Raw genomic sequence first — 72,089 nt, forward strand, 5'->3', positions numbered from 1 at the left:
CCATACAAATAATGTCTCCAAATCTTAAGCGCAAAAACAACGGCCCCCAACTCTAAATCATGAGTTGTATAATTCTGTTCGTGAATCTTCAACTGACGTGACGCGTACGCAATAACTTTCTTTCGTTGCATCAAAACACAACCAAAGCCTTGACGCGAAGCATCACAATAAACAACAAAATCATCATTACCCTCAGGCAGTGACAATATCGGAGCGGTAGTCAACTTCTTCTTTAAAATCTGAAAAGCAGTCTCTTGTTCATCCTTCCACTCATATTTCTTCCCTTTATGCGTTAAAGCAGTCAGAGGTTTTGCAATACGAGATAAATCTTGAATGAACCTTCTATGGTAACCTGCTAATCCTAGGAACTGACGAATCTGGGTAGGAGTTTTCGGAGTTTCCCATCTTTCAAACTCCTCAATCTTAGCAGGATCAACTTGAATTCCCTGGTTACTAACAATGTGTCCAAGGAATTGAACTTCTCGTAACCAGAATGCACACTTAGAGAACTTAGCGTACAACTCTTCTTTTCTCAACAGATCAAGCACTAACCTCAAATGTTCTTCGTGCTCTTCATCACTCTTGGAATAAATAAGAATATCATCGATAAAAACGTTACCGAATTTATCCAGATATGGGCTACACACACGGTTCATGAGGTCCATGAACACAGCAGGTGCGTTAGCCACTCCGGACGTCATAACAAAAAAAAATTGGCAGTGACCATAACGGGTACAAAAAGCAGTTTTCGGAATATCAGTTTCTTTAACACGCAATTGGTGATAACCAGAACGAAGATCAATCTTAGAATAAATGGACGAACCTTGAAGCTAATCGAACAGATCATAAATTCTCGGAAGAGGGTAACGATTTTTAACTGTAAGCTTGTTTAACTCGCGATAATCAATACACAATCGGAACGAACCATCTTTCTTCTTAACAAACAAAACAGGAGCTCCCCAAGGGGACGAACTGGGACGAATGAAATATAGTTGCAACAATGAAGGAAGAAATATATGGAGTAGTCACATCGGTGGCATAGATTTTTAAGGCAATTCTCTCAAAGGAGATAACGAGGATCATGGACTTCAAAGTAAATTTTCATTACATTTTCGAAAGGAAGACGTACGAAAAGTGTGATATTTCAACAAGAGTGAACTTCCTTGTACCATGAGCGAGGCAATCTAGGATTCATCCTTATTCTTCAATTTACGTGCGGATGAAAAGAAACACGAATCATGGGTTATAAAGAATGGTCGACTCCAGGTGTGCTGAATTTCCAAAAATGATTTCGTGCACCTCAAAGTATTGAATCACAGGATTGATGTTTACGAGGGTAATGCGGTTAGCAGTGAATATTAAGAGTAGAAACTCCTCAAACGGTTTAGTGCAATATATATCCATGATACCCACTATAACAACAGTTGGGGTAGAAACCCACCTAGCGCCTTTTCTACAATAGGGTGAACACCGAATGTACCCCCAAAAAAATGATTTATCGGTCCGTGTTTCAGCCATGTCCAACCACAGGGGGAAAATTTTATGAGCGCAAAGACTCTCCAACAAATTTTATAAAACCGGCAATCAAAGTGGTGTAAGAGTTTCTATCAATGAACTTAATGGTAAGTTTCATCCTTAAACCGAGGATGAGAAGAACTGTGATCCAGACACTCTGTAGGGTAATGCGAAAAGTTGATAAAATTAATCAAAGGAGTTTTGAAAAAGCTTTAAACGTTTGATGTGACAACATAAACGGAACAAAGTTCTTAGTAATTTAGAAGTATGTACAATGTGTACCATTTTATATAAAATAATTTGACTTAATTAAACAACTCAATAAATGTGTGGTTTTAAAATAATTTTGAAGGTATAATTTAGTATGTACTAATCAAAATAGGTTAAGGTAAACTTATTCATTTGAATCTATACGTACATATACGATTTTATAAATTGTATACATGACAAAATATTTCATTACTTCTATTCGCCCATAAATCCGTGAGAACCACCCAATTAAACAAATGTGTAAAACTCCCGATGATAAACATAGTATATGTATTTCAGAGGTTACAAGTTGAAGTAAGATTGTGAAAGATCAAGTAAATGACCTGAATCGTCGTGCTACATTTGACCAACAAATGTTACGAGGTCATGAAAACCAATGAGTTAAATATTGTTTTGACTATTATCAGGACATAAGTCCTTGGGCCAAAACTGTTCCCGAGCGAAGCTGTTGCTAACAAGCGAGTTATGAAAGGATAGAGCATGAGATAGATAATCTGGTTAAAACGAGCTTCTCGCATATCAACAAATAAGATAATGAATATTTTCCCTACCCATGTAATACATCGGAACTTCTAAATGAGTAGTGTAAAAATTTTCTTTGACTCGCTTTCTATTCCTCATGTCATAATATTGGGACTTCTTTATGAATTAACGTAATATAATCACGTTGGCCTGACGCCATTATATTTCACTAATTCATAGTTCCATTCCAATAGCACTACATGAGGTCAGGACACGCGATCAACCTCGAATTTCCACACAATTTCTCTAAAACAATTTCTTAAACAATGTGCTAAGGATAGCACAAGAGACAAAACATCATAAGTAACGAATAGGAGTAACGATGACATAGAAATGTCTTCGAAGTACCAAAAATCTCTGAAAGTCAAGAATGACGTTTTCTGGTTAAAAACCAAAGCACACAGGCACAACGGCACAAAGGCACGTAATATAACAAGAATGTTATATACCTAAACATAATAGCTGACATTGAAATGCCGAGCATTTAGAAGTCAAGAATGACATCTCACGTAATATAACTCAAACGTTATATACATAACCATAATAGATGACATAGAAATGTTTAGAATTTCAGAAGTCAAGAATGACATCCCTCGATTTCACTTTCCGAGGTGTTCTTATAATGATAAACTCGCGTGAGTCGGAGAATACGTTTAAATCAGAATGGGAGTTCCTCCCGGATTCAGAACATAACCAGATGTATGTATGATAACAATATACATACTAATACGATACAAATAATCATATATAATAATACATTATAGGCCGGGCTGTAGACTAGACTCACTAATGCACCCTATTGACTCGGGTAACGACATCAATGCAGCCTAATTCCCTACAACCTGGCTCTGATACCAACTTTAACAACCCGTCAAAGTACACTTGACGACCATCGTTATCTTGGTCCCACAGCTTGATCATAACTCTATATGAATTTAATAAATAACCTTGCATTCTTTATTTAAAAATGATTTTCTATAAAAAAAACCTATCAAAATATGTAAGTTTAGAAAAACCATACATTATTACTTAACCAAAAGTTGACCAAAACAAAGTCAACAGTATCCAATATTAAATGTATCAAAATAGAATGCAAGTTATTGTTTAACAAAAGCTGCCATCATAAATATGCAGACTCTCTAAGCACAACGGAAGCATTCAATCATGAACCTGAGAATAAAACAAGCGAGTAACTGTCAACAAAAATGTTGAGTGAATTATAGGTTTAATATTGCAAACAATATTTAATTTAAACCGTAAAAATTTATGTTTGAAAACATAAAAACTCCTTTTTGGACCACAAAATTATATGCTAGAAAACATATAAAAACATTATTCCATTTACCGTGAGCCACCTGGTAACCACTTAACCATTTATTTACCCTTGCCAAACACAATAAATAATATACACCGAACAAGTGTATCTACAACAAATTACGAAGTACTAAACATTTCGATTATAAATTGCTAGCGCGACTAGCTCGAAATGGGGTTGTCAAACCCGATAGATCTATCCGTAGGATTCGCGTTCACCACTAGAAACCAGTGATTACAATTACCAGACTAGGGAATATTTTTGTTCAACTCACAATGAATAATTTAAACCAACTTCCACTTGTGTCCAAAATATAAAATAACTTGCATGTATTCTCATCCCAAAAGATTTAAAGTAGAAAATGGGACTATAACTCACCTTAATAGCAAACGAAGTAACCACACAAATATGCGAACAGCAAATGAAGTAAAGTGATCAGAAATGATCACAACGCCGACCTATAGATAAAGCAGGTCGATATAAATAACTAACTTAGGTCAAGTCTTAGTATGATAGTTATTGTACATGTTGCAAGTAGTCATAGAACAATACTCAATATACATCGGTTTGATCGGAACAGCTTACGGACACACACTTTCTATTTTTAGAAAGTTTCTATTTTTAGCAGGTTTCCATTTTTGAAAAGTTTCTATTTTTGGAAAGTTTCTATTTTTTGGAAAGTTTCTATTTTTGAAAAGTTTCCAAATTTAGAAAGTTGCTATTTTAGGAAAGTTTATAAGTTAGGAAAGTTTCCTTAATCAGAAAGTCAACAAAAGTCAACTGAAAGTCAAAGTCAACCGAAAGTCAACTCAAAAGTCAACCTTGGTCAAACATGGTCAACGTAAATTTTGAAAGTGTAAGTTATAATAATAATGTAAGTTATAACGTTTATTAAAGTTAAATATGTCCAATTATGTCATAACATAAGTTTAATTAAATTAAAATGAATTATTAAAGTTAATATAAGTTTAAATGATATAATTAATATAACATAAGTATTTAATTAATTAAATATTAGTCATAATATAAGTATTATTAATTAATAATAAATTTTAAATCATATCATAAGTATTATTAATTAATAATGAATTATTAATCATATCATAAGTTTCTAATTATAATTATTAAATCATAAGTATTTAATAATTAAATTATAATTAAATAATAGCTAAGCCTTATAATAATTAAATAATTAATTAATTCTTATTATAAGTCTTATTATAATAATCTCATAATATAAGTTTAATTCTTATCATAAGTATTTTCCATTAATAATAAAAGTATTATTAATCATAAGTTTAATTAAAATGTTAATTAAATCATAAATATTAATTAAATGATATAATAAATATATATATCATAAGTCTTAAATAATAATAATTACTTTTTTTATCATAAGTAATTAAATGATAATGAAATCCATTAATTATATCATAAGTTTAATAATTAATCATAAGTTTTAAATCAAAAGTTCATCGGGTCGTATCCTGAGCCCCGGGTGACGGTTTTCGGCGAGCCTTACATATATCTCCGCCTAATCAAACCACCCAACACTTTGGTATACTCAAGAACACACCATGAACAACCCACAAGTCGTGATATACAGCCAATACACTACTTGGAACTTAAATTCAATCAAAAACGTGTTTTAGACGTAACGGGTGATTCGTGGCTCGGATTGAGATGACCCGAACATGAAAGTTCGCCCCACCATCAGTCCTAACACACTAACACACCCTAAAGTCACCAAATATGATCACAAAGTCGGACCAAATCTGGTTCATACCAAAATCACATTTCAATCTTAACAAAATACCACTTTGATCATATCTAGGGCTCCGGGAATCGAAACGACATGAATCCGGAGTCTAAAATTAATGTCTTGATGAGAGGAACTCATCTAGATACTTTATTTTAACTTTTATAACAGTCACAAGAGCGGAGAAAGTAGGGTCGTGACAGATGTAGACAATCCTTCCTCTATCCTAGAATAAAGAGAAATCATTTCTCCACCCCGAGTTAAACACTCACAAGAGCGGAGAAAGTCCTCCCTCTCTCTATTCGACGGGTAAAGAGATTGCTTTCAAGGGGACCTCCGGCCATAAAGAATGAGAAAAAACAAAAAGAAATAAATTAAGTAACTTAAAAAAAAATGAAATAAATAGATAAATATATAAAAAAATAGTAATAATAAATAAGAAAATAAAAAATAAAATAAACAGAGACGCCATGAAAATGGTAGAATCAAATTTTCATAGGTTTTACATCGTGCCTGGAGTTCAATTTAGGCTCTAAGCGGCAGTCAAGTCGCCAATAAATCGGCGCTTGCTAAGCCTCGCTTAACAGAGCAGTGTATGAAAAAAAAAACTAATAGTGAGAGTATATATATATATATATATATATATATATATATATATATATATATATATATATATATATATATATATATATATATATAGGGAAAAAGAAGGCGTACCTTAGACAGTAGGGCGGAGCTCAGGACAAAACGAGAGATGCTACAGCTAAAAAAAAAAAAAAAAACATAGATGCTCGCAAACAAGCAACCCTAAACACAACAAAACAAACAAACCTAGAAACCCAGACCAACAAACATACGTACGTACGTACGTACATACGTACATACATACGTACGTACATGCATACAAGAAACCGTACGTAACCAAACAAATAACATGAAAACTTGAAACTTACCCACGAGCATACATACAAACATACATAATAGCCGACCCACAAACGCATACAAACATACATACAGCAACATACATAAAGCAAACAAATAGACATACAAACAAACATACCCGCAACCACAACCTAAACCCTAAACATGAATATAAACAAACACAAACAAGCACACACAAACATAACCAGTAAAAAGAAGGGGGCCCGGTAATAGACAAAGCGCAGAAAAACACGCTATATGACGAAACAAACAAACAAAAACACAAAAACTCGTGAATTCACGGGGTCGTTTAAATAAACTATATAAAATATTTGAAATTGTGATGTGGTCCAGCGGTTGGTGGTCTGCCTCCTTTAGGGGAGGTCGGGAGTTCGACCCCTGTTGGCTACATGTTAAAAAACACAATTTCATCTCTACCATGAAGTATCCACCAATGACACCTTTCCCATATCGTTTGGGAGGGGTAAAGGGGAGGGGGTTTTACTTGGCCGTGCCCTTGGATCGGTTTCAAGGTTTTCTCCCGGCCAGCGATGGGGCGGGGTTATTATCGTTGCATCGGCATAGTCGAAACGGGAGATGATCGCAACTGGTGGTTTAGTCCCCCTCAGGTGATTCCAGTCGCTGTTAAAAAAAACTATATAAAATATTTAAAAGAATTGACATTAGTACATTCAATTTATGAAATAACATATATGTGGATGTGGATCGAGGTTATAAAAAAACAAATTGATATTAAGTAGTTATTTCAAGGTAAATTAAATTCTGACTGTAGGCCATATACCTTCTTGATACATAATTAGAAATTTCTTTAGTAACATCACCATTAATGTGTATATTGAGTTATCTTGTTCAATCACAATAAGTAAGTTCGTTTTGGCAAGTAACATGATTATATGTTAATAATATATTCAACTATTTGCCGCATGATATCTTGCAATGTCACGTGTTTGTGTATCATAAGAGCTTCACCCCAAACTATTAAAGACGGTAACCTCAACAAATCTGCAAAGTCAGCTTGATATTTGATACAATTTGTCACCCTCATCACTGTGAACACAAGAAAAGCTGCAAGTTTATTGAATAATTTACACTACCTTGCCCATTTCGACGCCTTTAGTATTTTCTAAAAATAAAAGAATAATCTTTTCATAATCTCGAGTGCTTAACAACGGTAACTTGATCATATTCAAGATAAAGAATATGATAAGCAAATCTGCATTAACATAGCAAAATGCACTGATGACGTGCGTAGCCCGTCAGAATCATTATTGGGCTTGCACTTGGACTTGACTCCTAAAAAGCCCATGAGTAACCTAAAACCCTAGTTGGTCCCTATAAATAGAGGAGTCACCCTCCTCATTTTCCATCAACTCACTCTCATCTCCACTCTCTCTCTCTCTCTCTCTCTCTCTCTCTCTCTCTCTCTCTCTCTCTCTCTCTCTCTCTCTCTCTCTCACTAACACCTCTTGGGTTTTTGCCTTCATAGGCTTTTTTCCTCATGGTCGGTTAACCCGATCTAACCGGACAACCTACCCGACCCAACCGGACGGCCCTCAACCATCGACCACCCTCTCGAGATCATCATCTCGATTCGGGTTATCACGATATTTGGACCGGAGTGTTGATGTCGTTGACCCATAAAACTCCTCTTTCTTCGATCTAGCTTATTTCTGCCATAGCCACGGTTTTTATGCTTGATCATCCACATCCATGGCATATTATTATTAGTTATATTACCTCAAAAGAGTGTCTTGCATAAACTTTTTACCCAAACTAACACGACCAACTAACTCATTAAATAGTTATCAAACAAGAAGCTTGATTCAAATGACTCTTCTAATAAGAATTTGGTAAAACATCAATTGGGGCATGAACCATTCCTACAATTACAAACCCATCCAAACTCAATAAATTTCAATTCCGTATACATTTAAAACCTAATACACAGTTACAAAAACATCAAATCATAATATTCAGACCTTCACACAATTAAAAGGAAAAACACAACTAAAGAAGCAAAGTCATAATGATCTAATAAACACCACTTGTTAAAGAATCGAGCTGAATGTTATAAACAAATTAGTTATTTATGTAAATCCCAAACATCAAGTTGGGGCTACAGCTTCAAAGATGCTGGAAAACCAAATGTGTATACATACGCATGAATTATAACCAATGATTCTTCAAACATAGACCACATATATAAGTAGAAAATTGAGTAAGAAGAACCTATTTCCTTCCATATATGTACTCCACTTATATACACACAACTCCCATGAATGCAAATAAGTATCAACATGACCGGAAGGTAAACGTGCAGCATGACCAGAAGGCAAATTTGTATCAACCTAGATTTAGACCATAAGTAGATAGAGCACAATAGAGATTTTGACATTGCTTCATACTTTTTTGCACCAGCTTTCTAGAAACCATCACAACTTTTGCACAAATTTCATACTTGAGGTGTCTTTCTAAGATCGAGATCGGCAAGGATTTCGATATGGAGATGCCAAAATTGCAAAGAAGGTGAGATCACGAATAACAAAAAAACTAACATATTAGTTATTACTCCATAGATAATTGGATTAACTATTATCTCTATAGTATGAATAGTTATGCCAAGAATCATATGAGATTGCAAAATCAACAAATAAAATACATGTCAACTTTTTAATAATAAAAACATCGACCTAACTTAGAATAACTTTAAGTAACACCTTACTCGTTGGTTATCGATAAATGTGATGAGAATACAGTACACCCTATTGGTAGGAATTATGTGATGAGAGATGCACATAAAAGAGCATGCACATAAGAAGAAACGACTGGTATATCTACTAATAATGTTGGCGTGAATTGCTCCCGATTAAACCACTTTCAAAATTGCAATCATCTTATTGATCCGTAATAATAATAATACAAAGTAACAAAGGGGGTGGAATTAACATTTTTAAAGTTTTGTTTTCAGTAATAACTCTAACGGATAAACCCTTAACATAAAGGATTTTAAGGTTTTCACCTTCTTTTTCATTTAAGCATTTCATCAAACACATGGTGATCACAATACACTATACAATTAAAAGTATTAGACTCACTACAACATAAGTAATCACGTTAATCCCATAATTGTAACAAGATAAGTAAAGAACCATAAATGAAGAGAACTTGCAATGACATTACACACTATCTTCTTCCATTTAAAGCATTTTTATCTGGTAAAATCTAAAACAAAATTATAATCGAAGTTAAATATAATCAATGTTAAATGTTATATATCATCTTAGAGGATTTTGTACAAACATCCCCCGACACACAACATAAACGGAACTTGAAGATGCAAAACTGATATTATTAATTTCAGACCTTAATTTGTACAAAGGAAGCAATTATAATAACATTAACCACTTTATGTGTATACAGGAAATTAAAGTACAACATATAATTACCTAATGTATCGAATCAACAAAGAAAGTAAAATAGACAAATATTGCTAATAAATCATAAGCTTAACAAAATCATTCACCGAAAAAACTTGTGAAGAAACTTAGAGAGTTAGAGAGAATGAAAAGATTTTGAGAAATAGAGATGATGATGAAAATGATATTGAGAAATAAATTTGAATTCATAATACCACAAATATTAATTGGGAAAAGCAAACGTGCAAGCTAATTTTAAGAGGAGTTGTTCAATTCAATTTTCAAATTATATACAGAATACCAATACCATTAAGAAGGTAGAAGCTTGCTATCCACTTTTTAAAGAAATACGGGAGATTACCAATAATAAATACAATAAATTTAAATTAGATGAATAAAAATTAACATAAAATTAATTTAATATCAGATGTAACTTTTGATTTTTGAAAGCTATATTTAATTATAAGAAAATTTTGACATCATCATAAAGCTTTATATGTAGACACTTGTCAAGACTTTACATGAAAAAATGACAAGCAAGCTAAAATGACACAAGCTTTTTACAAATTTATAAGATACTACGTAGTATAGAAGAATCCAATATTAAAAAACATATAATTGTTAAATTTTAATTATTTTTTTGTTGTTTAATACAAGAGATAATTAATTTTGAACAAACATAAATATTAAAGTTGACAGTCGTTTTGAACAAATATTTTTTATTTTTTTTTGCTAAAGTAATATTGCTTTAACATTATAAAACCTTTACAAATATGCACAAAGAATTTTATGATTGTGACATGGTTACTCACATCTTGTAATACGGTGAGCCCGTTAAAAACTTAAAAGTTCCTACATAAGTAAGACACGTGTATTTATGACCACCTTTTCATTTGCAATTTATGCCCCCATGATCCTTGAATTTTCTACAACTTTGTAATACGATTCCCAACAGCTCCGTGTTCAAGCTCCCTCAAACCAAAAATCCGACGGTGTCGTTGTCATTCATTTTGTCCTGGGCCGCTCTCCGTAGCTTTTAACCATTCGCCCTGCCCTCTTACTTCACATAGCATAATTGAGTACGAGAGATTTGGTCAAAAAACAATAAATTCCAACGTCATCATAGCCGTTTGCTTGCAAACAGTAACTTTTGTCTTTATTTTTATTCAACCCACTTTAACACTATATTGAAACAAATACAAATCTAACATAAATCAAAACACTTCCAAAACTCCAACATTCTCAACACTCTTAACACTCATCTCATTTTCAAAATGCCTAAAAAATCATCCTCAAAGAAAAATCAAAACAAATCAACGGATCAACTCAATACACAACGGAGCAATGATTTTTTTTAATCACTACTTGAAACGCAAATGTACAACTAACCTTTCGGGTCATTTCCTATCCCGAGTCAATCCATGAGGTTTGCCTCATACACATCACAATCCTCCGGTTTTACTCCTCCCACCACTACCACCACCATCTCTCTTCGGCCTATATAGCATATAGCCTACTCATGTTATTCCAAAACAGATTTTTACTTGAAACTTTTTATACCCGTTGTTGGCGATTGGGTTGACCCGAACCCCCGTCTAGCTTTTTATACCTATTTAAAAACAATAATAACGTAATACACACTAAAGCTACATAGTTTTATTTATTGTAATTATTTATTATTTATCGTACTCCGCATCATTTTAACAAAATAATCTTCTGTCTTTTCTAAAAAAAAAAAAAAAAATATTATCTACTCCAAACACACTAATTATACGTGATGGTCCATTACTCCTATATTAAGAAATCATATTTCATTACTAAACGGCTTTTCGTCAAGCAGTATCGAGACACATAAAGGGTTGTAAGCTACAAAAGAATTTCGCTAGAATACATCATGCGGTGTTTCCCCGGATGCACCTTCGAAATTACAGTTTGTAATGTGAGGTTGTGGACGGGATAATGATGGCGGAACTTGAACATTTTGTGTAGAACTTTGAATTCCTGGTTTGTGGTACATAGCATGCGTATATCATTTATTTAAGAATAAGGACCGAGTAATGAATATCGAGGGATTCCAAACTAGTCATACTCAGGTTTGTGAGTTTTTATTATTTATTATTTATTATTATTATTTTTTCAATTAAAAGGATTTATCTGAAAGATGAAAATAGGAACACACAATTCGTTCATGTACAACATTGCAAATAACAAAACTACAATAAATAAGATAGAAGGCGCTACGTATCAAGATCCGTGAATTTTAATTCCAAATGTAAAATTGGTGTCCGTAACATAAGTTAAAAGAAGTAGCCCACATAAACACTCTAATCTTAATTGCTTGATTACTTGAACGAGGTTTGTGAGTTTTGTAATGGAAAACGTGTTTCACAAATGAAGGATTTTTATGCATTATTCATTAAATGAACGGATGGAAAACTGTGTGTACTTTTCAATGAGATTAACGCAGCGGATAGTTAAAATAAACTTATTTTACATTACAAAACATACACACGATTAACGGTTCCATTAGATCCAGTTACACCACTAATAATTGTCAAAATATATAAATTCACAAAGTGAGTAAACGATATACCTTTCCTGAAGAAACAGATTGTAGGAGAGAAACTTACGATCAATAGTATGACCATCTCTTTGGATAGTCCACACTACACTTCAAACGACCGCCAATGGATGCTAGTCCAAACCCCAAGTAACGTATTAATATAATCAAATTATATTAATACAACAAAATTTATTACTCCCGTATACGTATTTCTTTTATGGAAAACAAAAGAAGCAATTGTAGTTTACTTCCTTTGTTTGTAGCTAAAACAAGAGAAACTAAAAGATTGTATGTTGATATAATTTTCTGTGTCGTACTCCTAAAACAAGAACCAGATTCATCATGTATATATATCACATATACATCATAGCCAACCAACTCATCAATAAAATAAGTTGGTGGAACATGAATTATTACTTGTCTTTTACTTTTGCTTTTAAATTGTTAATACAAAAGAATTGCAACTACTTATCAAGTTGATCAACTAAACTTGCACTCTTTCAATTTTTCTCTTTTTAAAATTGCCAACAAGAAAACGACTTGTCTTATTAGTCAATTATAATTAACTAATTACTATTAATTAATTAATTAATTAATTAATTAATTAATTAATTAATTAATTCATAATTAAGTAAATTAAATTTGTTCCGTTACTTGAATAATATATATGCATCATATATATATTTAGGTTGACGTCTAGGTGTATATGTGTGTGACCCCGAAGGCTCAAACGAATTTAGCCATATAGTTATATGTTGTACCTTGCACATTAATCCTACAGACTCCCACTTGTGCATGGTACAACCCCAGATAACTATACAAACAATGGATAGCGTCTAGCAACACGCCATTGTCCCTAAATTCACGTGAGGACAGTTTCTCAGAACTGTTTATAGTAAGTGTTAAATGTCATTCGTCCTTTTATTTCAGATACTTTAGTTAAACTTGAGATATGGATCATCGGTCATTCTCATTTGTTCAACAATTTTATTTATCGATCTTAGAATTGAATTAGATCACCAAATTAATTAAGTATCATCTTAATTACATTTGGGTGCGGCCACACAAATATCTTATTCATTCATCGAGGAGCTCAAAAGTATCTAACTCCAAACATTTTAGAGGAACAAATCCTATATTGCATACACGTGTCTCTCACGAGCTTTACATTATACCCAATAATGGCCTTTATTACAGCCTTATTCAGGACAGCATTTAACCATATCAAAGTACAATGTTCCACACATCGAAACCGGCGTGCATCTCAAGTCTAAGGATATAAAGACATAATCACTAAAAGATTCACTACTGATAACGATCCATGTAGTGATATCTTGGTTGGGTCATTCCAATATCCATCATCAATGAATACATATGAATTTGGTCTCTGCAAGTTAACTATTTATCATCAATAAATATAACCAACATTCATATTAATCTTAATTCATGTTATTCCCATAACATGATCGATTATGGAGATTTTGAATAATCAACAATTACTCATGGATTAAACATGCTAATATAGAACACAGTGATATAAATGAAAATGATCATACCATCAATATATCAATTCATTATTATAAAACTGTTTAATGTTCCAAAAATATCCAAATACTAAATTACAAATTAAAAAGATCAGCAGCATAACGAAGTCCAATACTACTAGCATGATCATCATGCTTGTTGTGTGTCATGGGCTTCGTAAACGGGTCAGCCACATTATCATCTGTATGAACCTTAAGAATAGTAATATCATTCCTCTCAACGACTTCTTGAATGTAGTCGAACTTTCGAAGAATGTGTCTACTACCTTTACGTACACGTGATTCTTTCGCAAGTATAATAGCACTTGAATTATCACAGTACATTTCCATAGGGGATTCAATGCTGGGAACTACTCCGAGTTCAGCAATAAACTTCCTAATCCAGACAGCTTCTTGAGCAGCTTCTGAGGCAGCAATGTATTCTGCTTCCGTTGTAGACTGTGCAACTGTGCTCTGCTTTGAGCTTCTCCAATCAACTGCCCCGCCATTCATGACAAAGACATACCCTGACTGGGATCGAGAATCATCTTGATCAGTTTGGAAACTAGCATCTATATAACATCTAATACTCAACTCTTCTTCCAAACCACCGTAAACCAAGAACATATCTTTAGTTCTCCGCAAATACTTAAGAATGCTCTTAACAGCAATCCAATGTTCTTCACCTGGATTCTGTTGATAACGACTCGTTAAACTCAAGGCTAACGAGACATCAGGTCTAGTACATAACATGGCATACATAATGGATCCTATAGCCGAAGCATACGGAACACATTTCATTCGTCTTATCTCATCAGGTGTGATAGGACTTTGAGACTTGCTCAAGGTTATGCCCTTTTGTATGGGCAATGCTCCACGCTTGGAGTTTTGCATGTTAAATCTTCGTAAGATTTTGTCAATGTATGTACTTTGACTTAAACCAATAAGCCTTTTGGATCTATTTCTATAGATCCTGATTCCTAAAATATACTTAGCTTCTCCAAGATCTTTCATGGCAAAATATTTTCCAAGCCAAGATTTGATATCTTGCAAAGTTGGAATGTCATTTCCAATAAGTAGTATGTCATCAACATACAAAATTAAGAAGACAACTTTGCTCCCACTAGCTCTAATGTAAACACAGGGCTCATCTTGGTTTTGAGAAAAAAACAAACTCTTTAATTTTCTGATCAAACTTAAGATTCCAGCTCCTGGATGCTTGCTTTAATCCATAAATGGATTTTAGAAGCTTGCATACTTTATTAGGATGCTTTGGATTTACAAACCCTTCCGGATGAACCATATATACGTCCTCACTTAGGTCGCCATTTAGAAAAGCGGTTTTCACATCCATTTGCCATATTTCATAATCATGAAAAGCAGCTATGGCAATAAGTATCCTAATTGACTTAATGCTCGCGACTGGTGAATAAGTTTCCTCATAATCAATTCCTTGAGTTTGAGTATAACCTTTTGCCACCAATCGATCCTTAAAAGTGTTTACATTACCATCCATGTCAGCCTTCTTCTTGAAGACCCATTTACACCCAACTGGTTTACAATTGGGTGGAAGATCAATCAAGTCCCATACTTGATTTTCTTTCTTGGACTGCATCTCTGTATTCATAGCATCTCCCCATTTTTCAGATTCTAAACCTGATATGGCCTCACGGTATCTAGAGGGTTCATCATAATCCCCTAGATGAGGTTCATCTGAATTAATCAGAAGATTTAACTTCTCAGGTCGATGAGGAGTTCTACTAGATCTACGAATTATAGGTGCAACACGTTCTGGCTCATCAACAATGTGCTCAGCTTCAACGTGTGGATAACTAGTGCCTTCAGAAGGTATGTTACCTTGTGATTCTTGAATTTCTTTAAGATCTACTTTACTCCCACTAACTTCTTGTAAGAGAAGATCTCTTTCCAAAAATTCAGCAAACCGAGCAATAAACACTTTATTTTCAGCTTGGTAGTAAAAGTAGTAACCCATTGTTTCCTTTGGGTATCCCACAAAGTGACATTTGATACTTCTGGGTTCTAATTTGTTTGAAGTGTTATGTTTCACATACGCTTCACAACCCCAGACTTTCAAATAAGACAACTTGGGAGTCTTCCCATGCCATAGCTCATATGGTGTCTTTTCTACCTTCTTGGTTGGAACCATATTGAGTATGCGTGTAGCAGACTCTAATGCATATCCCCAAAAAGACGATGGTAGAGTAGTCAGACTCATCATAGATCGAACCATATCAAGTAAAGTTCGATTCCTCCGCTCAGACACGCCATTATGTTGTGGTGTGTAGGGTGGAGTGAACTGTGAGACAATCCCACGATTCTTTAGGTGGTCCAAAAACTCTTGACTCATATACTCCCCTCCTCGATCAGAGCAAAGGGCTTTAATGGTCTTTCCAAGTTAATTCTCTACTTCATTTTGAAAGATTTTGAACATTTCAAAAACTTCATGTTTATGTTTCAGCAAATAAACATAACCATATCTACTATAATCATCAGTAAATATAACGAAGTATGATTCACCATTTTTAGATATAGTTCTAAAAGGGCCACATACATCAGTATGTATTAGTCCTAAAAGATCTTTAGCTCTTTCACCTAAACCGGAGAAAGGAGCCTTTGTCATCTTTCCACATAAACATGACTCACATACATCAAATGACTCAGAGCCAGTTGATTCCAAAAGCCCATCAGATTGAAGTTTTGAAATGCGTTGTTTATTTATATGACCAAGACGACAATGCCATAGATAGGTATTATTCAAATCTTTCTTGACTCGTTTGGCAATACATGTATATACAGAATTATTATTTGAAATTACACCATGCATATCAATTTCAAAAATACCATCACGTGGAATAGCATTAAAATAAAATACATTATTCTTAGAAACTGAAATACCAAAGTGCGTAAATGTAAGTTCAAAACCAACATTTTTCAAAAGAGAAACTGAAATTACATTGCTCGTAATACTAGGAGCATAATGACATTGTTCCAACAAAACAATAAGACCACTAGGTAGAGTAAGCTCATAGGTGCCAATAGCTTCGACTGCAGCTCGAGCCCCATTGCCCACTCTTAAGTCTAGTGTGTTATTTGAAAGGACCCGTCCTAATTCATCCGGACGAATACATTACATTTGGTTACATCGCGAGGTACTTTACCTCTATATGATACATTTTACAAATATTGCATTCGTTTTTAAAAGACAAACTTTCATTACATCGAAAGTTGACAGGCATGCATACCATTTCGTAATATATCCAACTATAATTGACTTAATAATAATCTTGATGAACTCGACGACTCGAATGCAACGTCTTTTGAAATATGCCATGAAATGACTCCAAGTAATATCTATAACATGAGCAAATGCACAGCGGAAGATTTCTTTTGTACCTGAGAATAAACATGCTTTCAAGTGTCAACCAAAAGGTTGGTGAGTTCATTAGTTTACATAAATAATCATTTCATAATTTTAATAGACCACAAGATTTCATATTTCCATTTCTCATAAACATACGTCCCATGCATAGAGACAAAAATATCATTCATATGGATTGAACACCTGGTAACCGACATTCACAAAATACATATAAGAATATCCCCATCATTCTGGGATCCTCCATCGGACATGATATAAATTTCGAAGTACTAAAGCATCCGGTACTTTGGATGGGGCTTGTTGGGCCCGATAGATCTATCTTTAGGATTTGCATCAATTAGGGTGTCTGTTCCCTAATTCTTAGATTACCAGACTTAATAAAAAGGGGCATATTCGATTTAATAATCAAACCATAGAATGTAGTTTCGATTACTCGTGTTTATTTCGTAAAACATTTATAAAAGCAGAGCATGTATTCTCAGTCCCAAAAATATATATTGCAAAAGCATTTAAAAAGGGATTAATGAAACTCACCTAATGTATTTTGTAGTAAAAATACATATAACATCATTGAACAAGTATAGGGTTGGCCTCGGATTCACGAACCTATATCATTTGTATTTTTATTAATATTCATAATTGTAATCGAACAATTATATATGTATTTACCATTAGTGATTTAACTTTTATATTATTAACTTATATATATATATATATATATATATATATATATATATATATATATATATTTAATTAATTCATTAAGTGTATTCTTTTTGTATACAAAAAGCATTTGTATGGTTAAGTTATGTATGTTAATATATATATATATATATATATATATATATATATATATATATATATATATATATATATATATATATATATATATATCATTTGTTTGTCAAAACTAGTAATTGTAATAATACTTAAATTAATATTTGAAATGGTAAAAATGGTAATACTTGTTATTACTAATAAAAATAGTAATGTTTGTGAAAAATAGTAACATAATGTATTGTTTCAAAATGGTAATATTATTAATAATCCTAATTCTAATATTAATAATAATAAGATTAATGATAAAAATAATACTTATAATAATATTAATAACACTAGTTCTTAATAAAAATGTAAAGTTTACTAACTAATATAATGAAAATAATAGTCTTGATAATAATACCTAATACTTAATAATAATAATAATAATAATAATAATAATAATAATAATAATAATAATAATAATAATTGTAACTATAATCATAATATTATGTGATACTTAATACTTGTATAATAGTTATAATAATAATTACAATCATAATAATAATAAAACTAATAATAATGTTAACAATAATAAAAATAATAAAATTGAAGCTACCTTCAATGAAATTTGGTCTAAAAAGAAAACTGCCCCTCCAGGGATTCGAACCCAAGACCTCTCACTTAGCAAACAACACTCCCTACCAACCGTCCAAGTCTACTCTTCTGATTTAATCCTAGTTCATTTCTATTTAACTCTATTACTAGTAGTCTGCTTGCATATTGGGCCGCAGCCCATCTAAACCAATCCCATTAACTCATAAACGGCCCATCATAAAACCCAATCTAGTAGTCCACGAGGCTTCCTTGTTTCATAAAAAGAATTGTAAAAAAAATATAACAGTAACAGGAATACAAACGAGGTTTCCTTGTTTCACCATATATCTCTCCACGATCATCATTGATTCGCTTTACATCATCATCATAACATAATCATTGTCATCTCACTGTACCCTCTTCCACCTCGCCTTATTCATCATCACCTACACCCGTCGTTGTAATGGTAAACAAGAAACAATTTGGTCTTCGAACAATCAACAAAAGCAACTGCATAGCAGCAGTCCGAATGGCAGTCCAATAAAGGAAGGAAACGTGGCCCAACCACTTGGAGTCCAACAAGATTTAAAGTGTGGTTTTTAGGATTCGGTAAAAAAAAATTATAACGGAAAGATACAAGTTGCAGCACATGTATGATCACTCCCACTATCTTCCTTTTGAAAAGTAAAAAAAAAATGATATAATTCCACTTGGTCGGCCACCTTTGCTATTGCATTTAGAATTTTTAATAAAACCAAAAAGATGTTATCATTGTGGTAATACACAGCATTTTTCATCAACTTTTAATCATCATATACACATATAATTATCTTCAACAAAGAAAGTATAACTCCCATCATTATCATGTCTCTTCGGTTGAAGGTTATATAACGAAACAAATAAAGAAGTATGCACAGTAGTGGAAGTATAGCAATTCAAGCAATTAATAGTTTTATCGAAGGTGTTTGGTTCGAACCACATCAGAAATAGAAAAATAAATGATGTAGGGTGGTTGAGCTGTTAAAAGAGATGGAAGGTTTTTATTTCCTTGAAGATGCATGTTTGAAGATGCAATGTATACATCTTGTTTGAACCAGGAATAACAGTATATGCCCCAAGTGGGTTTGTAGCATCGAGCAGCATCAATGAAAGAGGGTGGCTCATTTTTGGTGATTCAAGGTGGCAGTTGGAAAAAGGTGGTGGTTCGTGAGTCTTGGTTGGAGATGGTGATGATAGACATGGTGAGGGTGGCGGATGGTAGTGTTAGAGGGTGAAGTGGTTTTGGTTATCAATTGATCTCTCTACCTCTCTGTATGTATGTTAAAGTAATATGTATGTTATTGTTATTGTAATATATGTATATGTGTTGTAATATATGTTAGGGTAATATATGCATATGCTCATATAGATTCATTCATTAATTAGTTAAATCGATAAATTATTGCAGTGTGGATGGTATACAGCTCACTGGATTGATTTGTTGTATATAATCCGGGTGTATCTACAGTTTATGCAAGCCAGGGAGTAGCAAACAAAATAATGTAAAGTATATAGAAACTTAAATAAATAAAAAGAATTGGTTTGAGATTGATTCTTAACTGATTTTGTTGGTAGTGAATTTGTTTGAGAATCAATCTGTACTAATTTGGAAGTCTATCATTAGTAGGAAAGCAACCCCAAACTGATTTGATTCTCAAATCTTATTTACGATTTACAACATATTTCAATAGTTAATAATTATGATTATATTATTAAAAATCAAAATACTGAACTAATAATAATAATAATATTAGTAGTTAATAATAATAAAAATAATAATAATAATAAGTCACAATAATAATAATTTTGGTGTATTTGATAATGATAATATTATTGATAATAAAAATGATAAAATGTGTTATTTTCTAATGATAATAAAAAAAATGTGATAAGTCTTACTAATGGTAGATAATTTATTTTAAATGTAAATTATAGTTTTAATTACTCTCCTAATAATATTTATATCTAAAATTATTATTCTTATTATCATAACTTTATTAGCATTTTTTAATATCTATATTTATAATAATTATATCAATAATACTAATATTGATAACAATATACTTATGATGATATTAGTATTAATAAGACAACTATATTATAATTCATACTTAAATTTAATGTATTAACATTATATATTGCTACTTATATATCACATAATAAGGTATCTTGTATATTAATATTTATACCTTTTAATCTAATATTAAAAATAGTTAGTAATTATTTTTAGCAATTCACATATATATATATATATATATATATATATATATATATATATATATATATATATATATATATATATATATATATATATATATATATATATATATATAATTAGACAAATATAGATTTATAATTATGTTTTAAATATCGAGTAGTTAAATATCTTAATCATGTTTTGACACAATTAACTCATAGTATATCAATTAATACATTGTAATTGTTTTGCAAATTGTTATAAGTATGTATGCTTATTTAATCGTAAACTACTGTTCGTGAATCGTCGGGATTAGTCAAAGGACAAATGCATTAATGTAATCTATTCCAAAATTTCGAGACTCAATATTACAGATTTTGCTTATCGCGTCGGAAACATATAAAGTTTAAAGTTTAAATTTGATCGGAAATTTCCGGGTCATCACATTGTTCTTCAATCTCTTACTTCTTCTCATTCCCTGCATATTGTTACAGATGTGAGTACCACAACCAGTATCAAAAATCCAGGAATCACTAGAAAAAGTATATAACTGTATATGAAATATACTTGATTTGCTGGTCTGGCCAGCTTTGCCTTTTCTCAACTCAGATAGGTAGGAAGGACAGTTCCTCCTCCAGTGGCCAACTTTTCCACAGTGGAAACATTCGGCGTCTTTCGCTGGGTTTTCTTTCTTGGGAGGTGGTGGAATCTTTTTCTTAGCAATTGACTTGTCTTTTCCTTTTCCCCAAGTTTTCGGCTTATTCTTTCTCACCTTACCATCCCTAATCATCAGGACACCTGGATTGGAAACCTTATATGGAATATCCTGTTCAGCAGTTGATAACGCCAAAATTATACATGTTTATTGTCGTTATTTCGATCAAATGTTGTTCCATTTGTATATAATTGTTATACGTATGTATTGTAATTAATGTACATTTGTAAAAAGTCCATTGTGAATGAATAAATGAAGACCAACAGTGAAAATAGAGTTAAAACGAAGATCGAATGCGTAAAACAGCCCGAAACCACTGAAACAGGTCCAAATGCGGCGCATCTCTCTTAGATGCGCCGCATCTTTACACCTAATAACTCCCGACAGTTTCAGATGCGGAGCATGAAGACTTCTGGGCCAAAATAGCAACAGATGCGGCGCATCTGAGATGGATGCGGCTCATCCAAGACAGATGCGGCGCATCTGACCCCCTGCCGACAGTCCTGAGTGCAGAATCGAGCTGGAATCTACTAAACGTAAAGAGATGCGGCGCATCCCAAAGAGATGCGGCGCATCTGGTCACTTTCTGGCCAAAATACCTAACTTTTGAGGCTATTTAATGAAGAAAATGGTTACTTACTTAAAAAAACCCTCACTACTACGTTCTCCCCCAGTTTTAAGACGATTTTCAAGGTCCAAGGAAGGCTGCAAGTTAATCTCCACTCTTTCAACATCAATATTAAGCTAGGATCATTTATCGCAATTGGTACTATTGTTCTATATCTTTTTAACATGAATTCAACTTGTATTTACTGTTTCATTAGTTCTACTATGATTATGTTAGGCTAAAAGCCTTGTGTGTTTGCTTCAATGTAAGATTTATGGCTTGGGATTGTTCTATACTTTGATGTTATGCTAGTTATACATATGTTTGATTGATTTAATTATCTAGTTCAACCGTAAGAACCATTGTTATGCATGTTTAGATCATTACTTCAATTATATAGATTGCAACCTATTAATGTGAGTTAACTAGGAAAACAATCTATACTTCAATACATCTAGTAATCTAGACGATTAGATACATACACTTAAGTGATTTTGTTATGTGTTTAATTCGATAATTGAATAAGTTCCAAAGCAACATAGTTATGAAATTGCCTCAAGTGATTGTTGTAATTAAGGTTTCACGTGAGTTTAACCGGGTTGAATCTAGTTAGTTAATCAATCTAAATCACCATGTTCTTTCAAGCAATCCATTGTTGTAACTATCTTTATATTCTAGTTCAATTATACGAGTTATGACTTGATTTATGTAAATTTATCAAAGGCTATAATTTGTACTTCAACACCTAGTGATCTAGACACCTATATGTGAATATAGGATGGTAATTGGATGATATTTAGGTTTTACAATCATGTAGTTTACTTAGAGTGATCTTAGTAAACTAGGTTTTATGTGAATTTAACCAAGAAAGAATCCTGTTGATTAAACATAGTTCTTAAGTTTATAGATATTGTGAAATTGATATAAACTACTCTATTGTAACTATCGCATAACGGTTTTAATTATAAAAGAACAATCCCTGTCATCTATCAAGCATAGAAGTAAACACCGCATTCTCATTCTTGTTAATTATTATTTTTATTTACTGTTTCGTTAAACAAAAACACAACTTTAAATATAAACCCCATTTTTAGAATAATTAATTGTGGTAAAATCATTTAAACAAACTTCTCCCTGTGGATCGAACTGGTCAATTTACTTGCTAGTTACTACATGATCGGGTTTTAGTTGCCTGTATTATGTGTTAATTATTAAGCATATTGTCTACATTTTAAAGGTTACGTCTTGACACATCAACTTTTTGGCGCCGCTACCGGGGAGCGGTTTTGTTAAAAGATTTTAATAAACTTTGAATTATTCGATCCTTTTGTAGGAATTCAATTCCTAGAAAAGTTACTTTTTATTGTAAGCTTGTATTTTTGCAATTGGTTTGTTTGTGGTGTTGTGATTGCAGGATAGGTATTAGTGCATGAATCTACGTTCTTCCAACTCTAATTTAATTCCTTCATATCCTGAATCTGAAAGAGAACTTCACGAACGCTTAAGAGCTCAAGAAGTAGAATCTCTTGCTCAAGGTTTAGAGTCACTTTCGTTAGATTCTAACTCTGAACCAATTGTTCAACCAATCATCGAGCCAGTCATTAAAGAAGAGGAAGAGATGAGTGCTACAAATCAAACGATGGATGCTTTGATGAAGGCAACAAGGACAGGACAAGGCCACGCAATTGTTCAACCTACGATGACTGATGGTTTTGAAATAAAGGGGCAGTTTCTCCACATGGTGACTAATACATGCCAATTCGGTGGGGCCCCAAATGAAGATGCTAACGAGCATCTTCGTAAGTTTGTAAGCATTTGCAAGCTTTTCAAAATCAAAGATGTCTCCGATGAAGTTGCATGTCTAAAAATCTTTCCATGGTCCCTAAAGGATGATGCAAGAGATTGGCTAGACTCATTACCGGAAGGTTATATTGAAAACTGGAATGATATGATGGACAAATTTTTGTCAGAATTCTTCCCCGCTTTGAAAGCGGCAAAATTGCAAAGTGACATAAATCACTTCAAGCAAAAGTCTAACGAGACTCTTTATGAAGCTTGAACCCGATTTAATAAAATGCTTAGGGTATGTCCTCAACACGGGTTGAATACATTCCAAAAAGTCCAAATTTTCTATAAAGGAGTCAATGTGGCTACCCGGAAGGATATAGATGTTGCAGCAGGAGGATCAATCATGAAAAAAACACCCGAAGACGCTCACACGATAATTGCCGATATAGTAGCCCATTCTCATAATTGGCATCAGGCGATGGAATTCTCTAGATCATCAACAGTTGCTAATGTCGAAAGCAACGATGAAATCGCTGCATTAAAAGTTCAATTGGCAAATCAAGCAAGGCAAATCGAGAAGGTAACCAAAGAAATGCACGCTATCAGGGTAGGGTGCGAGTTGTGCCAAGGTCCCCATCTCACGCAAGATTGCGACCAAACGACGATGGAAGAGCAAGCAAATTTTCTAGGTTACATGCGAAAAGGTGAGATGAATTTTGACGACTTTCTGGCGGTTGAAGCAAATAACCGGAAATATCCTCCTGTCAACAGTTATCAAATAGGAGGACCTTCAAGTTCAAACAACAACTACCACGGAGGGAATGCAGGTTACCAAAATAACCGAAATTTCCAGAATCAAAATCAAAGAAATACACCACCGGGTTACAATCATCTAAACAATCGTAATCAACCCCCACGAAATTACCAAAATAATTTCCAACACAATCAACCACAAGCACAACCACAAGCACTTATACAACCACAACCTGAGAAGAAATCCGGTTTAGAAGATCTGTTGAGAGATTTTATGGTTAAACACGAACAAAATGCAGAAATTCAAACTCAGCAAATTCGCAATCAACAAGCTACGATTCAAAACTTAGAAAGGGATGTTGGAAGGATCTCACAGTTACTAGCAGAGAGACCACCTGGTGCTCTCCCCTCAAATACTCAAGTGAATCCTAGTAACAATCAAATAAGGAATGAGCATGTAAATGCTATAACCACTAGAAGCGGTTTAACTACTAACCCGAAGACCCTTAAGTCCCCGGAAGTTCCCTTGTCTCCTTCTGTTTTGCAGGTGCCTGTTGATGTAGATGAGCATGTTGAAAAAGAGCAAGAGAAAGGTGATCCACCGGAGGTCATATCGAAGAAAAGTTAAGAACCACCAGTGAAGGTGTACAAGGCACCTATTCCATACCCAAAAGCGTTGAAAAAAGACAGACTCGCGAGCCAATATCAGAAATTTGCAGATATGATCAAGCAAATCAGCATTAACATGCCACTCGCGGAGGTTCTTAAGGGTATGCCCCATTACGGGAAGTTTTTGAAAGATCTCATATCCTCGAAAGGAAAATACCAAGAAGTATCTGCCACATTCCTCCATGAAGAGTGTTCGGCCATCTTGAAAAAGCAAAATGTACCTCCAAAATTGGGAGATCCGGGTAGTTTTATCATACCATGTATGATGGGTGATTCGGTAGTGTATGATGCGCTAGCCGACCTAGGTGCAAGTGTTAACCTAATGCCTTACTCGTTATATTTGAAACTTGCCTAATGCCTTACTCGTTATATTTGAAACTTGAATTAGGAGATTTGAAACCAACCCGGATGGGTATTCGATTAGCAAACCAATCATTTGATACTCCCATAGGTATAGCCGAGGATATTCTTGTAAAAGTTGGCTCACTTGTCTTTCCCGTCGAATTTGTTATTCTAGAAATGCAAGAGGACACAAAAGTTCCTATCATTTTAGGACGTCCTTTCCTTAACACTGCAGATGCTATCATTAATGTCCAAAAAGAACAATTAAGTCTAGGTGTGGGAGACGAGAGAATAGTTTGTAATATTGACAAAGCCATGAAAAGACCCACTTCCACCGATGACTCTTGTTTTCAAATTGATGTTATAAACTTTTGTGTTGAGAATGAATTACAGGAGCTACTTGAAATTGATACCTCGGGGTTTGCCCCGGTGAGTGAAAGTGAATATTTCAATATTGATGAGGATTTTGATGAGTTGATGAAAGTGGTCACGGATGATGAGACCATGAAAGAAGAATTTCCTAAGGAAGAAGAATCATTTGAAGATATCGAAAATAAAGATAGATTCCGAATAAAGATTTCCTTGGAAGAACCACCCCTACTAGAGCTTAAGGAGCTACCCAAACACTTGGAGTATGCTTACCTCGAAGGTACATCTCAATTGCCAGTAATTATTGCTTCACATCTTTCTGGTAACGAGAAGAAAAGGTTAATCTCTGTTTTGAAAACCCATAAAAAGGCTATAGCCTGGAAAACGACCGACATTCCAGGAATAAACCCGTCTTATTGTACACATAAAATTCTCCTTGAAAATGACTTCAAACCAGTAGTACAAAGACAACGCAGGCTAAATCCCAACATGAAAGAGGTTGTTAAAAAGGAGGTAGTCAAGCTTCTTGACGCCGGGTTAATCTACCCCATCTCCGATAATCCTTGGGTTAGTCCAGTACAAGTAGTACCCAAAAAGGGGGGTACAACCGTTATTGTAAATGAAAAAGACGAACTCGTTCCAACTAGAACGGTTACCAGCTGGAGAGTCTGTATTGATTACAGGCGTCTCAATGATGCCACTAGAAAAGATCATTTCCCGTTACCTTTTATTGATCAAATGATTGAACGATTAGTGGGGAAAGAATACTATTACTTTCTAGATGGTTTCTCCGGTTACTTCCAAATTCCAATTGATCCCAACGACCAAGAAAAGATCACATTCACTTGTCCTTTTGGGACCTTTGCCTATCGCCGCATGCCATTTGGTTTATGCAATGCACCCGGAACCTTTCAAAGGTGCATGATGGCAATTTTTGATGATATGGTAGAGGATTGTATGGAAGTCTTCATGGATGACTTTTCCGTGTTTGGAGACTCCTTTGAATCGTGTCTTTTTAACCTTGAACGTATGCTTATCCGATGTGAGACAGCAAATTTGGTCCTGAATTGGGAAAAATGCCACTTCATGGTGAAGGAGGGCATTGTACTTGGTCACAAAATATCTCGTGCGGGAATAGAGGTAGATAAAGCTAAAATTGAAGTTATCTCTAAGCTACCTATACCGACGAATGTCAAGGCAATTTGAAGCTTTCTTGGTCACGCGGAATTTTATAGGCGATTTATCAAAGATTTCTCTAAAATTGCCCGTCCAATGACCAAACTTCTTAAAAAGGATGCTCCATTTGACTTCGATTCCAATTGTGAGAATGCATTCTCCATTCTAAAGTCAAAACTCATACAAGCTCCCATTATCGTGTCTCCGGATTGGAGTATGCCTTTTGAGTTAATGTGTGACGCGAGCGACTATGCCTTAGAAGCTGTCTTAGGACAACGACCCGATAATCATTTTCGTCCAATTTATTATGCGAGCAAAACGCTAACGGGAGCTCAAATTAATTACACCACCACAGAAAAAGAGCTCCTAGCGGTTGTTTATGCGTTTGATAAATTTCGGTCATATTTGGTGTTGTCCAAAACTATTGTTTGCACGGATCATTCGGCTCTTAGGTACTTATTCTCGAAACTAGATGCAAAACATCGTCTCATATGTTGGGTTCTTCTACTTCAAGAGTTTGACATTGAGATACGTGATAAGAAAGGAGCCGAGAATCTAGCCGCCGATCATTTATCCCGACTTGAAAACCCCGAATTAGAACAACTTGATGATACAATCATCAAGGACACATTTCTTGATGAATCTCTAATGAGGGTTGACAAGGAATCTGAAATCCCATGGTTTGCCCATTTTGCAAACTATCTTGCTTCAAGCATTCTTCAAAATGGACTTTCTTATCAACAAAAGAAGAAATTCTTTGCGGATTTGAAGTCCTATTTCTGGGAACATTCCGACCTATTCCGTGTTGGTGCAGATCAAATGATTTGCCGTTGTGTGTACTGAAAAGAGGCTCAACAAATTATCGAGCATTGCCATAAAGGGCCCACCGGCGGTCATTTCGGACCAAACCACACCGCAAGAAAAATCCTTGACTCGGGCTTTTATTGGCCTACGATCTTTAAAGATGCCCATAATTTTGTTCGGACTTGCAATGCATGCCAACGAACGGGTAACATCACGAAAAAGGATGAGATGCCTCAAACCGGCATCCAAGTTTGTGAAATCTTTGATATTTGGGGAATCGATTTCATGGGACCATTTCCAAGTTCCCATAAGTGCAAATACATCCTAGTAGCCGTTGACTATGTATCTAAGTGGGCTGAAGCAAAAGCTTTACCTACGAATGATGCTAGGGTGGTGGTGAACTTCTTGAAAAATCTCTTCTCGCGCTTTGGAATCCCAAAAGCGCTCATATCTGATCGAGGAACTCATTTTGCCAACAACCTTCTTGAAAAGGTGTTGAAGAAGTATGGCGTAACTCATCGTTTCTCTACTCCGTACCACCCGCAAACGAGTGGTCAAGTGGAGAACACAAATCATGCCTTGAAACGCATACTTGAGAAGACGGTTGATAACAACCCTAAGATTTGGCAACGCAAGTTAGATGATGCGTTGTGGGCCTTTAGGACTGCTTTTAAAACACCAATCGGTACCACACCATTTAGACTTGTATACAGTAAAGCATGCCATCTTCCGGTTGAAGTGGAACATAGAGCGTACTGGGCATTAAAACTTTGTAATTTAGACATGGAAAAGGCTGGTGAAAACCGATTCATGCAATTGCATGAATTGGAAGAGTTGAGGTTAGAATCGTACGAGAATTCGAGCTCGTATAAGGGGAAAACGAAAAGGTGGCATGATGCCCGATTGAAAGAAGTGAAAGAGTTTAAAACCAGTGATAAGGTTTTGGTTTTTAACTCACGGTTTAAATTTTCTCCTGGAAAGTTGAAGTCCCGATGGACGGGACCTTATTTGGTGAAACAAGCATTCCCATCGGGATATGTTGAGTTGTTTGGAAACGGAAATACCTTCAAGGTGAATGGTCATCGCTTGAAACTCTATTTCGATGGAGTGGACACCACGGTTCGAGATGACATCACCCTATTCCCCAACGCTAATTAGCTTGGGACAGAGTCGCGTGAACGACTCGTTAAACTTCACAACATGTATATAGTCCCACTCGTGTACGTATTTTAATAAATTTGATTGTTTTGAGTGATTTCTAGTTATTATATGAACCAAGTTGTTTAGGGACCTTCCGAAATGTTTAAAACGCGAAAAAACGTCAAAAGCTGGTGCAACAGGGGCAGATGCGCCACATCTGTGATGGATGCGCCGCATCTGCAGACAAGAAAAATCCCGTGAATTTTGAATGCGCCGAGAAAGGGTCATACGCCGCGTTTGGACCATCTGATGCGCCGCATCTGCTTCAGATGCGCCGCATCTGAGCCAGATGCGCCACATCTGCTACAGATGCGCCGCATCTGTGTCTGTATGTTGGATTCTGCCCATTTTTTTTGCACAAATACGGGAGTTTATCATTTTTTCTCATTTTTTCACCTACTACTCCGAATCCCATCTCATTCTCTCTCAAAATTTCAATCTCTACTCACTAATTGAACCGATTAATCCCATCTTTGAGCATCAAATCCGAATATCAACATGAGAAATGTAAGATTAATCCTAAACACTTCATGATTCTTGTGTTCTTCAATCTAAAAATCAGATTTAGCTTGTTCTTAGTGTGAGGATGTTTGAATGTTCATGTTTTAGTCATTATATGCTTAAATTGTTGCTACTAATCCTTATTCATGCTCTAATTTCATGATTATTTGCTTCAATCTTTACTTTGGAAATTAGGGTTCTTCATGAATTTAGGGGTTTCGGACTTTTGGCCATTAAATTATTCAATTGAGATATTTTGAAGTTTGATTACTAGTATACATTAACAAAATCGCATGAACCTTTGTTGAATTACACGAATACACAAATTATTGAATTTTAGGGTTCTTAAATTAGGGATTTTGACTTTTGTTAACTAGTAAGTGTTCTAAGTTGAAGTTATGCAAATCATTACTTATGGTAAACACATGTGAACCTTAACTTGGTGTTATTTCGATTTGAAAGTAATTATTATATAAGTTAAAGATTATATGATTAAGCATTTTGATGAAGTTGTTGACTTGAGATGAATTTAATGTTCTAAATGTATAAAAACCATTGATTGCATATTGTTTAACATGCTTTTTGATGAATGCCTATGGTTCCATATGTTATGACATTGCAAGTGTTTGGTGAAATGAAGCATGCTATGTATGATTATACTTGTAAAGTGATTTGAATCAATTGGCATACTAGTTCATGTTTGTTAAGAGTGAAAATAGTTCATACCATGTTAAGATATTAGTTAACATAAACATTGAGATTTAATTGGAACTTAACATATCCACATGGTTTTCGCTAGGTACAATATGAAAGATGTTTTGAAATTCTTTAACGCTAATCAACTTGGTTTGTTATTTTGTTTGTTTGGTTTTGTTGTGTTTTTGTAGACTAGAGCATCATCATCAAACCCAAAATCAAAGAAGCAAAAAGCCCCAGCAATTGTAGATGAGGATACAGGTGAAGAAGAACATGCTGCTGAAGAGGAAGAAATGGATATTGACAACCGGCAGTTAAACGTCCGTGGATTAACCACTCCGGATCCATGGATCAATGCAGTTTTGAGGCATCCGGAATACCATGAACGGATGAAGGCACTTCTACACAAAGATGTATATCCGGGGAAATATATCGATTGGACACCATTAGAGGAAGCCGGCGAATATCAAAATTTTCGCAACCTTTTCCGAGTAACGTATCACGGCCATCGAATATATGCTTGGGAAAACCTGTTCAGAATGCAAGAAAAAGTGTATCCACTTTTAGTCAAAGAATTCTTTGGTTCACTTAGGGTTGATTACACGTCACCAACATCGGGTACATTTATGAGATTTCGTCTTGGAGGGCAAGACAGGACATTAACGCTGCTACAATTTGTGAAGGCGTTGGATATTTATGAAGGGTTGCCACATCAACTGATGCAAAATTACTTTAATCAATGTATATACTATGTTTCTTCTTTTAATCATTCAGAAGCATGGGTGGACATGAGCAATACCGCATATAGTTCAAGCAAGCAGACTTGTAGCAAGCTACGTACCTACGAGCACCGATGCGTCCAACGATTCATTTCAAGTACCATAAACTGTCGAAAAGACAGTAGTGAAAAAGTCACCAACTTGGATATATGGTACATTCACGTGATAATGGATCACTCCCATGTTCATATCCCACGAATGATTCTCACTTTCCTCCTCGAAGAAAGGAAAAAGATTACACCAATCATGGGCGGCCATTTTGTAACCAGGATTGCCGAACATTTTCGAATCAACACAAGTGGGTTAGAGGAGAAACATATGATTGCCTTTGATAGAGTGAGTTATACAAGGGCAAACATTTTGATGAGGGGGTCAAACGGCCTTCTAACTAGGTATGAGGATCCCGTGAACAGGCAACCAGAACAACCCCAACAGCAACCAGATCTACAGCCGAATGTTGGAAGTAGTTCGGGTCCGGGAAATGATTGGGAGGCTTACATGGCGCGCCAGTTTTCAGATATGCGACTCCATAGTGATCAAAACACCCAAAAGGTAATTGATCACTACGATGCAGGTAACAGGGAGATGCAACATTACATTGATGTTGGAAATGATCGAACATGGTATACTCAAGCGGGGCAGCAAAATCAGCTTAATTGGATACATGAACAGACAGTGTCATACGCTGCAGATCCCGCTAACTATACCCCCTCTCCTTGGCCTGCATACGATCCTTGGGTTCGAATGGGTGATCCATATCATGCGCCTTATCCTCCTCCTCCTAACCCGCCTACTGAAGACACTGCGGTCGTCCCTGCTCAAGGAACTTATCAGGGGTACAACCCCTCAATATTTCAGGACGACGATGCGGGAAATCAAAGTGAAGGTGGAGCTGGCCCAAGTAACTCATTTTGGGGATTTTTCTGAAGATGACGTAATTTTTCCTGATGTGTGACAGGTTTGGTTGATGTTGGTTTATTTCAAAAACAATTTCTTTTCAAGTTTGGTGTGTAATAACTAGATAATATTTTGGATAATTGTGATTTGAATAATTTAGATAATTGTAAGTGGGGTTTTTAGTACATGGAGTACACCCCCATTTATTTGTGTGAATCGTATGGTACCTTTGTTTGAATTGCTACAGGTGAGCATTGTGCTATATGCTGCATTTTTACAAAGACTGGCAGTAAGTTCAGCACATACTTGATTGGTGATTGTTTTGTGGTTGCAAGAAGCGGATGATGTTCTTATGCTGGCATTCAGTTCAGCGCCATCATCCTGTGAACTTCGGTTTTAAACCTTGAAAGTAATAAACTCTCTTACACTCTTTGACCCTCTTGAATTTAAATTTTTCTGATTTCATGTAACGAGGACGATACATGAACTCAAGTGTGGGGAGGAAGTTATAAATTCTTTCGGGTTTTTGATTTTAGTTAAAAAGGCTTAAAATGGTGAAAATTTTTAAACTTTTATCTTCATAAATTCAAATTTTGTTTAAAATTTGTAGATTTTAAAATTAGGTGTATACACTGAAATTATTATCACAAAACAAATTAAGAAACAACCAAATGATTGAGTTTGTCATATAAAAGATATAATCATCATGCTATACCACATTCTGGATGAAATGAAAGTCATCAAGTAATTTGTTGTTCTAACAATCTAATCCAATGCTCATCCATGTAATAATTGTGATGGAAGTCAAGTCTTCCAATATGACACACTTGCTAACTTATGTTAGAAGTCGTAGTCCAGAACAGCTGTAGGTTGACGAAAAATCTTGAAAAGTCATCTCTATCATCGGCTGGAAATCCACCTCACCTCAGCATCAAACAGGGTTTTTGGTGGTCAGACTTATCCTAACCATGAGATGGATCTGTCTCGTACAATGGGGGGGGCACAGTGCAAATTAGCTTTTAAGACTAATGAATCTAATCCCCAGATGGACGATCTCCGTAAAGATCAACCGCATCTATGTTGACCGCGGTTAACATACATATGCCATAACAAATTGAGGTGGGCAAACTCATGGTTCACCGATGATATTTGGACATGATATAGTTTCTTCTAAAACTTATGCTATTTTATGAACTATATTATGTAAAACCATTTTTAGGACATCCGGTTTCAAGTTCCATGATACTTCAATCATGGGGGCGAGTAGCTTGCTAAGCGCCGACTGAGGCTTCGGTTTTCAGTTACCCTCAACCGGACTTTGAGGTTAAAACCGGAAAACTTGATTAGTGTAAAAACTAACATGAATAATTTTCAAAACATAAAAGGTTTTTAGCAAAGGTCCTAATTTCCCTAAGGATCCAAATTTTCAAGAAATGTGGACTTTAAAACCCACCTTTCGACTTTGGCGTGATTTCATTTCGCGTGTGTACTCCAAAGGTGTGTGTGTACTCAAAACGCGTGAGTTTGATTCGTGTGTGAAATAAGTGTGAGTGTGTATATATTGTGACCCGAGTGTGATTTCCATATAGCGTGAGTTATTGTGTTACTAAATAACTTGTGTGTCTTGTGTATTATATCGAGAGAGTGTGCGTCTCATTTTTTTGTGTTCTCATTTAAATAAGTGTGTTTACTGTAGTAAATTTCGATTTCTTGTAAGTCTTGCTTGAGGACAAGCAAGGTTTAAGTGTGGAGATTTTGATAACGCCAAAATTATACATGTTTATTGTCGTTATTTCGATCCAATGTTGTTCCATTTGTATGTAATTGTTATACGTATGTATTGTAATTCATGTACATTTGTAAAAAGTCCATTATGAATGAATAAATGAAGACCAACAGCGAAAACAGAGTTAAAACGAAGATCGAATGCGTAAAACAGCCCGAAACCACTGAAACAGGTCCAAATGCGGCGCATCTCTCTTAGATGCGGCGCATCTTTACACCTAATAACTCCCGACAGTTTCAGATGCGGAGCATGAAGACTTCTGGGCCAAAATAGCAACAGATGCGGCGCATCTGAGATGGATGCGGCGCATCCAAGCTAGATGCGGCGCATCTGTCCCAGATGCGGCGCATCTAACCCCCTGCCGACAGTCCTGAGTGCAGAATCGAGCTGGAATCTACTAAACGTAAAGAGATGCGGCGCATCCCAAAGAGATACGGCGCATCTGGTCACTTTCTGGCCAAAATACCTAACTTTTGAGGCTATTTAATGAAGCAAATGGTTACTTACTTAAAAAAATCCTCACTACTACGTTCTCCCCCAGTTTTAAGACGATTTTCAAGGTCCATGGAAGGCTGTAAGTTAATCTCCACTCTTTCAACATCAATATTAAGCTAGGATCATTTATCGCAATTGGTACTATTGTTCTATATCTTTTTAACATGAATTCAACTTGTATTTACTGTTTCATTAGTTCTACTATGATTATGTTAGGCTAAAAGCCTTGTGTGTTTGCTTCAATGTAAGATTTATGGCTTGGGATTGTTCTATACTTTGATGTTATGCTAGTTATACATATGTTTGATTGATTTAATTATCTAGTTCAACCGTAAGAACCATTGTTATGCATGTTTAGATCATTACTTCAATTATATAGATTGCAACCTATTAATGTGAGTTAACTAGGAAAACAATCTATACTTCAATACATCTAGTAATCTAGACGATTAGATGCATACACTTAAGTGATTTTGTTATGTGTTTAATTCGGTAATTGAATAAGTTCCAAAGCAACATAGTTATGAAATTGCCTCAAGTGATTGTTGTAATTAAGGTTTCACGTGAGTTTAACCGGGTTGAATCTAGTTAGTTAATCAATCTAAATCACCATGTTCTTTCAAGAAATCCATTGTTGTAACTATCTTTATATTCTAGTTCAATTATACGAGTTATGACTTGATTTATGTGAATTTATCAAAGGCTATAATTTGTACTTCAACATCTAGTGATCTAGACACCTATATGTGAATATAGGATGGTAATTGGATGATATTTAGGTTTTACAATCATGTAGTTTACTTAGAGTGATCTTAGTAAACTAGGTTTTATGTGAATTTAACCAAGAAAGAATCCTGTTGATTAAACATAGTTCTTAAGTTTATAGATATTGTGAAATTGATATAAACTACTCTATTGTAACTATCGCATAACGGTTTTAATTATAAAAGAACAATCCCTGTCATCTATCAAGCATAGAAGTAAACACCGCATTCTCATTCTTGTTAATTATTATTTTTATTTACTGTTTCGTTAAACAAAAACACAACTTTAAATATAAACCCCATTTTTAGAATAATTAATTGTGGTAAAATCATTTAAACAAACTTCTCCCTGTGGATCGAACTGGTCAATTTACTTGCTAGTTACTACATGATCGGGTTTTAGTTGCATGTATTATGTGTTAATTATTAAGCATATTGTCTACATTTTAAAGGTTACGTCTTGACACATCAGCAGTTTTGAGCATCGAGTGCACCTCTGCCAGAGATTTCTCTCAACCTTGCATATTGTAATTCATCACAAATTGGTGATACGATTTTGGTAGTGAAACCAAAACTGTGTTCACAGCCAAGTTAGGTGGCAAGGTAGTTCCAAGTTTTTCCAATCGGTCAATGTAGCTTTTCATTTTTAAGACATGAGAGCTCACTGATTGACCCTCCTCCATTTTGCATGTTTGAAGAAGCTTATAAGTTTCATATAACTCTTGACTAGCCTGTTTCTGAAACATATTTTTCAGCTCAGTCATCATATCATATGCTGTACGATATTCCATTTCCTTTTGAAGGTCAGAAGTCATACTAGCAAGCATGATTAAAGCTATCTTCTCTTGCTCATCAAACAACTTCTGATAAGTATTCTTTTGAGCAGCCGTAGCTGTCTCAGGAGGAGCTTCGGGTAAGGGTTCTTCAATTTTGTTCAACTTTCCTTCAAATTTAAGAACAATTCTCAGGTTGCGGTACCAATCAAGGAAATTTAAACCATTGAGTTTCTCCTTCTCCAACAAAGAATGGAGGTTGTTTTGGTTTACGTTTTGATTGTTTGACATCTACAAAGGAACAAGATTCAATTTTAGTATTTTCGATATTTTACTTTAATAAAGTAACTACCCAGGTTTTAATACATATGAAAACAATTAATTTACGAAAGCCTAAGATCCACATAGAAGTTCCATAACTACATCTGTTGATCAACTAGCAGTTATAGAGTCTATTGGTAGGTAGTGGTTACCAATTGCATCACAAGTGCAACTCTTAGATCATTATGGGACCAAAAAATATGTGTAGTTCAACAAACCACTATTATCTTCTGGCATGTTTGTCTCTGTGACAACCCGGAAATTTTTGATCAAATTTAAACTTAATCTTTGTATGATTAACATTTCCGACACGATAAGCAAAGTCTGTAAAACTGAATCTCAAAATTTTTGAACTACTTTTATATATCTAAATACCCTTCGGTTGTTTTCGACGATTCGCGAACAATTATATGTAAATAGATACATATATACTATAACTTGAAAATGTAACGATGTATTAATTGTTTGATACCGTATATTAAACTTATTGGTTTAAATATCTATTTGAATATATATCATAAGTTGAAATATTTATTATTAAAATTAATTATAAATAACTTCCAATGTGTATTTAAAAACTGATTTATGTATATTAAAAAGATATATACATATATATAATTTTAAGTTATTTAGTAAACGATAGTAACATTCATTTATTGATTCGATTGATATTTAGATAAGTTAACTAAAGCGTTTAAAATGAACCAGTAAAACACTAATTTGCTACAGTATTTTCAAATTGCTACAGTACCCAAAATGCTACATTGTCTTCGAAAATCACTATTTGCTACAGTGAAATTGACTTTGCTACAGTGAATTGCTATAGTAAAACACTATTTCAAAATAAATAAAAATATATATATATGTATATGTATATACTACGAGACGATGATTTATAGAAGTAAATAACCAAAACACTTAATTAATTAAAGCTACACTTAGAGTGACATAGTTATCAATGATTAAGTTTATATTTTGACAAAGGTACGAGTCACGAAATGAAAAGTACTAGTTTTCTCAGCGTACGAAAGGGCGTTCGAAAAACCGGAACCGAGACATAAGTCGAGTGACAACGTACGACTTATCGGAACTAAAATTACAAGTCAACTATGCATGTGAATTTAATATAATATATAATTAATTATATAAATTAAATATATTATATATATAATTAAATAATATGTCGATAAGCAAGAAAACAAACGAAAGTGAGCTGTCCAGACGGGCCATGCGATCGCATGGCATTTGCACTGAAAGCCCATGCGATCGCATGGGCATCAGATTCAGCAAACATGTATAAATAGCTCGATCTATTTTGTTTCTTTCCTCATTCTTTTTACTCCGTATTATTTAAATTATTATTATTATTATTATTATTATTATTATTATTATTATTATTATTATTATTATTATTATTATTATTAATCCTAATATTATTATTTGTAATATTAGTGTTATTATTAGTATTATACATAAGATATTACGACGAGGTCATGAGCGTGTAACTTTCAAAACGAGTTCTCAAACGGGTTAAAGCTAAGGAAATTATGGGTTATTGTCAAGGAGGTTATGGGTAATGTTCGGGGGTATATTTATGAATCAAACATAGTGTTTATCATCTCCGTTGTGTCTACGTACTTTCCTACAATATTGAATCTCAATATTGATACGTTGAGATCTACACGGTTATTTGGTAATCCGAGTTTCGATCACATTTTGGTGAACGACTTTATATGCTGCTAAGGTGAGTTTCATATGATCCCTTTTACTCAATATATTTTTGGGCTGAGAATACATGCGACTGTTTATAAATACTGAAAATACTAGATTTATATGCGTGAGTTTCATATGATCCCTTTTACTCAATATATTTTTGGGCTGAGAATACATGCGACTGTTTATAAATACTAAAAATACTAGATTTATATGCGTGAGTTTCATTTGCTCCCTTTTTAATTGCTTTTGCAATATATATTTTTGGGCTGAGAATACATGCACTTTATTTTAAACGCAATGGATACAAGTACATACTAAATTCTACACCGAGTTTGAACCGAAAATCCCTTAACTTTGGTAACTAGTAACTGCCGGTTATAAGAACTGGTGGGCGCGAGTAGTTATATATGGATCCATAGGGCTTGATATCCCTGTCCGAGCTAGAGCGCTAGCCTTTTAACGGACGTATGCTATTTGAGAAGCGTACACGTTGGTTTGCGTGTATTATTAAGATGATTATACAAAGGGTACAAATTATATATACGTGAAGTTTAGTTACCAGGGTGCTCAATTTCGTAGAATATTTTGATAAACGTTTCTGGATTGAACAACTGAAATCTTGTGATCCACCTTTATATACAGATTATGCGAAACATACAAACTATGAACTCACCAACCTTTGTGTTGACACTTGTTAGCATGTTTATTCTCAGGTTTCCTAGAAGTCTTCCGCTGTTTGCTTATATGATAGACAAGCTATGTGCATGGAGTCTTACATGGCATATTTTTCAAGAAAACGTTGCATTCACCAAATTATCACCATGTATCTTATTTTGACAGCATTGTCAACGGAAGTACTGTTGTAAACTATTATTACATTGATTGTCTATATGTAGAAATCATCAGATGTCGAAAACCTTTGATTTAAATATTCATATTTGGTTTGCCTTTTCAAAAGAATGCAATGTTTATAAAACGTATCATATAGAGGTCAAATACCTCGCAATGAAATCGATGAATGACGTGTTCGTCCATATGGATTTGGAGCGATCGTCACAGTTGGTATCAGAGCATTGGTCCTAGTGAACCAGGTCTTGCATTAATGTGTCTAACTGATAGTTGTTAGGATACATTCGTAAATCTGGACTTCGACTGTGTTTGCATGTCAAAATTTTTGCTTACCATTTATCGTCGAAAATTACTTGCCTATCATTCCTAAGTCTAGACACGTCTTACTGCATTTACTGCATAGATAGTGTACCGACAAAATTCATATCTTAGCGTATCTGTTACTGTAAACTTTTCCTGACATCTTCCGAATATTTCTCCGTAATTTACGGGATTTTGGTATTATATATACATATGTAAATTATGTATTGAAGAGTACCAATCTAAATTCTATAATCTATCTTATATCAAAAATCAATTCCCTGATTATATAAGATGGATCACGTATCTAGTTTAAATCCCTTAAACTCCGACAGCTATTCTGATATGGATATTCACCTGAACTCCGAAGGCAGTGTAACCGGAATGGATCAACCAATTAGCCATCACCTATTCTGGATAAATTGGGGATGGGTTCGTAGCCTACTTAATCATTGGAGAGAAGAAGAAGGCGATCCCTTCCATCCACCACATTGCCCTCTTGGCGAAGAACCTGAAGCACTTACCGGCGAACCTGTTCGTAATACCATTTTCTCTCTCATCTCCAGAATATCTCGTCATGATCATATACTCTCTCAAATTCTGGATCTTATTCATCCGTTCGTCTGAACCGCCAATCATCCTGGCGTAGTAGAAGAAGTCAACGAGCTTCGTGCTCGGGTAGTGGCTTTGGAGAATATGGTGCAAAGGTTACAAGCACCAGCAGAATCACCGGCATCAACAGTACCACCGACAAAAACACCAGCAGTACCATTACCACCACCAACAACATCCGCACCGCAAGCCTCAATATCACAATATGTACCTTGAACATCAACGTCATACGCATCGTAGTTACAAAAAAATACCAGCAACAATAACCGATGAAGTATTAACTCATTTCCCCTGAAGAAATTTTATGTATATTTAATATATATGAATTTTGAAATCAAAATAAATCTTTTCGTACTAAGCTATTACGTGTGAATCTTAACTGGTAGGTACTACTTGGTTAGTTCATATTGCTAATATGCTATGATGTACATCCTTCGTTAATGACTTAACCATCGTTAACTACAATCTCTGTTTTCAACTCAATGAATTCCATTTCATAATCAACTAAGTATATTATTCAATTATATGGTTGATTTTATACTTTCATCTTCGATGTATTCGAAACTTTCTATAAAACATCATTCGTACCTTGCGAAGTTAGCAAGAGTTCCATGAGCACCAACATGATTCACTGAGAAAATATCAATAAAACGGAGTATTGATTACTTTAGTGAAATACTCCGTAAAGATTATTAAATCTTTAATGTTTTAGAGATTATTCATTTCTAATTCAAGTCAAAAATCAAATGAGCTTAATATAATATTAACTCATCAAATCTGTATTACATTTGAAGAAAATATACATACATATATTTTCATAAAGACAGTAATAAAAATTCTTTTGTACAAAATATTACTTGTGAAATCTTTAACGGGTAGGTAATTCCCGAGAAATATATAAGTTCACAATTAATATGTTATACTGTACATTCATCAACTTTGATTCAAAAATTATTAACTATGCTCACAACGATATACAATCGTTTTCATACAAATTCAATTACATATTCTGATATTGACGGATCAGAATCCAAGTCATAACTCTGAACCGGTGACATCATTCTTAGATCCCTACATCTTTCAAAGCTATACTTTGATTTCAAAACTGTGCTAGAACATCATATGTATATTAACGATTACAATCTGTGTACAAACCGTCCGAAATTTCTGAAAAACACTTCAAACAATGAACCATCGAGATGATGATCCAACCACATGTTACCCACAGTTATGCACCTGAAAAACTCTCGAAACCAAAGTCATAGTTTAACACGTAATCGTGTCAGACCCTTTGGCATTTATTAGCAAAAATAACTTTTCAAACCCTTTTCAACATAGACAGTTTTGTCACAGCTCCAACAAATCAACTTCAATTATTCATTCGAACTGTGATGACCCGAAAATTTCTGACCAAATTTAAACTTAAACTTTATATGATTTCGACACGATAAGCAAAAATCTATAATGTTGAGTCTCGAAAACTTTGGAACTATATTTATATATTAAATTACCCTTTGACTGTGTTCGACGATTCACGAACCATTGTGTATAAATATATATATATATATATATATATATAAATATAAGTATAAGTATATATAATATTTTGAATTAGTAAAATACCTTTAATCAATTTGAAATTAAAAATGTAAAATAATGAACAGAATAATTAAGTTATTATTAAAATGAATACATAAATATATATATATATATATATATATATATATATATATATATATATATATATATATATATAATATTACTATGAACCTATATAAGATAAATATATATAAATGAGTCCAGTAAGAATTACTATGTTGAAACATATATAAAGCATGTAAATGTTAAACATTCAATAAATATATTCATATGATATAAAATATAATTATTAGATATTACAAAAGTAATAACTTGTAATATTAAATGTAATTACAAGTTTAGTTATAGTTATTATAATACTGTTACATTCAGTATTAATATTAATATCAGTATTATTAATATCATCATTATATTATTATAATGAATAGTAAAATTATGATTAAGATTATTAATACTACTATTTTCATAATATCCATTATCACTAAAATCATTATTATTATTATTATTATAAATATTATTATTTATTATTGGTATCATTATTAATGTTATTATTATTATTATTAATATAATTTAATCAGTATTATTATTACTACTTGTATATAATTTAATTATCAATATTAATTATGTAATTTATAAAAATAAAAATAAAAAGTACCAATTTGTTACCAATAACCATCAAAACTGTTCTTGATTTTTGTTTATGTCGGGAGTTTGTTACAGGTCTATTTCAGTCACAATTGAAAACATGAATTCACTTGTTATATAGATTACTGCATTTATAATTGAATTAAAAACCAAACTATTAAAGAAAATACGCATAACCTCTGTTCGTGAGTGATTTTGTCAAAATTCGAATTCTAGTTCAATTGCAAAAACTAAAAATGCAAGATGGTTAGGAATCATCTAATTAAACTATCTGTAAGTTTTCAATCTTCAATTCTTTCTATCAATTTCTAATTTGAGAGTCAAAGTTTTGGTTTTCAAAGTCAACTAAGTGTTCTTGAATCAAATTCGAGTTTGTTTTGATATCTCCAGTTAATTTGATGATCCATAAAGTTTATAGGAATGATTTGCAACACAATTCATGTTGTAATCATAACCTATAACACTCTTAATCTAAAAATCAATTTTTGAGTTCTTGAGTTCTTCACAGTGATATACACTAACAAGAATTCGAAACAAATTTCAAAAACTAAAAATGCAGAGTTGTTAGGAATCATTTACTTAAACTTCCTGTAAAATCTCAAGTTCCAATTCTTAATAACGAATTCAAATTTGCGAGTCAAAGTTATTTTGTCAAAAGTCAAAGAAAGTGTTCATCGCGAAATTCGTAATCGTGTTGAAGTTTCCAGTTAAATTGATGATTTTGATAGATTTTAGGAATGATTTGAAACATGTTTCATGTTGTAAAGATTGTCCAAAACGAACTCAAAATTGAAAGAAAATTTGTTTTTTCTAGCTACTAGCAAGTAGTAGGATTTTTTTTTGTTTTTTTCTCATTTTTTTTATATCATGAACACATTTTTATTTTTTGTTTCATGTTTGTTTAGAAGTCCTAAAACAATTTTGATGATTGACTATTAAGAATGAAGTTGTTTGATTGTTTAGATTTTGGTGAAGAAGATGAAGTGGGTTGAAACATGTAATAGATAAGTATTTGGGTTTGTAATATAAATCAGAAAAACTAAAATGGAAGAATGGTTAAGGGTGTTGATGAGTGAGCGAGAGGTCTCGGGTTCGAGCCCGGCTTAGTGCAATCTTTTTAAAACTGACTCCTAAGGTAGTTTTATACTTTTAAAAATTATTATTATTATTAATATTATTATTATTATCCTTAGTCAGGTATTTCTACAATTATTAATTTTGCAAAACAAAAGATATATATGTAAATATATTATTACATAAAATATACTAATATTATATAAAATTATGTTTCAACTAATATTATTGATATAACATTAATTAAATATCAAATAAGTATCATAATATATTATAAGAATAATTAATACATAACAAATATATAAACTTAATTGATTTATACTATAATGTGTTAATACTTGATATAGGTTCGTGAATCCGAGGCCAACCATGCATTGTTCAATGTCGTCATATGTATTTTTACTACAAAATACAGTATTGTGAGTTTCATTTACCTTTTTACCCTTTATAGTTTTGGGCTGAGAATACATGCGTAACTTTTATAACTGTTTTACGAAATAGACACAAGTAATCGAAATTACGTTCTATGGTTAAATGATCGAAACTGAATATGCCCCTTTTTATTAAGTCTGGTAATCTAAGAATTAGGGAACAGACACCCTAATTGACGCGAACTCTAAAGATAGATCTATCGGGCCCAACAAGCCCCATCCAAAGTACCGGATGCTTTAGTACTTTGAAATTTATATCATGTCCGAAGGAGGATCCCGGAATGATGGGGATATTCTAATATGTATATTGTGAATGTCGGTTACCAGGTGTTCAATCCATATGAATGATATTTTTGTCTCTATGCATGGGACGTATGTTTATGAGAAATGGAAATATGAAATCTTGTGGTCTATTAAAATTATGGAATGATTATTTATGTTAAACTAATGAACTCACCAACCTTTTGGTTGACACTTTAAAGCATGTTTATTCTCAGGTACGAAAGAAATCTTTCGCTGTGTATTTGCTTATTTTATTGATATTATTTGGAGTCATTCATGACATATTTCAAAAGATGTTGCATTCGAGTCGTCGAGTTCATCAAGATTATTATCAAGTCAATTATAGTTAGATATATTATGAAATGGTATGCAAGCCTGTCAACTTTCGATGAAATGAAAGTTTGTCTTTTCAAAAACGAATGCAATGTTTGAAAAATGTATCATATAGAGGTCAAGTACCTCGCGATGTAATCATCTGTTGTGAATTGTTTATAATCGATATGGACTTCGTCCGGATAGATTAGGACGGGGCGTTAAAGTTGGTATCAGAGCGGTGGTCTTAGCGAACCAGGTCTGCATTAGTGTGTCTAACTGATAAGTCGTTAGGATGCATTAGTGAGTCTGGACTTCGACCGTGTCTGCATGTCAAAAGTTTTGCTTATCATTTAGTGTCGAAAATTATTTGCTTATCATCCTTAAAGTCTAGACATGTCTTACTACCTCTATTGCATAGACAGTGTATAGATAAGTTCATATCTTAGCGTATATGTTATTGTTACCTTTGCCTGACAGCTTCCGTAGATTCCTCCATAATTTATGGGATTTTAGTATTATATATGCATATGTAAATTATGTATTGCAGGGCACTAATCTACATCCTATAATCTATTTCTTATCGAAAATTCTTCATCTGATCGTACGAGATGAATTCCTCAAGCAGTTAGAATTCCTCGGATTCCGATGGCTATTCCGATATGGAGTTTCACCTATCAGCGTCACCGGAATGAATCAATCAATCAGTCATCCCCAATTCATCTGATGGGTTCGTAGTCGACTTAATCAATGGAGACGCGAAGAAGGCGATCCCTTCCATCAAACGAATTCACCTATTGACAATGAACCTGAAGCATTTACCGGCGAACCTGTTCGAGACACCATTTTCTCTCTCATTTCCAGAGTGTCTCGTCACGATCATATAATATCTCAGATTCTAAACCTCATTCATCCGCTCGTTCGAACCGACAATCATCTTAGTATAATAGAAGAAGTCAACGAGCTTCACGCCCGAGTTGTAGCCTTGGAAAAGATAGTGCAAAATTTACCAGCTTCAGCAACATCACCGGCATCAACAGTACCATCAATAACAGTACCAGTACCATCAACAATCCATGCCTCAACATCTCACTCTGTACCTCAAGTATAATCATCGTTCTACGTATCGTTCTACATCATTTATCTTCGTTCGACATGGCGATTATGTAATCTATAATGTTTTAGAGATTATATATTCTTGTTCCAACGATAAATCAAATGAGTTTAATATCATATTGACTCATTAAATCCATGATTACATCTGAAGAAAATATATATGTATATATATTTTCATAAAGATTGTAATTAAAAATTCTTGTGTACAAACTGTTAATGGTGAAAATATTTTAACGGGTAGGTAATACCCGAGGAGTATTTAGATTTCACATTAATAAATTACACTGTACATTCTTCGAATCTAATTCAACAGTCGTTTACTATCCTACTTACGTCCACCGATATACAAATCCGTTCATCACAGAATAACCATATTCATCCAATTTCATATTTGGATTTTGATTTATCAAAAATCAAGTGGCATAATGAAGGAAACATTTGACAAAATAAAATTTGTTAGAAACAAACAAATTAACTATGAGAAATTTTGTTAAGAATCCACGCTAACTGTTCCTAACTAATTGTTCCCAGCTAACTGATTACACTTTATTTATCGCAATTTAATTATCGCAATTTATATTTTCGCAATTTTATTTATCGTCATTTAATTTCCGTTATTTACTTTACGCACTTTATTTATCATCATTTAATTTCTATTATTTATTTTTACGCACTTTAAATATCAGGACACGTATACAAGGTTTTGACATATCATATCGACCCATCTATATATATTATTTGGAATAACCATAGACACTCTATATGCAGTAATGCGGGAGTTAGCTATACAGGGTTGAGGTTGATTCTATAATAATATATATACTTTGAGTTGTGATCGAGTCTGAGACGTATACGGGTCACGACACGTATTAATTAATTCGAATATTATATATTAAACTGTATATGAATTATTGGACTGTCAATGTGGACTATCAACTGTGGACTACCAACATTGGACAATTAAAATAAATTAAAATATTGACTATAACATATGAAACTAAACAATTCTTCAAGTTGCCACTTGATTTCATCTTAAACCTCATTTGTATCTTGGCGATTCCAAACTGCGTTCAAATATTTCATGATTCTTGAAAACACCTCAAACGAGAGGATGAACAAACCACACTTCATCTACGGAAGAAAAGATTTATGCATATAGTTATGCACCTGAGAAACTCTCGGCAACTGAGTAAAAGTTTAACATACAGCCGCGTCAGATCTTTTGGCATTTATTAGCAAAAATAACTTTGCGATCCCTTTTCAAAGTAACCAATTTTGTCACAGCTCCAGCAAGACAACTTCAACTTTTCATTTAAAATAACCTTATTATAACCTTGATATATATGCGTGCTCATTTATTGTTACCAGAGAACCTTTTATATTCCACCATATTACCCTCGTCGTTTAATCTTCTAAAAAATACAATTCTCTTGAAACCACCACGGATTGATAATCGATGACTCAGATATATTAGCATTAAATGCAGAGAAAACAGAAAAATTATAGATGGTCTAAACAACAAAAAGTTTGATGATAAAGAAGGGAGTGTTAGGAACGTTCGATATAAAATTTGGTACTGAAAAACAGATTGAGCAAACCACGAAGGAGTCTCTGAACGAATCACAAGGACTAAACTTGTACATTAAGAATCCTGATGATTCTGTTTCTGATGAAATCTTTAACGAATACCTTGCCTCTGACTCCAAACTCTGGCGGACAAATTTTCTTCACCATTCTTCGATATTAGAAATTCCAAGATATCATCGTATTTTTCATTATAAATATCTTCCATATTTCTGAAGATATTTTTATAACTATTCTTATCTGAAATCATTAATCTCTTCGTGCTATCAGTATTACATCATATAGAAACTGTTAGTTTCTATATTCTGTTCGAGCTTTAAATATGAATGTTATTGAAGTAATGTTGGGAATTGATGCATGAGTTAGTATAATATAATGACACTTGATCAGCGTGATTATATTACGGTAAGTCATGCTGAGTTTCTAAATGGAACATGATGATTCACAGATTATAATGTCATCATGTGCCATGTTACATAACTCTTTCATTCTGCTTAATTTCTGAACATATCAAGAAAATATATTCTTGATAGTTCTATTCTCAGTGATTCTGGTAATTTGACAAATCAAATCATGCGATTACGTTCTTTCTTGTTTAGAACATTAAATTCATTCGAAACTCCATATCTACGAATTCTGGACCATTACCAGAGATGTCCAATCGTAAAAAGAAGAAACGAAGGGACAAATCCCTAAAAGAAATAGAAAATTTGAGTATAAATCGCAGCAAAATAGGATAGAGCATTAACTGTGGATGACAATGATTATGGAAAACAGAAGAAGGGACTTCGAGGTATAAGGGAAGATATAAAGCCCGATAACAACACATAAATTACAAACAATGTGTATCAATGTTTATAGCAACATAAAGACACGGGAGGATTAAAAGCACTATCACCACAAGGTAATAGTAGAAGTAAATAGATTTTTCTGGTGGAAGTAGGAAAAGGAGAATGATTGTTGCGATAGTAAGTATAAGGACAAGAATCAGAACTGGATTTAGCATTTTCACAATTTTTTTTATTGAGTATAGAAATGGTGAGAATAATGGAACGGAAGAGTTTAACTTATAATGGAAATATCAGACAGAATAATCGAGGCAGATCACCGTATTTAATTATAGGGATCTTAATTTCCTTCCTCGCCGAAGAATCAAATCTTTTAGATTTTGAAGGTTTTCTTTAAATCCCTTGAATTCCGGAATTCAACCCTGTTTACGTCAAAAGCTAAGGAAAATCTTATTTTCTTCAATTCACTCTTTTGCGATAGCTTCACTCGTATTCTTAGAATAATCGAATTATTTTATCATTATTATTCAATGATGATAAACCTCTAATTATCAACTCATATTGGTTATGAAAACATTTTTATTGTAAGCCATGACCACCTCACTCAAATTTCGGGACGAAATTTCTTTAACGGGTAGGTACTGTGATGACCCGGAAATTTCCGACCAAATTTAAACTTAAACTTTATATGATTTCGACACGATAAGCAAAAATCTATAATGTTGAGTCTCGAAAACTTTGGAACTATATTTATATATTAAATTACCCTTTGACTGTGTTCGACGATTCACGAACCATTGTGTATAAATATATATATATAAATATAAGTATAAGTATATATAATATTTTGAATTAGTAAAATACCTTTAATCAATTTGAAATTAAAAATGTAAAATAATGAACAGAATAATTAAGTTATTATTAAAATGAATACATAAAAATATATATATATATAATATTACTATGAACCTATATAAGATAAATATATATAAATGATTCCAGTAAGAATTACTATGTTGAAACATATATAAAGCATGTAAATGTTAAACATTCAATAAATATATTCATATGATATAAAATATAATTATTAGATATTACAAAAGTAATAACTTGTAATATTAAATGTAATTACAAGTTTAGTTATAGTTATTATAATACTTTCAGTATTAATATTAATATCAGTATTATTAATATCATCATTATATTATTAAAATGAATAGTAAAATTATGATTAAGATTATTAATACTACTATTTTCATAATATCCATTATCACTAAAATCATTATTATTATTATTATAAATATTATTATTTATTATTGGTATCATTATTAATGTTATTATTATTATTAATATAATTTAATCAGTATTATTATTACTACTTGTATATAATTTAATTATCAATACTAATTATGTAATTTATAAAAATAAAAATAAAAAGTACCAATTTGTTACCAATAACCATCAAAACTGTTCTTGATTTTTGTTTATGTCGGGAGTTTGTTACAGGTCTATTTCAGTCACAATTGAAAACTGGAATTCACTTGTTATATAGATTACTGCATTTATAATTGAATTAAAAACCAAACTATTAAAGAAAATACGCATAACCTCTGTTCTTGAGTGATTTTGTCAAAATTCGAATTCTAGTTCAATTGCAAAAACTAAAAATGCAAGATGGTTAGGAATCATCTAATTAAACTATCTGTAAGTTTTCAATCTTCAATTCTTTCTATCAATTTCTAATTTGAGAGTCAAAGTTTTGGTTTTCAAAGTCAACTAAGTGTTCTTGAATCAAATTCGAGTTTGTTTTGATATCTCCAGTTAATTTGATGATCCATAAAGTTTATAGGAATGATTTGCAACACAATTCATGTTGTAATCATAACCTATAACACTCTTAATCTAAAAATCAATTTTTGAGTTCTTGAGTTCTTCACAGTGATATACACTAACGAGAATTCGAAACAAATTTCAAAAACTAAAAATGCAGAGTTGTTAGGAATCATTTACTTAAACTTCCTGTAAAATCTCAAGTTCCAATTCTTAATAACGAATTCGAATTTGCGAGTCAAAGTTATTTTGTCAAAAGTCAAAGAAAGTGTTCATCGCGAAATTCGTAATCGTGTTGAAGTTTCCAGTTAAATTGATGATTTTGATAGATTTTAGGAATGATTTGAAACATGTTTCATGTTGTAAAGATTGTCTAAAACGAATTCAAAATTGAAAACAATTTTTTTCTTCTAGCTACGAGCAAGCAGTAGGAATTTTTTTGTTTTTTTTCTCATTTTTTTTATATCATGAACACATTTTTATTTTTTATTTCATGTTTGTTTAAAAGTCCTAAAACCATTTTGATGATTGACTATTAAGAATGAAGTTGTTTGATTGTTTAGATTTTGGTGAAGAAGATGAAGTGGGTTGAAACATGTAATAGATAAGTATTTGGGTTTGTATTATAAATCAGAAAAACTAAAATGGAGGAATGGTTAAGGGTGTTGATGAGTGAGCGAGAGGTCTCGGGTTCGAGCCCGGCTTGGAGCAATCTTTTTAAAACTGACTCCTAAGGTAGTTTTATGCTTTTAAAAATTATTATTATTATTAATATTATTATTATTATCCTTAGTCAGGTATTTCTACAATTATTAATTTTGCAAAACAAAAGATATATATGTAAATATATTATTACATAAAATATACTAATATTATATAAAATTATGTTTCAACTAATATTATTGATATAACATTAATTAAATATCAAATAAGTATCATAATATATTATAAGAATAATTAATACATAACAAATATATAAACTTAATTGATTTATACTATAATGTGTTAATACTTGATATAGGTTCGTGAATCCGAGGCCAACCATGCATTGTTCAATGTCGTCATATGTATTTTTACTACAAAATACAGTATTGTGAGTTTCATTTACCTTTTTACCCTTTATATTTTTGGGCTGAGAATACATGCGCAACTTTTATAACTGTTTTACGAAATAGACACAAGTAATCGAAATTACGTTCTATGGTTGAATGATCGAAACTGAATATGCCCCTTTTTATTAAGTCTGGTAATCTAAGAATTAGGGAACAGACACCCTAATTGACGCGAACTCTAAAGATAGATCTATCGGGCCCAACAAGCCCCATCCAAAGTACCGGATGCTTTAGTACTTCGAAATTTATATCATGTCCGAAGGAGGATCCCGAAATGATGCGGATATTCTAATATGTATATTGTGAATGTCGGTTACCAGGTGTTCAATCCATATGAATGATATTTTTGTCTCTATGCATGGGACGTATGTTTATGAGAAATGGAAATATGAAATCTTGTGGTCTATTAAAATTATGGAATGATTATTTATGTTAAACTAATGAACTCACCAACCTTTTGGTTGACACTTTAAAGCATGTTTATTCTCAGGTACGAAAGAAATCTTTCGCTGTGTATTTGCTCATTTTATAGATATTACTTGGAGTCATTCATGACATATTTCAAAAGATGTTGCATTCGAGTCGTCGAATTCATCAAGATTATTATCAAGTCAATTATAGTTGGATATATTATGAAATGATGTGCAAGCCTGTCAACTTTCGATGAAATGAAAGTTTGTCTTTTCAAAAACGAATGCAATGTTTGTAAAATGTATCATATAGAGGTCAAGTACCTCGCGATGTAATCAACTGTTGTGAATCGTTTATAATCGATATGAACTTCGTCCGGATGGATTAGGACGGGGCGTTAAACGAATAAGCCTTATTATAACTTTGATATATAAGTTTGCCCTTCGTCATTGTTACCGAGGAACCTTTTATATCTCGCCACATTAGCAGTAAACTTACCAGCAACATCATTGATCTTTAACTTTCCAAAAAATCATTATACTCATTGAAACCCTATCATTTACTCATCTGCATCTTGTAACAAGAATTACCGTACCAATCATCAGGAATTAGCAATCAGTATTTTGAAATCTCGCAGCATGTCTACGCCAACAGCTATATGTGTACATATAACGTCTATCTCCTAGATTTACACACTTCGAATGTGAAGATTCTGAAAAACACCCTAAACTGAGAATTAGTTCTCCAAATTTTGAAAAATGCTGGTGAAGCAGCAAAAACTATAAACGACCTTAACAGTCAAAAGTTTGATGATAAAGAATAGTATGGTGGTAAAGCTGAGAAAAAGAGAAGGTTTGGAACTGGAAAACGGATTGAGCAAAGTATTAAGAAGGCTGTGGATAAATCACAAAGACTGAACCTGCCTTCAAAGAATCCAAATGATTCAGTGTCTGCTGAAATCCTTAGTAAATACCTTGCTCCTTACTCTAAAACCTTTGCGGACAATATTCTTCATCATCCTCTGATATTGGATATTCTAAGATATCATCATATCTTTCATTATAAATATCCTCGATATTTCTGAAGATATTTTCACAACCATTCTTATTTGAAATCATTTCATCTCTTCGCGCTATCTGTGTTATAACATAAAAGAAACTATTTTAGTTTCTAACATCTGAAAAATTCGAAAAATTTAATGTTTTGAAGTAGTGTTGGGAACTGAAGCATGAATTAGTATAATATAATGACACTTGATCAACGTGATTATATTACAGTAAGTCATGCTGAGTTTCTAATGGAACGTGATAAAAGTTCACAGATCACACCCTCATCATGAACCATGTTACATAACTCTTTCATTCTATTTAATCTCTAAATATATCAAGAAAATACTTTTCTTGATGATTCGGTCTTTTCCAGGTATTCTGGTAATTTGACAAGTCAGATTGTGCCATTACCGTTTCTTTCTTAGAATATTAATTATGTTCATTTCGAAATTCATACCTACAAATTCTGGACCATTATTCGCTTGACTTGAAGTCGGGAAGGAAAAACAAAAGCACAGAGCTCCTAAATATAAGGGAAAATATAAAGCCTGACAACAACACATATATTACAAACCGTTTATATCAATGCGTATAGCAATATAAAGACACGGGAGAATGAAAAACACTATAACCCCAAGGTAATGGTAGAAGAAAGTAATATCCTCTGGTGGTATATGAAAAAAAAGAATGACATATATGAAAGTTAGGAGTATATCAAGAATCAGAACTGGATGAAGCATTTCACAATCTTTTGAAAGTATGAAATGAGGAAGAAGATATAGGAGTAGTGAAAATAATGAAACGTAAGAGGTCAATTTATAGCAAAATATCGGACGCAGCAATAGAGGCAGATTACGCATTTAATAAAAAAAATCCTAATTTCCGCAAATTCCGAAAAATCAAATCTTATTTAAATTATGAAGATTTTCTATTCCTTAAATTCCGGAAATCAATCGTCACTACATCAAGAGATAAGACGAATCTCTATTCTCCATTTCACTCTATTACGATAACTTCTCACATACGATTCGAGTAATCGGATTGTTTTATCCGTATTATTCAGTGGTGATAAAATTTTATTTACCAACTCATATTCATCATGAAAACATTTTTATTGTCAGCCATGACGACCTCACTCAAATTTCGGGACGAAATTTCTTTAACGGGTAGGTATTGTGACAACCCGGAAATTTTTGACCAAATTTAAACTTAATCTTTGTATGATTAACATTTCCGACACGATAAGCAAAGTCTGTAAAACTGGATCTCAAAATTTTTGAACTACATTTATATATCTAAATACCCTTCGGTTGTTTTCGACGATTCGCGAACAATTATATGTAAATAGATACATATATACTATAACTTGAAAATGTAACGATGTATTAATTGTTTGATACCGTACATTAAACTTATTGGTTTAAATATCTATTTGAATATATATGATAAGTTGAAATATTTATTATTAAAATTAATTATAAATAACTTCCAATGTGTATTTAAAAACTGATTTATGTATATTAAAAAGATATATACATATATATAATTTCAAGTTATTTAGTAAACGATAGTAACATTCATTTATTGATTCGATTGATATTTAGATAAGTTAACTAAAGCGTTTAAAATGAACCAGTAAAACACTAATTTGCTACAGTATTTTCAAATTGCTACAGTACCCAAAATGCTACATTGTCTTCGAAAATCACTATTTGCTACAGTGAAATTGACTTTGCTACAGTGAATTGCTACAGTAAAACACTATTTCAAAATAAATAAATAAATATATATATGTATATGTATATACTACGAGATGATGATTTATAGAAGTAAATAACCAAAACACTTAATTAATTAAAGCTACACTTAGAGTGACATAGTTATCAATGATTAAGTTTATATTTTGACAAAGGTACGAGTCACGAAACGAAAAGTACTAGTTTTCTCAGCGTATGAAAGGGTGTTCGAAAAACCGGAACCGAGACATAAGTCGAGTGACAACGTACGACTTATCGGAACAAAAATTACAAGTCAACTATGCATGTGAATTTAATATAATATATAATTAATTATATAAATTAAATATATTATATATATAATTAAATAATATGTCGACAAGCAAGAAAACAAACGAAAGTGAGCTGTCCAGACGGGCCATGCGATCGCATGGCATTTGCACTGAAAGCCCATGCGATCGTATGGGCATCAGATTCAGCAAACATGTATAAATAGCTCGATCTATTCTGTTTCTTTCCTCATTCTTTTTACTCCGTATTATTTAAATTATTATTATTATTATTATTATTATTATTATTATTATTATTATTATTATTATTATTATTATTATTATTATTATTATTATTATTATTATTATTATTATTATTATTATTATTAATCCTAATATTATTATTTGTAATATTAGTGTTATTATTAGTATTATACATAAAATATTACGACGAGGTCATGAGCGTGTAACTTTCAAAACGAGTTCTCAAACGGGTTAAAGCTAAGGAAATTATGGGTTATTGCCAAGGAGGTTATGGGTAATGTTCGGGGGTATATTTATAAATCAAACATAGTGTTTATCATCTCCGTTGTGTCAACGTACTTTCATACAATATTGAATCTCAATATTGATACGTTGAGATCTACGGTTATTTGATAATCCGAGTTTCGATCACATTTTGGTGAACGACTTTATATGCTGCTAAGGTGAGTTTCATATGATCCCTTTTACTCAATATATTTTTGGGCTGAGAATACATGCGACTGTTTATAAATACTGAAAATACTAGATTTATATGCGTGAGTTTCATATCATCCCTTTTACTCAATATATTTTTGGGCTGAGAATACATGCGACTGTTTATAAATACTGAAAATACTAGATTTATATGCGTGAGTTTCATTTGCTCCCTTTTTAATTGCTTTTGCAATATATATTTTTGGGCTGCGAATACATGCACTTTATTTTAAACGCAATGGATACAAGTACATACTAAATTCTACACCGAGTTTGAACCGAAAATCCCTTAGCTTTGGTAACTAGTAACTGCCGGTTATAAGAACTGGTGGGCGCGAGTAGTTATATATGGATCCATAGGGCTTGATATCCCCGTCCGAGCTAGAGCGCTAGCCTTTTAACGGACGTATGCTATTTGAGAAGCGTACACGTTGGTTTGCGTGTATTATTAAGATGATTATACAAAGGGTACAAATTATATATACGTTAAGTTTAGTTACCAGGGTGCTCAATTTCGTAGAATATTTTGATAAACGTCTTTGGATTGAACAACTGAAATCTTGTGATCCACCTTTATATACAGATTATGCGAAACATACAAACTATGAACTCACCAACCTTTGTGTTGACACTTGTTAGCATGTTTATTCTCAGGTTTCCTAGAAGTCTTCCGCTGTTTGCTTATATGATAGACAAGCTATGTGCATGGAGTCTTACATGGCATATTTTTCAAGAAAACGTTGCAGTCACCAAATTATCACCATGTATCTTATTTTGACTGCATTGTCAACGGAAGTACTGTTGTAAACTATTATTTACAGTGATTGTCTATATGTAGAAATCATCAGATGTCGAAAACCTTTGATTTAAATATTCATATTTGGTTTGCCTTTTCAAAAGAATGCAATGTTTATAAAACGTATCATATAGAGGTCAAATACCTCGCAATGAAATCGATGAATGACGTGTTCGTCCATATGGATTTGGAGCGATCGTTACAGTCTCATCCTTGCCTCGAACTCAGGTCTCACCGTGAATACGATTAAGTCATCCAATTTGAAAACAGTGGAAATTCAGCCTAGTCTCACTCGTAACTGAAAATCTGTAACATCCCGCCTTTTTCCATTTACTTTTCCGTTATACTAATTTAAACTCCGTTATATGTTTATAACATCTCCCGTTAATACGCGTTTTAAAATATTCCGTTTAGGTATTTTCCGCACCCGACTACAAACTCGAGGGACTAAAATTGACACGGGGCAAACTAGTTGACTAGGTCAACTAGTCCACCCCAATCACCACCATTCAACCAACTCCCTCTCTCTCTCTTTCTCTCTAGCAAGAACACACACACATTTACCAAATTCATTCAATCATCATCTAAATTCGACCTAGGAGGCTTACAACAAAATAAATTACATATTCGTGATCCTCTCTTCATCCTCTTCATTTTGGTACCAACTTCATCTCGTTTGGGTAACATTTCTAAAACTCTAGATTTCTCTAAATTCGTGTTTTTGACTTGAAATGGTGTTAGTTAGTGTCTATGGCTCATTGTGATGTCGTGTATGTAATTTGTATGCTCGATCTCGTTGTTTTAGTATAACTAGCATGAACTTGAATTTTGGTGTGTTGTTCTTGAATTTTGGATGATCATATGTTGTTAGATGTTAAAAGTTCATGTTCTAATTGTGTTCCTAGTATCACTAGCTTCAATTTGATGTGTAGGTTGCTTGAGAAAACTTCATAAACTTGATTAGTGATTTTTGGTGAATTTGGGTTAGGGTTTGATAAGCTTGAAATGAATAGATGATACATTGAATGCCATGAATTATTGTTAGTAAGTAGTTAGTTGTATTGTATGCTCGATTACCTACAAAACGGCGTGTTGTATGTATGCATTAAATGCTCGAATCATAAATGTGCACTTATCAAATTCGAGTATTAAATGTGTGCATTAATCGATCATTTATTTTGGAAAGCCGATTGTTACAAATAATGTTTTTGGTTGGTGAAATATATTTAGTTGTGTTCTTTGTCAAATTACCTTTCCAACGATATAAGGTGCGAGTTCTAAGAGTTAGCGGTTTGTAATTTATGCTTGAAAGAGTTTTGATTTGGGACTTGAACAATTGAGACTGACCAGGTACCAGCGCACGGCCAATGCCGCGGCGCGGCCAGCTTATGTCGCGGCGCGACATAAGCCGTGGTCAGGTTCTGACCTCCATGTCCAAAATACAAAAAATGTTTGGCATACTACGGACCTCCGATTCACATGAAACTTGTTCTAACATGCTCATATATGATTAAAAACCTCAGAAAAATAGTTCGGGACCCGACCCGAACATGTTGACTTTTTCGTTGACTTTGACCCGACAAAGTTGACTTTTAATCAAACTTAACCAAATGGTTGTGCAATCGTTCTAACATGCTTTTATACTTGTATCTTGCATGAAACGTGACAATTTGATTCACATGCTACATAATCGAGTCGTAACGAGCCATAGGACTAATTGAACATCTTTGACCTATCGTGTTTACCGTTATTGATACAACCTATTGTTTAGGTCAAGATTAGCATTATTCTTTGCACACGTTTACTTGTTGAAGTACTTTACTACTCGTGCACTCAAGGTGAGATCATAGTCCCACTTTTACTCTTTTTGAACTTACATTTGGGATGAGAAAACATAAACATTTCTTTACTAAGTGAACACAAGTACAGGAAAACAAACATTCTACATATGAGTTTAGAACAAAATCCTCAATTCGATTATCATTAGTTACACTTGCCGGGTGTAAGCGAGAACTTATGTTGTATGGATCCATATGGGTTTGACAAACCCTCATTCAAACGTTTCGCTACCGTTTACGAATGAAATATATTTTCGAGAAACAGTGTATATTCTAGCACTAAGTGATGAGGTTCTATGGAAGGAATGTTAAGCATTGATAATTGGGTGCTCGTGAAACAAACTTTTGGAATGTATTACTATTATTTTATTGATGCAAATCTTGTGGTTCACTTGTACTTACTTACTTAAACCTATGATTTCACCAACGTTTTCGTTGACAGATTTCTATGTTTTTCTCAGGTCCTTGAACGATACATGATACATGCTTCCGCTCATTATTTTGATACTTGCATTGGATGTCGAGTATATATGCATGCACGGAGCGTCTTTTGGCTACTTTTAAATTGTGTCGCATAAGTTTCATTTGTACTTATAACTTTGTAACGTAACTTGTGGTGGAACTATTCTCGTAAACTTTGAACAATCTTTACATTTGAAATGAATGCGACATATCTTTTGGTCAAACGTTGTTTTAAAGACTTATGACCACGTAACGGGACCTAAGTAGACGGCGCCGTCAATGACGATTTTGTCGGGTCGCTACAGATGGTATCAGAGCGTTGGTTGTAGGGATTTAGAGTTCATTGGTGTCGACCCCGAGTCATAGGGTACATTGGTGAGTCTAGACTACAACCGGCATATAGACTTGAAGTAGGAATTACTTGACTACTTGTGCATTTATACTCGAACACTTCTACTCATATCTACTCTTAGTTCATCTTAATCTCACGTTGTTTAATTTGATTGACACGCCACCTTGACTATATGAAATGATGTCGAATGCACATATGAATCAGGGTAATATAATTTCCGGGATTATATTACGGTGACTCATATGAACGTTCCGACATTATGACATAAAGAATTTAAGGCGAGTCGAGGAAAAACTTCTCTTTATCTTTATTCTATATCACGTTTAGTATTATTGAGAATACTAATCAATGATATTCTTGTGTCTTGAAGGAACAATGGCTCCTCGTCGTGTACGCCGCAATGAAACTCCCGAACAAGCTCTCGAACGGATGATAGCTACCGCCGTAGATGCGGCCATGGCCGGTCACTCATCCAACAACAATAATAATAACAACCACAACAACAACAACAACAACAACAACAATGGAGCCGGTAACTCAAACGAAGGATGCTCCTATAAAGCTTTCATGGGGTGCAAACCTCACACTTTTGATGGAACCGGGGGACCGGTCGTGCTCACCCGATGGTTTGAGCAAACGGAAGCCGTCTTTAGCATAAGCGGTTGTCGGGACCAAGACAAGGTCAAATACTCCACTCACACCTTCGCCGGTGTCGCTCTTACATGGTGGAATACTTATGTACAATCGGTGGGTACCGATGAAGCTCACGCCCTCTCTTGGGCCGACTTGAGGGAAAAGATGATTGTCGAATATTTCCCTCGTGAAGAAACCCAAAGGCTCGAACAAGAGCTAAGAACTTTAAAGGCGATCGGAAATGATCTCAAGGCTTATAATCAACGATTTTCCGAACTAGCCTTGATGTGCCCAAATCTTGTGAACCCCGAAGCTTTAAGGGTTGAACTTTACATGGATGATCTTCCAAAGAGCATCAAACACGGAGTAATGTCATCCAAACCCCCTAATCATCAAGAAGCTTTGAACATGGCCCGCAAATTGATAGAGACAGTAGACAAAATCGTAGTACCGGCACCTAAAGCCGAGGACAAGTCGGGTAACAACAAAAGAAAATGGGAAGCTCCCCAATCAAACAACAACAACTTTGCCAAGAAATCTTTCACCTCCGACGGCAAGAAGGGTTATGCCGGAATTCTACCTCTTTGCAACAAATGCAACAAACATCACTTTGGCGAATGTAGTAAGCTAATTTGCCATCGGTGCCAAGGAATTGGTCATAAGGCCAACGATTGTAAAAGTGCCACTCCCGTCGCTCGAAAGTGGCCCAATGCACCAAAGACGGGCACTTGTTACGAATGTGGCCAAACGGGCCATTATAGAAATGCATGCCCGAAGAGGAAAGATAACCCCAATACGCGCGGCCGAGCTTTCAACATCAACACCGAGGAAGCCCGAGATGACACTGAACTAGTCACGGGTACGTTTCTTCTCAACAATTCTTATGTCTCTTGCTTATTCGATTCGGGGGCCGATAAATACTTTGTATCCAAGACTTTGACTCATTCTTTTAGCACTCCACCTCTTCCATTAGATACCACTTATACCATTGAAGTGGCTAACGGGAAACTATTAAGTGCCGACACATATTACCGGGGGTGTACGTTAAACATTTTGGGTAAGGAATTTGAAATTGACTTGATACCCATGGAACTAGGAAGCTTTGATGTAATAATCGGTATGAATTGGTTAGTCAAAACGAAATCTCACATCCTTTGTGATCTTAACGCAATCCGAATTCCTATCGAGAATGGTGAACCTTTGATTGTTTATGGCGATAAGAGTTGCACCAGACTCAACCTCGTTTCGTGCCTTAAAGTTAGAAAACTACTCCATAAGGGTTGTTTTGCGATCCTTGCCCACGTTAAGAAAGTCGAGTCCGATGAGAAGCATATCGATGATGTGCCAATTGTTAGTGACTTTTCCGATGTATTTCCCGACGAATTGCCGGGTCTTCCACCTCATCGACAGGTTGAATTCCAAATCAATCTTATTCCGGGAGCCGCACCCGTAGCACGTGCACCGTATAGACTTGCTCCATCCGAAATGCAAGAATTGCAAAGTCAAATCCAAGAACTACTTGACCGTGGTTTTATCCAACCTAGCCATTCACCTTGGGGCACTCTGATTTTGTTTGTTAAAAAGATAGACGGATCCCTACGAATGTGCATTGATTATCGTGAACTAAATAAATTGACGGTTAAGAACCGATATCCTCTTCCTCGCATCGATGACCTCTTTGATCAACTACAAGGGTCTTGTGTATATTCGAAAATCGATCTCCGCTCGGGTTATCATCAATTAAGGGTTAAGGGGGAAGATGTCTCCAAAACCGCTTTCCGGACTCGTTATGGTAGTTATGAATTCCTCGTCATGCCATTTGGTCTCACTAACGCACCGGCGGTGTTCATGGATCTTATGAACCGCGTGTGCAAACCGTATCTCGATAAATTCGTTATTGTGTTCATCGATGATATATTGATCTATTCTAAAAATGAAGAAGAGCACGAACAACATCTCCGACTTGTGCTTGAACTCTTGAGACAAGAACGACTTTATGCCAAATTCTCCAAGTGTGAATTTTGGTTGAAGGAAGTTCAATTTCTTGGTCATGTTGTAAGTGATCAAGGTATTAAAGTCGATCCCACGAAGATCGAATCCATTAGTAAATGGGAGACTCCTACTACTCCTACTCACATTCGTCAATTCTTGGGTCTCGCCGGGTACTATCGTAGATTCATCGAAAACTTCTCTTTGGTTGCACGTCCTCTAACCGCATTAACTCACAAGGGAAAGAAATTCATTTGGGCGACCGAGCAAGAATCCGCGTTCCAAATCTTGAAGACAAAGCTAACCACCGCTCCTATCTTGTCACTTCCCGAAGGCAATGATGATTTTGTTGTATATTGCGATGCCTCGAAACATGGTTTTGGGTGTGTTTTGATGCAACGAAAGAAAGTCATTGCTTATGCCTCCCGACAACTCAAAATTCATGAACGAAACTACACGACGCATGATCTCGAACTCGAAGCCGTTGTCTTTGCACTTAAAATGTGGAGACACTATCTTTATGGAACCAAGAGTACTATCTTTACCGACCACAAAAGTCTCCAACACATTTTCGATCAAAAGCAACTAAACATGAGACAACGACGGTGGATTGAAACTTTGAACGATTATGATTGCGAGCTTCGTTACCATCCCGGGAAGGCAAACGTAGTAGCCGATGCCTTAAGTCGAAAAGAAAGAGCGGTGCCTCTTCGTGTCCGAGCTTTAAACATCACCATTCACAGCAACCTCAATAGTCAAATTCGTGTAGCCCAAGATGAGGCCCTCAAGGATGAAAACCTTTCACACGAGCTCTTGAACATTCTCGTCTCTCGATTCGAAATTAGGGAGACCGGACTCCGATATTACGCTGGAAGGATTTGGGTGCCTAGTTATGGGGACCTACGAAGCCTTATTTTAGATGAAGCCCATAAGTCACGATACTCGATTCACCCCGGTGCCAATAAGATGTACCACGACCTTAAACAACTATATTGGTGGCCGAACATCAAAAGGGACGTAGCTACTTATGTTTCCAAGTGTTTGACATGTTCCAAAGTCAAAGCCGAACACCAAAGACCGTCCGGACTACTTCAACAACCCGAGATCCCGCAATGGAAGTGGGAAAGAATAACGATGGATTTTATCACCAAACTACCAAAAACGACGGGCGGTTATGATACCATTTGGGTTATTGTTGACCGTCTCACCAAATTCGCACACTTCCTTGCCATGAAAGAAATGGACAAAATGGAGAAACTTGCACAACTTTACATTAAAGAGATCGTAGCCTGACACGGTGTACCTTTATCGATTATCTCCGACCGAGATGGCCGTTTCGTTTCTAGATTTTGGCGTACATTGCAAGAAGCGTTGGGAACGCGTTTAGACATGAGCACCGCATATCATCCTCAAATCGATGGACAAAGCGAACGTACAATTCAAACCTTGGAAGACATGTTACGAGCTTGCGTGGTTGATTTCGGAAAAGCTTGGGACAAGCACTTACCTCTCGCCGAGTTCTCTTATAACAATAGTTATCACGCGAGTATTAAAGCCGCACCTTTTGAAGCGCTATATGGCTGCAAATGTCGTTCACCTCTTTGTTGGGTCGAGGTAGGTGACGTGCAAATCACCGGACCCGAACTCATTCACGAAACCACCGAAAAAAATCGTTCAAATCCGAGATAGGCTTAGGACGGCCCGAAGTTGTCAAAAGAGCTATACCGACAAACGACGCAACGATCTTGAATTTCAAGTCGGTGACCGAGTAATGTTAAAAGTCGCACCTTGGAAGGGTGTAATCCATTTTGGGAAACGCGGGAAGCTAAATCCGCGGTATATTGGTCCTTTCGAAATCTTGGAGCGTATTGGAACCGTTGCTTATCGTTTAGATCTTCCGCCTCAACTGAGTTCCGTTCATCCTACCTTCCATGTATCTAACTTGAAAAAGTGTCTTACCGAACCCGATATCGTCATCCCTCTCGAGGAACTTACTATTGATGACAAACTTCATTTTGTGGAGGAACCGGTTGAAATTGTGGACACCTCCGTCAAGACATTGAAACAAAGCCGAATCCCGATTGTTAAAGTCCGTTGGAACGCCAAAAGGGGACCCGAGTTTACTTGGGAAAGACAAGATCAAATGCAAAGGAAGTATCCTCATCTATTCGTGAATTCAGAAACGCAAGATCTCGAGGAAGAAACAACGACTACTACGCCTACTTAAATTTCGGGACGAAATTTCTTTTAAGGAGTAGGTAATGTAACATCCCGCCTTTTTCCATTTACTTTTCCGTTATACTAATTTAAACTCCGTTATATGTTTATAACATCTCCCGTTAATACGCGTTTTAAAATATTCCGTTTAGGTATTTTCCGCACCCGACTACAAACTCGAGGGACTAAAATTGACACGGGGCAAACTAGTTGACTAGGTCAACTAGTCCACCCCAATCACCACCATTCAACCAACTCCCTCTCTCTCTCTTTCTCTCTAGCAAGAACACACACACATTTACCAAATTCATTCAATCATCATCTAAATTCGACCTAGGAGGCTTACAACAAAATAAATTACATATTCGTGATCCTCTCTTCATCCTCTTCATTTTGGTACCAACTTCATCTCGTTTGGGTAACATTTCTAAAACTCTAGATTTCTCTAAATTCGTGTTTTTGACTTGAAATGGTGTTAGTTAGTGTCTATGGCTCATTGTGATGTCGTGTATGTAATTTGTATGCTCGATCTCGTTGTTTTAGTATAACTAGCATGAACTTGAATTTTGGTGTGTTGTTCTTGAATTTTGGATGATCATATGTTGTTAGATGTTAAAAGTTCATGTTCTAATTGTGTTCCTAGTATCACTAGCTTCAATTTGATGTGTAGATTGCTTGAGAAAACTTCATAAACTTGATTAGTGATTTTTGGTGAATTTGGGTTAGGGTTTGATAAGCTTGAAATGAATAGATGATACATTGAATGCCATGAATTATTGTTAGTAAGTAGTTAGTTGTATTGTATGCTCGATTACCTACAAAACGGCGTGTTGTATGTATGCATTAAATGCCCGAATCATAAATGTGCACTTATCAAATTCGAGTATTAAATGTGTGCATTAATCGATCATTTATTTTGGAAAGCCGATTGTTACAAATAATGTTTTTGGTTGGTGAAATATATTTAGTTGTGTTCTTTGTCAAATTACCTTTCCAACGATATAAGGTGCGAGTTCTAAGAGTTAGCGGTTTGTAATTTATGCTTGAAAGAGTTTTGATTTGGGACTTGAACAATTGAGACTGACCAGGTACCAGCGCACGGCCAATGCCGCGGCGCGGCCAGCTTATGTCGCGGCGCGACATAAGCCGTGGTCAGGTTCTGACCTCCATGTCCAAAATACGAAAAATGTTTGGCATACTACGGACCTCCGATTCACATGAAACTTGTTCTAACATGCTCATATATGATTAAAAACCTCAGAAAAATAGTTCGGGACCCGACCCGAACATGTTGACTTTTTCGTTGACTTTGACCCGACCAAGTTGACTTTTAATCAAACTTAACCAAATGGTTGTGCAATCGTTCTAACATGCTTTTATACTTGTATCTTGCATGAAACGTGACAATTTGATTCACATGCTACATAATCGAGTCGTAACGAGCCATAGGACTAATTGAACATCTTTGACCAATCGTGTTTACCGTTATTGATACAACCTATTGTTTAGGTCAAGATTAGCATTGTTCTTTGCATACGTTTACTTGTTGAAGTACTTTACTACTCGTGCACTCAAGGTGAGATCATAGTCCCACTTTTACTCTTTTTGAACTTACATTTGGGATGAGAAAACATAAACATTTCTTTACTAAGTGAACACAAGTACAGGAAAACAAACATTCTACATACGAGTTTAGAACAAAATCCTCAATTCGATTATCATTAGTTACACTTGCCGGGTGTAAGCGAGAACTTATGTTGTATGGATCCATATGGGTTTGACAAACCCTCATTCAAACGTTTCGCTACCGTTTACGAATGAAATATATTTTCGAGAAACAGTGTATGTTCTAGCACTAAGTGATGGGGTTCTATGGAAGGAATGTTAAGCATTGATAATTGGGTGCTCGTGAAACAAACTTTTGGAATGTATTACTATTATTTCATTGATGCAAATCTTGTGGTTCACTTGTACTTACTTACTTAAACCTATGATTTCACCAACGTTTTCGTTGACAGATTTCTATGTTTTTCTCAGGTCCTTGAACGATACATGATACATGCTTCCGCTCATTATTTTGATACTTGCATTGGATGTCGAGTATATATGCATACACGGAGCATCTTTTGGCTACTTTTAAATTGTGTCGCATAAGTTTCATTTGTACTTATAACTTTGTAACGTAACTTGTGGTGGAACTATTCTCGTAAACTTTGAACAATCTTTACATTTGAAATGAATGCGACATATATTTTGGTCAAACGTTGTTTTAAAGACTTATGACCACGTAACGGGACCTAAGTAGACGGCGCCGTCAATGACAATTTTGTCGGGTCGCTACAAAATCCACCTCGTGGCTATAATTCTATTAGGTCTCACCGTAACCAAAAAATAACGAGGAGTGTTTGCAAGCTTATTAGATGGCATGACTTAAATTTGACGGGTATTTTAAAAATGTTTGTGTTAACGGATAATGCATGCACACAAGATTCGCTACACTATTTGTTAAAAATCATTTTAACCAATTTTATATATGTCGATCGTGTTTATGCGTCAAGTTTGTTATTTTATTTTATATATAAAAGTAACAAATACACAAACGTGTATCGTTTTAAAACAATTTTAAAAGATTTCGATCATATATATTTTGTGTTTCAAAAATCATTTAACTTTAAACTCGTTAGAGTTTAACTTTTTAAAATCATCAATTTTAATCATTGAAACTGTTACCGGTTTTATTTGATGTTTTCATCAAAAACATTTAGCATATATTCTAATCAACAATTATATATAATGCAAAAATAAAACACAATCATATCATGTATCACACACACACATAGCCTAGCCCAAAAATCTATGCTCGATCCCATGAGCCGACATGGGATCAAGAGGTAAAACTAAGGGTAATATCGTAGCTCCCACTTGATTCAAGAATCAAGTGAAAACTTGACAAACGCCATCGTTGTCAACTTGACTTGTTCACCATCTTCTAAACCAAAAGCATGTTGTATTTTATCTTCAATCTTCATCTTGTTACATTTATTTAAATTTAAAAATACAACTAAAGTAATACTTTTACAAATTGAAATAAATTTAAATACAATACTATGAAAATGAGAAATAAATATAATACAACTTTGGTTTCAAAATGGCCTTAATAATACAAATAATCAACATGACATAATATTGCCGTAATCAACAATCACACATAGGTCGGGGCATTATGGGCTATGTGTGCAATCACAATTCTAATAACTGCATTATTAAAAACTACATATGGCTTGTCCATGGTTACAATGCATGTGTACAACCATGGAATGAAATAAACAACAATTATTCAAGCCATAATAAATAAATTCAAAATTTATAACAGTGATATTTTTCAGATCTTATTTGTGCGTCATGAGATTTAATTTAAAACAAACATGTTGAAATTATAAAAAAAAAGTTTTTACTTTTTACCATCTCACAAAACTAGATCTGAGAAAATCACGTGACAATTAAAATGGTGTAAAAGCGGCTCGGATACCACTGATGGAAAACCGTGCGTACTTTTCAATGAGATTAACGCAGCGGATAGTTAAAATAAACTTATTTTACATTACAAAACATACACACGATTAACGGTTCCATTAGATCCAGTTACACCACTAATAATTGTCAAAATATATAAATTCACAAAGTGAGTAAACGACATACCTTTCCTGAAGAAACGGATTGTAGGAGAGAAACTTACGATCAATAGTATGACCGTCTCTTTGGATAGTCCACACTACACTTCAAACGACCGCCAATGGATGCTAGTCCAAACCCCAAGTAACGTATTAATATAATCAAATTATATTAATACAACAAAATTTATTACTCCCGTATACGTATTTCTTTTATGGAAAACAAAAGAAGCAATTGTAGTTTACTTCCTTTGTTTGTAGCTAAAACAAGAGAAACTAAAAGATTGTATGTTGATATAATTTTCTGTGTCGTACTCCTAAAACAAGAACCAGATTCATCATGTATATATATCACATATATATCATAGCCAACCAACTCGTCAATAAAATAAGTTGGTGGAACATGAATTATTACTTGCCTTTTACTTTTGCTTTTAAATTGTTAATACAAAAGAATTGCAACTACTTATCAAGTTGATCAACTAAACTTGCACTCTTTCAATTTTTTTCTTTTTAAAATTGCCAACAAGAAAACGACTTGTCTTATTAGTCAATTATAATTAACTAATTACTATTAATTAATTAATTCATAATTAAGTAAAATAAATTTGTTCCGTTACTTGAATAATATATATGCATCATATATATATTTAGGTTGACGTCTAGGTGTATATGTGTGTGACCCCGAAGGCTCAAACGAATTTAGCCATATAATTATATGTTGTACCTTGCACATTAATCCTACATGAACTATGTAACTTAATACATTGGAACATTTTTCAAGGCCATAAGATCTCCCACATTTCATTTCATCATAAAACAAAGCAAAGTAAAAAGAAAAGAAAAGAGCAGAAAAAAAAAACGAAAAGAATTGTAGCAACTAGGTTGAGCAATGCTGTTTCTTCTGGTGCACTCAAAATCAGTAAGCATATTTTATATTTTATTTTTATGTAGTTTTCTACTTTTCTAGGCTCAAAAAGCAGAGCTTTATGTACCTGTATGATTTAGTTCTTATTTTTCGTTTGTTTGTGCATGCGGTTATAAAAGAAAGATCAACTTTCGTTTTATTTTAATATTGTACACTTTTAGCCATTTAGGTTCAAAAATGTTAAATTAATCGATGTTGTTGAATAATATGGTTTTATTTATTAAATAACAGAGTTTATCGTAAACAGAGTAACATGTATGCGTTTTTGTATGAGTTAGCTTAACAGGTAATGGATGATTTTAGGGAATATAATTTATTAATTTTCTTTGGTTTTTATTAACAAAGTAACCGTTCTTATAAACACTGTGATGATTCATTATAATAATTTTTTTTCTTCCAGAAATTAGTATCACTAGTATAATATGATGGGCTTGAATTTCAGAAACTTTAACGAATTGATTGAAAAGGTTTGTTTCCAACTTGTAGAAAAAATCTGGTTTTTGTGTTTGTGTGGGAAGAAGAAGAAAAGATAAGTTTTGTAAAATAAAGAAAAAATATCATGATTGGTCCTCAAAGTTTGTATTAAAAATCAACTTGGGACCTAAAGTTTAAATCAATCATGGTTGGTCCCAAGTTTTTAAGTTTGTACACGTTTGGTCCCATAGTTAACAGCTTGTTAATCCAAACCAGTTAACTAGATCAAGTGACAAATGCATGCTGGGCAATATTGTCTTTTTACATTTAATACAGCAACCCACATAATAAACCCTACCCCACCCAATTTTCATCAACGTGTAGTTTTCTACTGTTTGAAACTGATTCCATAACCACATTCATCATCTCAAAATTCAATGAGCACATAAAAAAATTAAATCTGCAATATTTTCAAACCATTCTTCAATGGCATCATCTTACAACATAAGAACCAGTTAACTTTGTATTGATGAATATGAGGTTTGAGTTGAAACTGTTATGAAGATATTCAATAATTGATCCCGCTTGACTAGTTTTTGACTGATTATGGCCTTATAAACCTGTTTTAGATCATTTGCATGAATTAATATTAGGTTTGATTTGAAACTGTTATGATATATTGACTAATTGAATCCATTTGACTAAGTTTGAGTGATTTTGACCTTATAGATCTGTTTTGAATCCGTTTACATGGCTTTGAATATGTTTTGAACTTTTAAACTGCAGTCAAAATGCTAAGGAGTATAAAAACTGTTATGACCAAACTTGAGTCTGATCAAACTTTTATGACCAAACAGTAGCCTTAGGTTATGACTTATGACTAAGTATGAGCATATTGCAGATTATGACCGAACTGCAAGTTAACATCAATATGCATGTCAAATTATGACTAAAATGACCAAAATTATGACCATTACGATCCAATATGACAATTACGACCCAATATGACCATTATGATCAATATGACCAAAATTATGACAAATGGTTATTGTAACAACATCACTTCGTTATCTCAAAAACACACTAAAAAAAAAATTTTCTGTTTCAATACATCTGGACGGCATCCAGACTTCTTGACGGCGTCCAGCAAAGAAGCTTTGGACGGCGTCCAGAAGGTCTGGACGGCGTCCAAATGAACTGTCGGCTACTAATTTGGTTGTCCCACTTACGTGAGCGGAAAACCCACTTCCCAACACTTTTAAACGAAAACCTTTTCACAACATGACAATATAAGTTAAACTAAGAGATTTCCACAATAAAATCAAGTTTTACAACTTCGGGCCCACATCGGCCGTTTTACGAGTTTCGTTCAAAAATACAAGTTTCGACCGTTCTAGTTTAATTTCCAAACGACACTAGAGCATGGTGTTTGGGGTTAAACTACCCAATTCTTGGCCAACTTCCAAAAAGCTAAACCCCCGAGAGCCACTACTATTCCGAACGAATACCTTTGCCCTTTTCCGGAGCCTAAAAAGGTAAACAACGAGAGGGTAAGCTAAAGCTTAATGAATGCAATAATTATACATATACATATATAACCTACTTACTTGCAATCGCATACACAATACCGTATACAAGCTAGCAATTCGACAAGTATGCAAACATTATGCTATAAACCAATAACCGCAATTCATAATAAGCTATCGACACCAAAAGCATATAGTTCACAATTAAATATGCTAAAACAAAATTCACACAACCATGGTTAACCAATCATACTAGGGAACGGTACTCGGAAAAGACCGTCGGAGTTCATAACATCCATTAGTGTTACTTAAACACTGCGTAATCGCTAATCCCCCGGGTGATGTCTTGAACACCGTGACTAACTCACCCCCATGACAAGGTGGCATCTTGAACACCGCGACGATTCCACATGTCAATCAAAACAATGAGTGGTGTCTTGAACATCGCGACAATTCCACTCCCATGACAATGTGGTGTCTTAAATACATTATATATGCACACGCATAATTATTCCACTCACCTTACACGCCGGTGATGATTAAACACTTCCGTACGCTTCAAAGCAAAGTACCTAATACATTAAGTACATATATCAATTATTCATTCAAGTTGGTCAACCAACTTATTCGCCATACAAGTGCCATTTGGCCCATAGTGCAAACGTGACCCATTTGCACCATTTATTCTGACACTAGGTCGGGATTTCGTCAAACCCTTACTAACAATTCGATTATAGTCTTAATACACCTTTTAACACAAAGTTATCTCATTTTCGCACCCATTAACCCACTTAGGTCATCAAAGACTCATTTGACCCATTTCAAGATTAACACACTCACTTGGGTCACTATCATACCCAAATACACTCATTCACTTTAAACACTAAGTGTGCTAGTGATTTACTAACATTTAAGACCCATAAACACAATTTAACATTTCAAAACCCTAGGTTAGTCATCTTTGAGTACTCATGACCCAAACTTACCCAAAAACCCCCAAATCACTAACAAATGGGTTTTATGTTCATCTCTAACCCAAACCCTAACCCTTAAACAATTAAAACAAGGAAATCAAGGTTAAGACTTACCACAACAATCAAAATGTACCTAGAGACTAGATGAACAACATTAACACTCGAGCTTTAACCCGAAACAAGGTTCTTCCTCCTTAGATTGAGCTTTCTCACTCTAAAAACCTTCTCTCTCGCTAAACTTGAAGTGGAAATGAAAGAGTAGTTGAAAATGGAGTAATGAGGCTCACCAAACTGATCTTGGGACCTTTAAGTTGTCTCCCATGTGAAATTACTAAAATTCCATTTAAATATCTAAAAACAAAACAGCTAGCCCGCCAGTTCATCTGGACGGCGTCCAGGATTACCGGACGGCGTCCAGCCCTTCACACTGGGACGGCGTCCCACCATTTTGGACGGCGTCCCAAACAACTAGGAAAACAGGATCTTACAACTCTCCCCCACTTGAACCGGATTGCGACCTCGCGATCCAAGCCGCATGACAAGCAGGAAGAAACACCAAAACAAACTCTTCGGATTCCCACGTAAACTCGGAACCCTTACTACGACGCCATTGGACTTTAAAAGTCCTCATTTCTTTGTTACGCAACATTTTAAATTTTTCATCAAGAATTGCCATTGGTTCCTCAACATACTCTAATTTGTTGTTTAAGGAAATCTCGTCCAACGGTACCCACGCCGTGTCATCCGCAAGACACTTACGGAGATGAGAAACATGAAATGTATTATGGATCAAGCGCTTCGGGTAACTCCAAACGATACGCAACTTCACCAACCCGAGCTAAAATTTTAAATGGCCCAATAAACCGAGGAGCTAACTTTCCCCATTTTCGAAATCGAATGACACCTTTCCATGGAGAAACTTTAAGCATCACCATGTCATCTTCTTGAAACTCAATCGGTCGCCTTCGTTTGTCGGCGTACACCTTTTGCCTATCTTGAGCCTTTTTCAAATGTGCCTGAATCATATCGATCTTGCTATTCGTCTCTAAAACCAAATCAGTACTCCCGATTTTTCTTTGACCCACTTCACCCCAACAAATCGGGGTTCGACACCTATGCCCATAAAGCATCTCGTAAGGTGGCATCCCAATACTAGTATGATAACTATTATTGTACGAGAATTCCACCAAAGGTAAGTGCTCATCCCAACTACCACCGAAATCAATAATACACGGCCGTAACATATCCTCCAAAGTTTGATTCTTACATTCGGTTTGACCGTCCGTTTGAGGATGATACGCCGTGCTCAATTTCAATTGTGTACCCATATTTTCATGAAACTTCTCCCAAAACCGAGATGTGAAACGGGTATCTCGATCCGAAATAATAGATATAGGAACCCCGTGTCTCGATATCACCTCCTTGATAAAGCCTCTGATGATATCGCTTCCCGAATAGGAAGAAACAAGGTACTTTTCGTCAATCGATCAACTATTACCCAAATCGAGTCAAATTGGGTTCTCGCCATCTTTGGTAACTTTGTGATGAAATCCATGGTAATGTGCTCCCATTTCCATTTTGGGA

The sequence above is a fragment of the Rutidosis leptorrhynchoides genome, chromosome 3 (genome assembly GCF_046630445.1).
Source record: "Rutidosis leptorrhynchoides isolate AG116_Rl617_1_P2 chromosome 3, CSIRO_AGI_Rlap_v1, whole genome shotgun sequence".
Taxonomy (NCBI): domain Eukaryota; kingdom Viridiplantae; phylum Streptophyta; class Magnoliopsida; order Asterales; family Asteraceae; genus Rutidosis; species Rutidosis leptorrhynchoides.